This window comes from Folsomia candida, unplaced genomic scaffold (genome assembly GCF_002217175.1).
Source record: "Folsomia candida strain VU population unplaced genomic scaffold, ASM221717v1 Fcan01_Sc001, whole genome shotgun sequence".
Classification (NCBI taxonomy): domain Eukaryota; kingdom Metazoa; phylum Arthropoda; class Collembola; order Entomobryomorpha; family Isotomidae; genus Folsomia; species Folsomia candida.
Genome location: NW_019091193.1, coordinates 302,453 through 374,541, shown reverse-complemented (window position 1 = coordinate 374,541; position 72,089 = coordinate 302,453). Strand labels below are relative to the sequence as shown.

The 72,089-nt window shown below is 36.9% G+C and overlaps 6 protein-coding genes and 2 long non-coding RNA genes across 12 annotated transcripts; 6 read left to right on the top strand and 2 right to left on the bottom strand.

The window, feature by feature from the left end:
* Positions 1-2,157: 2,157 nt before the first annotated feature.
* On the top strand, positions 2,158-5,342 carry LOC110854345 (carboxylesterase 5A). Its single transcript, XM_022102777.2, has 7 exons — positions 2,158-2,370; positions 2,455-2,589; positions 2,675-2,779; positions 3,076-3,685; positions 4,039-4,365; positions 4,804-4,966; positions 5,048-5,342. The coding sequence occupies exons 1-7, from the start codon at positions 2,197-2,199 to the stop codon at positions 5,229-5,231; spliced, it is 1,698 nt and encodes a 565-aa protein (XP_021958469.1). The 5' UTR covers positions 2,158-2,196; the 3' UTR covers positions 5,232-5,342.
* Positions 5,343-16,331: 10,989 nt separating this feature from the next.
* On the top strand, positions 16,332-18,906 carry LOC118433119. Its single transcript, XM_035844729.1, has 2 exons — positions 16,332-18,698; positions 18,877-18,906. The coding sequence occupies exons 1-2, from the start codon at positions 16,332-16,334 to the stop codon at positions 18,904-18,906; spliced, it is 2,397 nt and encodes a 798-aa protein (XP_035700622.1).
* A 10,669-nt stretch (positions 18,907-29,575) lies between these two features.
* Positions 29,576-32,702, top strand: LOC110841719 (thyroid hormone receptor beta). Of its 4 annotated transcripts, none has more exons than XR_004833742.1 (6): positions 29,576-29,837; positions 29,899-30,386; positions 30,624-30,807; positions 30,903-31,172; positions 31,481-32,031; positions 32,136-32,702. XR_004833742.1 is itself a non-coding variant. In XM_035846752.1 (6 exons), the coding sequence occupies exons 1-5, from the start codon at positions 29,724-29,726 to the stop codon at positions 31,976-31,978; spliced, it is 1,554 nt and encodes a 517-aa protein (XP_035702645.1). In that variant the 5' UTR covers positions 29,576-29,723; the 3' UTR covers positions 31,979-32,001; positions 32,096-32,702. The 4 variants fall into 4 exon arrangements, 2 of the variants coding, with proteins under 2 accessions (XP_035702645.1, XP_021943104.2); XR_004833741.1 differs by having other exon boundaries at positions 32,096-32,702; XM_035846752.1 differs by having other exon boundaries at positions 31,481-32,001; positions 32,096-32,702.
* Positions 32,703-33,209: 507 nt separating this feature from the next.
* On the bottom strand, positions 33,210-39,649 carry LOC118433065. The gene is made up of 5 exons (XM_035844638.1): positions 39,521-39,649; positions 39,397-39,451; positions 35,111-35,362; positions 34,913-35,036; positions 33,210-34,829 (listed from the first exon to the last, which is right to left on the bottom strand). Exons 1-5 carry the CDS (start codon positions 39,647-39,649, stop codon positions 34,523-34,525), a joined length of 867 nt encoding a protein of 288 aa, XP_035700531.1. The 3' UTR covers positions 33,210-34,522.
* On the bottom strand, positions 38,391-41,155 carry LOC110841857. The gene is made up of 5 exons (XM_035846334.1): positions 40,610-41,155; positions 40,297-40,530; positions 39,521-39,772; positions 38,940-39,119; positions 38,391-38,874 (listed from the first exon to the last, which is right to left on the bottom strand). Exons 1-3 carry the CDS (start codon positions 41,006-41,008, stop codon positions 39,707-39,709), a joined length of 699 nt encoding a protein of 232 aa, XP_035702227.1. The 5' UTR covers positions 41,009-41,155; the 3' UTR covers positions 38,391-38,874; positions 38,940-39,119; positions 39,521-39,706.
* Positions 41,156-44,270: 3,115 nt separating this feature from the next.
* On the top strand, positions 44,271-48,565 carry LOC110841850 (ATP-dependent RNA helicase DHX8). Of its 2 annotated transcripts, none has more exons than XM_035846778.1 (9): positions 44,271-44,639; positions 45,084-45,158; positions 45,247-45,416; positions 45,696-46,062; positions 46,338-46,568; positions 46,698-46,885; positions 46,967-47,107; positions 47,248-47,879; positions 48,096-48,565. In XM_035846778.1, the coding sequence occupies exons 1-9, from the start codon at positions 44,366-44,368 to the stop codon at positions 48,427-48,429; spliced, it is 2,412 nt and encodes an 803-aa protein (XP_035702671.1). In that variant the 5' UTR covers positions 44,271-44,365; the 3' UTR covers positions 48,430-48,565. The 2 variants fall into 2 exon arrangements, with proteins under 2 accessions (XP_035702671.1, XP_021943241.1); XM_022087549.2 differs by having other exon boundaries at positions 46,689-46,885.
* A 3,494-nt stretch (positions 48,566-52,059) lies between these two features.
* Positions 52,060-53,316, top strand: LOC118434075. The gene is made up of 3 exons (XR_004833760.1): positions 52,060-52,172; positions 52,239-52,555; positions 52,875-53,316. It is a non-coding gene; the product is annotated as an uncharacterized LOC118434075 (long non-coding RNA).
* Positions 53,317-57,305: 3,989 nt separating this feature from the next.
* Positions 57,306-58,605, top strand: LOC110842275. Its single transcript, XR_002547330.2, has 3 exons — positions 57,306-57,416; positions 57,793-57,906; positions 58,305-58,605. It is a non-coding gene; the product is annotated as an uncharacterized LOC110842275 (long non-coding RNA).
* Positions 58,606-72,089: the final 13,484 nt, after the last annotated feature.

Here is a 72,089-nt window from a genome sequence, read left to right as displayed (position 1 = left end):
ACGGTACTTTGCTATATATATTCATGAGCATGTATGTGATGCTATCGTCCACGTCCATGCCTTGTGGGTAGAATAATCTACATAATAAAATTATCAGCCTAGAATTTAAATAATTCATTGGTTTGCAATATTTGCGTAAGTCATATAGATATATCTATTTTTATGTTGGATTGCATTGTACTTACATATACAGATATACATACATATGAAGACTACATACGCAGACATGTACATACATATGATGGATGTTAGATACATATGTATGTATGTGTATCGTCCTTTTTAGTCCCATTAATTGTATTTGGTATTGACCCTTATAACATGATAGAACCATCGCAAATATATGCATGTACATATGTGTGGATCTTGGATCATTATGAGCGATAAGGATACATATTATGTATTTTGCATACACGGTTACAAACCCGGTATATGTAGTGAAGCAGGTACATACTTCTTGATTTTTCTGCATTAAAGTTGCTACCGCTTACTATTAAGATTATACCGGTCCGTAAAAATTTGCAACCGATGTAGAAAAACTTTAATGCCTATGTAGATTTTATCGTATTTTATACGTACAATAAGTACTTATCAAGACCTCTTTGATAGAGTCATGCATGAATTACCGCTTGGCATTATTTTAATACTGGATTTCTAAGAGTGCATTTTTTTAGCAGGTGAAAACTATATGAGAACTTTTTTAAAATAGTTTTTAACTTCCCATACGTTGTTAGATTATGGATTTCTGAAGGTGTATGCACATACATACATACATACCGTAAAACCTCTATTTATAGCCCTATTCTAATTATAGCCGGTCTCTAAATATAGCCGGGTCTAGAGACCAAGATTTCAAAATTTTAGCCGGGTCGTCTCTAATTATAGCCGGGTCCCCAATTATGGCCGGGTCTCTAATTATGGCCTGTCTTGTCCCCTGTGTCCCTGTTCATAACTCATTAAAAAAATGTTGCACATTATCCTAATCAACGAATAAGTTTACCTACTAATTTTTACCCATTAATTTCAAGTTAATAATGGATATAATCATGACAGAAAATTTAAAAAAAACCTGCCAAACCTAGTTAAAAATGTAGATTTAAAGTGAATGGGTTACTGATGGCATATCTTGCTAAATTAAAAAACTCAATTGAGTAAGCATGATCTTGTAAAATCTAAAATTTTGGGCGGAACAAAATTTAGCCAGGTCTCTAATTATAGCCGGGTCCGTGACCCTCCGTTTTAAATTTTAGCCCCGGCTATAAATAGAGTATTTACGGTACTTACTTCGGGTAAGAAAAGTTATAACATGGAGTTCAATGGACAGGTTATTGGAAATTTGATAGACATCATTGTTAATCATTGTTGAATGGGTTATTCGATTTTCCGAGAAAGTAGCCTATCTACATATTATGCAAAATTTCATCGAAAATTTTCCCAACATACAGACTCATGTGTGTAATATAGGTATACTATGGTAACTTGAATATTCATATTGTCAGAGAATGTCATACATATGTCAATAAAAAATTGAACCAAACTTTGTTCCAGTTTAGGAAATAAAGTTGATGACACACGGCTAAGTACGCTACCTTATTTATAAAGTACATACATACATATGTAAAGCAAGCCCGTAAGTAAACCTAACTGAAGTATTTCTCACTTACGAAGTAGGTTTAATTTTATATGAGTTCAAATTATTACTGTTTCATCAAGTTGAATCTGTTCACTGCCTATCTGTATTAATCTGTAACAGAAGTGAAGAACCTCAGTTACCATTTAAATAAGTATGTAGAAAATACCCATATACATAAATATGAGCTCCATACCCCACAAGTGACAGCATGACAAACTGGTTAATTTCAATTGAGCAAACCGCACGTCATTGCTTTGCAAAATAAAAGCAGATTTAGGAACAAGTCGTTTAAAACAATTTACATAAATACAACCATATCATGGCCAATTTATTTTAATGTTGCAAGATTTCATCCATGACAGAAAAATTTCTAGGTCTAGCTCAAGGCCCAAATAATTAAGTATTGTACTTACATATGTATGTATAACTTCATTTTTTATCCTTATCTTTTAAGTATTTAGGATCCGTGCACATATGCATGTATCAATTTCTCGTTGTTCTACATATGCAAATTTAGCAAATTAAATCCATCTCAGTCTGTTAATACACTCTCTTAAGGCAACATGATTTCCAAAACTGTTCTAATTTTGGCAATTTATTTTGCCCACAGCGTATTTGGTGAAAGTGTCACCCTTTCTCAAGGCGTGGTCAAAGGTTTCCAAGCGAAGTCGCGGTCATCCAAAGACTATCATGGATTCAAGGGGATTCCTTATGGCAAATTCGAAAAAAGATTTGATGTAAATACATACAAAACGGAAATACCCCAATAAATGCTTGCATATTTTCGAATATATATTTTGGAATTTATATTTTTATTCTAGATTTCTAAACCTGCCGGAAATTGGAGTGGGGTTTTTGATGCCACTTTGGACTATGAAGGGTGCTTGGATATCGGTCTTTTAGGTGCTCCCTCGGGTGTCGAAGATTGTTTAAAATTGGACGTTTATACACCAAACGTGAGCAAGCATTTTATTTCGTAGGCGTTTACATAATTTCTTGGAAAATTCAATTGCAAAAATTAAGTAATTTTCTTATCTTTAGCATTCAGCCTCTGCGAAAATGCCAGTTCTCGTGTGGATTTATGGAGGTGGATTCCTCATCGGAAGCACGAAAGAATACGGACCAGACTATTTTATGGATGAGGAGGTAATAAAATGATCCCTTAATTGATTAATTTTACACTGTTAGAAATCTGGCATATTTATGTAGTCACGCGGTATAGATTTCTCAGTATTAAAGTTGGTACCGACTGGTATCAAAATTATGACGGACCCTAAAAATTTGACACTCGACCGGTATAACATTAATACTACTTTACTTACTACACTGTATTACCAAAGAATCATACAATAAATACCGTTTGGTATCATTTTAATCCTAGATTTCTAACCGTGTAAACTAAAAGATTTGCCATAAAAAAGTTTACTTGTCACAAAAAATAGGTCCTCCTCGTCCTAATAAACTATCGGGTAGGCCCCTTAGGATTCTTAAATGCTGGGGTAGCTTCCGCCCGAGGAAACCAAGGCCTTAAGGATCAAGTCTTAGGGCTCAAATGGATTCAAGAAAATATCGAAAACTTTGGCGGAAATAAAGACCGGGTGACAATTTTTGGCGAGAGTGCTGGCGCCATCTCGGTCGCCCTTCATGTCGCCAGTCCCATGGCGAAAGGCTTGTTTCACTCGGCCATCGCCCAGTCGGGCACGGCCGTTCAAACCTTCATCTCAGTTTATTGGGGGCGAGGTGTGGATCAAGCGGTGAAATTGGCGCAGGCGAATAATTGCCCGACCAGCAATAAGGAATACATGGTTGAATGTTTGCAGCACCTTGACCCCAAAATTTTGGGCAAAAGTAGTCTCAAAATGGACGATTTTGGGTTCCTAGCAGACTCTGGGTTTACAACGCCTAGCATAGAAACGTATTCGGATGGGGCTGATGACCCCAACGTGTACCTGGCAGAAAATCCTTTGGACGTATTTAAGGCTGGGAGGTTTAATAAAGTCCCAATAATTATGGGTTTGATTGGATGGGAATCTTATGCGGCTGCTTCAACAAGTATGCACTTTTAAGTTATTAATTTTCTGCATTAAATAACTTGGGGACAAATCGTCACCCGCGGGGGTGTTATGTATGTGTGATGGTCTATTTTTTAGTGAAAAATTCGTATCAAGCAGACGTTGGGTCGTTATTAAATAATTCGTTACTTTCATAAAAAAAATTTTAATAACGACGTAATGTCTGTTCGCACTGATTTTTTTGAACTTATTTTCCCTTGGTGGCAAAATATCTCTATAATTATTATCCCTTAATAGAACACCATAGTATCTCCGTTGGTCACATTTGTCTCCAAGTTATTTAAAATGCATGTAAATACATATCGTAATTCGTATACTACTTTCAAATTTTAGTTATCAAATCCCACGAGAAAACCCACAAACTGGACGCCCAATGGGGCCGACACGGATTGAGGGTGATGGAAATTACCCACCAAGCTGAGGATCCTGCCGAGGCAATGGTTTCAATCAAAAAGAAATTTTTTTCCAAGGGACACATCACAAATGAGAGTTTGTGGGAGTTAGAACAAGCTGTGAGTGAAAGGCAGTGGATCCACCCATTCAGAGTCCAGGCTGAACTGCTTTCCCACCATGTTCCCGTTTACCTCTACAATTTCACGAGAATTGTGCCATACAAACCGCTCGGCATGGATATTCCCATGTTCAGTTATCTTGTGGAAGGTACTTACATGGTTAATTTAGAAATTTACATGCAAAATGGGGGTACTCATGACAAGGTCTTATTTCGCATCGGAACTAATTTAGCAAACTTGCGAAGATCAAAATATTTCTGTGGTGAAGGGATTTGCAAAATATGATTTCGCAAATCTCGCCAATCTATTAAAAACGTCTATTTTGATGTTTTTTTCTTGGATTTCTGCAATTTTCGCTGCTGTTAATGGTGAGGATGAATTTGCGAAATAAAAACATGCTCATTTGCTGGGAACATTTGCGAAAAAGAAATCCCATGGTTTTCCAGTAAAAGTTTTGCGAAATCTCGGAAGTTTCGCAAAACTTCGCAAGTTATTTTACTATGTTCAATTTGTGGAATATGCGGGATATGTGACGCCTTAACGTGAGTACGCTGAGCTGAATGTAACAAATGTTGGCATTTTGTAGATGGCGCCACTACCAAAAAACCGTCGCATGGGGATGACCTTCCCTACGTGTTTAACGTTGGGGGTATTTTTTCTGCGTTCCTACCAAATATTTCGGGGCTTGAGGAGGAAGTTAATCTTTCCAAGGATATGGTGAAGACGTGGGTAAATTTTGCAAGAGAAGGGTGAGATGACAATGAGATGAATAGAGCTAATTCCTAGTAATTGAAGGGCTTAATTCAAATATATGTTTACGATTTTTACAGAAATTTCGAAACTTGTCCTTGGTCAAATTGGGAGCCTATCAGTGGTGAAAATTTTTATGAGTCGAAATATTTTGAGATTGGGGACAGCCTTGATGTGAAAAAGCTCCCAGCAGAGTGGAAAGAACTTGATGAATTTTGGGACAGTTTGAAGTTAAAGGAAATGGGTGGCAAATGGACCTCTTAAGTTGCATAAATGTAAACACATAATTAATTTGGAAATTGGAAAAAATAAGCATAAATAGCACAACTTGTTAAAAATTGTTAAAAAATAATAAAACAGCTTCATCATATCGTGCGCTCTTCGCGTAAGCAATTTAATTCATTAATTTAAGTTTAAAATATAACTCAAGTTATATTTTCATCCAATACCTTATGCGTACAGAGAAACGAAAATCAGTCGTAATTTCGAAGCAGGTATGATTTTTAGCAATATTTAGAATTATTCGGCAAAGAACAATAAGTATTGATTGTTTGAAATCTATGTATTTACATACTTCAGGCTTGCAGGAGTGATCGTTAAATCATTAAATACAAGCGCATTTATTAGATGCATCCATCTACATATACATAATAATATTCCACTGTTTCAAATATGCTTCCTGTTAAATTTGTGCAACGTGTTTTGGAAGTACATGAATATGTAATGTACATATATAATTCTGTGAGTGATATTTAACTACGTGGCAATTAAATACTCTCCCGGATGTTTACGTATTCATAACTTTATGAATAAACATTACTGTTTGCACAAATTCTTGAGCAAGAATTCCTATGCATACTCTTCATTCGCACACAGTTGAACTTTGACAGAAATTGAGAATTCTGGGAAACTACGGCAGTGTTAGTCTCAAATAGCTGATGGGGAACTTTGAGACTGAACGTGCTGTAGTTTCTCAGAATTCTCAATTTCTGTAAAAGTTCAACTGTGTGCGAATAGAGAGTAGGTACTTATTTTGTGGTTACTCGACTTGGAGGTCGACGCCGCCGATCGTACGCTGCCGCGCCGCCGAACGCTGGTGCATTTTACGCGCCGCTGCGGCCGAAAAATTTGATTTCCTATTCCTTTAACATTGCGACGCTGCGCCGCGCCGCCGACGCCGCCGAGAAATCACCAAAAACTGGCGCCGCCGCCACCGAAAATTTGTCGGCGTCGACCTCTGACTCGACCCACCTGATTTACTTATAAATTGTACACATGTACCTACACACTTTTGAAAACCCTTTGCATAAACGCGTGGATAAATTAATCAATAAATATGCATAATTATTCCCACACTTGCCAACGATGAGTTGGCAAGTGTGGGAAGTTGGTTTGTAAAGAACAGGTTTATTTTGTGAAAGTGATTGTTGCACATTGAGTGCAACACAATCAAGGAGAAGGTTTCCTTATGTGCAATCTTAATCAGATACATTTGTCACATTCTAGTTTTATATCGTGATCGCCTCTGGGCAGTGAGGCAATTATTGCAAGTCATCTCATTGTTATCTCTCTCACTCTCTCTTTCAATATGTAGGTTAGAAATAGGTATATCAACCATATATAAATAGCAGTCACGGCAGTACACGACAGCAATGGGGGAACGGTGGAGGACGGTCGAGGAAGTATTTTGTGCTACTGCAGGTTACCTCTCCCAATATTATTGGGAGAGGCAGAGTTCTGCCTGTTTGTACAAGTAATAAATAAAACCTCTCTAAGAAAAGTGCAACCAAGTCTCATCTCGCCTCCCAATTATTACGCACACACCACAACGACGACGACGATCGTCTCATCTTCCTCATCACCACCATCAATGCAGTCAACCCCCCATAAACGGAACTTCACATTGGTACCCACGGCGGCCTCTCCTTGTCAGAAGGAGAGAAGGACGCCGCACCCCCTCTCTCAACTCGCCCCATCTTCACAACTGCAGTGTGACGAAGTGTCACAACGACAAAAACGCCCCATTCCCTCTCTACCCCCCATCTTCACGACGTCGGTGTGACAGTCTCCGTCACCTCCGCCACCTCCGTTGGTCACCAAGGTAAGCCAAGGTAAGTAAAAACAATTTTTCCATGACTTTTTAACCACCCCCCCCCCACACTCTCCCCCCTTCACCATTTTACACGATCCACCATTGGTCGGTACTCCGTCGATATTTTACAGAAAAAAAATATTTTGAGTTCCCACCACCGACCATACGTCCACAATTCCCTAGAATCACGTACCTGTCAGAACTAAAAAGGACGGGGAGAAGTTTGGGGAACACTTCTTGCCCATAGGGGCCCCTACATTTCAAGTACACATAGAAGACTTTATGAATTTATTTCCCTTGACTGCGGAGACAGCAAGGACGAGGTCGTTTTTCAGTCCTTTTTGCACCTAGTAGGCCACGGTAGCCATTTTTTCGCCATTAAGCGTATTTTTCTAATTATCGGTTCACGCTCCGAGGGGGCGCCGATATATTTTGAAAATCATTTACCCTGTGAAAGTAAGTCGTACGCACCCCGTTGTTCTCTCCAGCCGTTAGGGCATCCTCCGTTTCATTTAGCGTGTTGGTAGTTATAGCTCTTTTTTTCATACCTGACTCACATCACTTTGTAATAAGAGAGAGCGGCAGCTCGTTCAACTCGACGGCATTGAGGATAATTTCATTTCTCGACATCGATATTACAAATCCCAAACCACTAACCCCACGTCGGCCTCCCCGAATCCTCGTTCTCCTCCTACTTACCGGTTACCTATAACCACATACGATCCACATTTTCATCCGGCACGCCCACTAGACCAATATTTTTCGGCGGACGAGTCGGCCTTACATCTCAATTAACCCCTGCATCATCTCACACTCTTGGTCCTCATAATTTTGGTGCCACATCGATTGGCCAATCTCTGCCATCAGCGAGGAACTTTCCAATTTCAACATCTCGACCCCAAATCGAGGTTGTTCCGCATACTTTTGGTGCCACGTCACTTGGCCAATCTCTCCAACCTGCCACCCCTTTCCAATTTCTACATCTCCACCTCAAAACGAGGTTGTTGCTCCACACCACGATTTCATTTTGAGTCCAAGACGTTCACCCCAACCAGAAACTGCTTCTCCTTCATCACCTCTCTCTTCTGACCCTGATAGCTAAAATCCAGTTTCGAGTGCAAATCAACTACCTGCAGCATCCATCCCTGCGACTTTTTATCTCAAAACTAGTATCTTGCCTCCCGCTACTTTCTATCCTCAACCAAACGCCAGCCCCCAACGTCTTCCATCAACCACCACACTCCACTCCAAACCGCATCTCAAACATCGTAGTCTACGAAACCTGCTGCACAACGACTCCGTGCCCATCAACCCCTCAATCCTTATTGGTACCACAACATCTTTTACTCCACCTCCCAGCAGTGGTTGAGACCCTGCCCAAAACAACCTTCCGCTCCTCAACCACCACCATTTTTTCCTTTCATTATTGCATCACCCACTCTTTTCCAAATGGGGACAACTATCAACGACATCACCATCTCTCCAGGATGTTCACCCCCGACAGACACTAACTCTCCTCTTTCTTTCCCACAAGTCTGTCCTAATACGGAGTTGGAACCTTTACCAACCCCCGCGGCACCTCTCCCTGCTAACATTTTTGTGCCACCTCACATTCTACCTTCCTTCCAACCTGTACCTCCACACCATACCAACGCATTCTATCGACCACCTTTCCCTCCCTCGCATATCTCGACCATTGATGGCGACTTCTGCGCCTGCCCACCACACATCTCTCACATCGACAATTTGACGGGGTGGCCCACACCCGCTACATCTTCTTCCTACGATGCAGTTTTCGCCCACCTCATTCAAGCCTTAAGGTTTACTTCCATTCAAGACTGTAATGCACACCCCCCATTCGTCAATCCCCGATCGACCAACGACCCGCACTTCGTCTCTCTCTTAGCCCAACAACTTCCTTCCCAATTACAACAAGGGATTGGTACATCCGACATGAGGCCTCATGTAGTCTCTGCAGGTTCAGATTCTATTCATATGTTAGATGCACCTCGCCCTCGGTTGTCGGGTCAGCACATGACCTTCATAGATTCCCCACCCACGGGTGGTTTCAGACACAATAACTACCAACAGCGCACCTCCCAGGGTAACCGTAACCATAGGGGTAGATCTTCGTATTCCATCAACCGTGGTGGCGGTTTCTCTACCCGCCAGAATGTACATAGCCAATTTCACATCCCAGCACCTTCGAATCACTGGCAATCCAGGAATACAGAATTCCGAGGCACACATCACATACAGGATGGTGACGGCCGTAATTTTGGTGGAGGTGGAGAGTCCATTCTCGACGACGCTACAAACCCAATACTAACCGACCTCGTAGTGATAATCACTCGTTGTATTCTCCCCCTAACGCACACCCCCGCCAATCACGTTCTAACTTATTGCCTATACACACTAACTACAATCCAAATCGCTCCTTCTCACATATCCCAAATACCTGGCGAGCAGATCTATTAACTCGACCTAATCAACCTACCAACCTCTCCCGACCACTTTCCAATTCTAACCCTCTACCTTCTTCACCCAGCCAACGCCTCGCCCCCCACACCGCCGGTGGCAACATTCCTTTTCCTTCATGCCCCGATTGCGTCGCCTCACGACACACGAATTTCTCTATCCCACATACTTTTAAACCAGGCAGAGTTTGACCAACCTCTGCCCCTCGGCAACGTTCTCAATTAGATCACCATATTACACTAGCTGTATTACTTATATACGTATCACGGCGAACCCAGGATGGTCCCCTTGACTATCCCCGTAATACAATAGTAATAAATAGTAATACTTACCGGTCACCCAGATATATATATACGTATTATAAAACCCACCCATAGGATTTAAAAAAAAAAAAAAATCCACAAGAGAATTCTTTCTCCTGTGTATTTTTTTGCCCTTTTCCATAGGTGATTTTCGATATCTAGGATTACGTAGACATCCCACATTCTTTTGTACCACATAACTATTACTTAGAAGCGAAAACCGGATAGCCTACCATATTAAACAGCGGTCCCTCTATGGTCCCCACAACCATTCGCCGCATTAAATATATAAGAGAACTCACGACGCGATAATCATAAATCCACAGGAGAGTTCCTTCTCCTGTGCATTTACGTTGCATATAGACTTCCATGGGCATCTCCCCTAATGAGTACCCTCACTCCCCTACCTTAAGATTTAACACTATTAAACTCCTCCTGGTCACCTTCGTCTGCACATTTTTCCAGTATTAGGCAACCTTCGATCTGTCATTCAACCAGTAGCGAATTGTCAGCTCAATTACATTAGTTTTCTTTCTTAATCGCTACTACGTACCTCCCCGTCTGTTCACGAACCACGTACGCGACTCAGCAATACGTTTAGTATAACGGTATCTTCTACACTACGTCTATATACTGAATACCTCACCTCACCGGTTGACTCAACACTTTACTCGCCCCCGATGTTATTCTCAATCCATATACCTTGTGGACCAACTGGACCACAATATTACTCTCCTCGCTTCAAGGCTCATCTCCCATGCTGATCACAAACAATTAGCCGTCTCACTTACAACGATCCGACCCCCCGACCACAATCTAGCTCCACTCACCAACCCGCCTCATAATGCCAGCATTGAGTGCACTTTTCCGGATGGGCGCATGACACAAGAATTTGTCAAACCTGAACACACGGTTGGCTCCCAAATCATTCATCTCCCGTGCTCCTGTCGGATCAACATCCCCAGCTTTTCCCCGGTTTTCAACCCTCTCCCGTGCATGAAATCCAACTCACTTCTACCCGAAGTTTCCCTCGTCATTCCTACCTTATGGGCCAACCTCTCATACGACCAGGTCACCAAGATCATCATGGTAAAACCTGCCCTTCTTCCAAAAACATCCTACGAAAACATGTCCTCTATCTTCAAGCTCGAATGGGCCGATGGCAAAGTCCAACACCCAGCACAAATCACCGAACTGCCTGATCTTCCAGCCTCTTACCATTTTTTTAATCATCTCAAAGACGAATCGCACGTCTACCAGGACTTCCTCGCCTTCCTATGGCAAGTCGCCATCTCCTTCGCGGTACTTTACCTATGGGCCCGCCATACCCCCTCCGTGCTACCCTGGGTTGCCACCACCGCGGCCTATACCCCTGTCGTCAAGGCTGCCTCGCTATTGGAATCAGCCGTTCCCCTCTCCCCACCAGCCGACTGTGGCACAGAACAAAAAATCGCTCATCGCATCTTGATAGCCCTGATAACGACCTCCGTCCTCATCACCTTGGTTTTCGTCATATGTATGTTTGGATGTTTTTACATCTGTAAAAAACAAAAACTTCGCCAAGATTTCACCCGTATGGACAAGGACCGCCAACTTCGCTCGGCCGAACGACACAGACGTCGCGAACGAGAAATCCAGATGCAACCCCTCCAGGACCGGAACTCCGCCGCCAACTTTCCTCCTCCTCCTCCCCCACTTCCTGGTGCACAGGCTTATTATCCACTTCCCCCACCACCTCCTAATACCCCCCGTTAAATTTCCGCGCCACTTCCTCCCCTCGGTTAACAACCCCAATCACCCGGATCACCTTGCTGCACACCAATCTCATCCTCGATTTTTAAAATACATATTCCGAAATACATATACGACCATCTTTTCGAGCACAGGGCCCGCACCTAAAACGATCGACCACTCCTCATTTTTTTTAGTACTACTAACCCCCAAAAATATTACATAAACCACAAAATGCATAAAAAAAACACTTTTGTTCAGTAAAATAGTTAGTCCATATTACACCTTATACATTTTAATTTTAAATTCCGTAGATATACTCCATGGTTTATCCATGTTTACCATACGCTAGGGTATCACACCCGATACATCTTATGTACATACATACACTTTTAACTCATTTCATATTCCCCCAACCAAAAATTTGCTCTTGCATCAGAGACTCGCCTCCACTGCACGACAATTTTTGGGGAATCGTACCAGTAAGTATTACATTATAGCGGGAACCTGATGGTCCTCTCGACTCATCACCGCATTTTTTTAGGAGAACCAAAGACGGGTAAAATCGAAGAAAAACAAACAGGAGAATTTATTCTCCTGTGCCCTTTCTTCACATGTATATAGAATAAGTTAGCCATATAGCATAGCCATAGATTTAACAATCCACCACAGAATTCTTTCTGCAGTGTATTATTTGCACATAGATTTTTTTTAGATAATTTAGACAATTTTGATATCTCACCTAGGGTACCCATAGTACATAATACAACTCATCACGCCCTACGCTGTGATAGCTACTTTGTACCTTCTCGGCATTTCATGCACCGTGTACACGGCCCAGAAATACGCTTGGTACAAAGTTGTATATATATCCCTAGCAATAATACTAACCCCCGACACGTTTTCGCCTACACCAACTCTCCCCCTCCTCATACGGATTCTTCATCTCAACACGTAAGCCCCGTGCTCGCCCCCCGTACATCAATTTTCCCATCCAGAGACATACCCATAACTACGTACCAACCACCCTTCCCCCGATGAATCTCACATTTCATTCCTGGACCGGGGCCCGGTCTAAGAGAGCCAGATATTGTAAAGAACAGGTTTATTTTGTGAAAGTGATTGTTGCACATTGAGTGCAACACAATCAAGGAGAAGGTTTCCTTATGTGCAATCTTAATCAGATACATTTGTCACATTCTAGTTTTATATCGTGATCGCCTCTGGGCAGTGAGGCAATTATTGCAAGTCATCTCATTGTTATCTCTCTCACTCTCTCTTTCAATATGTAGGTTAGAAATAGGTATATCAACCATATATAAACAGCAGTCACGGCAGTACACGACAGCAATGGGGGAACGGTGGAGGACGGGTCGAGAAGTCAGATCTGGTTGGGACCAATTTTATTTTGTTCACCACAAAAAATACACGTATTTTTTCATTTTTCATAATGCGCTAATTTGAGCGCGAGGCGCGAATTTTAAAACATTTTTCAGCCAAAACCTCGGTTTTTAAAAATTCCATAAATTTTCGAATTTCAGCGCGAATCCAAAAATTCGAAAACATGTATGTTGAGAATGACTTATCTGACTTATAAAAATCCACATGCATTATTTTTTGAAAAAATAAAAATTTGAAAGAGTTTATAATTTTAATGAATTTCGAAAACTGGCAAAGCGATTTTGAAAATCAAATTTCGAGACAATTGGATTTTTCATAAGGTAAGTCATTCTGAAGAGACATGTTTTCGAATTTTTGGATTCGCTCTGAAATTCGAAAATTTATGGAATTTTTAAAAACCGAGGTTTTGGCTGAAAAATGTTTTAAAATTCGCGCTTCGCGCTCAAATTAGCGCATTATGAAAAATGAAAAAATATGGGTATGCTTATTTTTTGTGGTGAACAAAATAAAATTGGTCCCAACCAGATCTGAGTTGTACACGTAAAAGACTTGCATTGTGAGTAAGGCTATGCAGATTCGTAACGTAATATGTATTCCTTCGAGTAATTTCCTAGTATTCCTCGTATCACAAAATAGGTTATGAAGATTGCTATAAGATTTTATCCTTAAAAATCGCATTACTTTAGTTATTAGTCAGCCATTATTATCAGTAGTCTCATTCCTTTTAGGGTATTTGGTTTTTTGGAAAATAATATAAAATAAACTTCCAGGAAACCTTTCAGAATTTGTGGAGACTATTAATATTGGCTGAACAGTATGCATCCGATTTTGTCTTGACAAAAATGTTTTACGATATTAACCCAATTGTAAACGCCCTTCGTATAATGTGCTTTTGTAATTTCGTGACCTTGGCAAAATTTAAGATAGATTTTTCTTTACAAGTTTGGTACATATGTATATTTAATTTTAGGACTAAATCATTTCCCACTTTCTCTTGGTGCCAAAGCACTGAAAATTTTCATCATCCTGGCCGAGGCGGGTGCCATAATTTATCCCATTCTGGAATATATACTCCTAATAGTCCTCCCATGCACGCCTCCCTTCATCCTCTCAATGTTCCCTCAATGTCTCAAAAGTGCTCCGACGACTTACTTTCACTCCATTGTCGAAATTATTGTCCACAATAAAAACCATATTAATTGCATTGATAAATTATATAGGTACTTTTTTAGGGGTCATTTTAGGTGGGCAAAGTCATTTAACGGTATGTTACACTTCGGGCTCCATTTGCGGGTCCAGAGTTCGAAATTTTAAAATGGAGTAAATTGAAACTTTGTTCAACTTGAATTATAGTTTTAAAATAGCTTACAACATTTTTAATTTGCCCCGCAGATTTTATATAAATAGGCAATTAGCTACTGTGCCTATACAAAATTATAACCCTCTGTAAAAATCTGATAAAGTCGCATGTATATTATATGACTTGGTACTGGGTTGGTAGGAGTTTTTTCTGAGTGATAAGGTGATTTTCATTACAACAACATTACTAAACGGTAGTGATCATCATTACCAGTCATATATGCACATAGTCAGCAATAATTTAATACCAGTTTCCTAAGTGTGTACATACATACGTCCAAAAACATCATGATCCGGAATTGACAACCTGCTCCTGGCTCCTAAATTCCAAAGAAATTTTTCTCCATTTTGAATTTCAAAAATTTTGCAAAGTTTGCAAATTTATTTTTTATTTTGCAACATACTTCATAGCTTTGTGAACGCTTAAGGAATATCCCAATATTTTGGGATTTTGAATCAAATTCCTTACTAGCGTAATTTCTTTTTAGTGAACTCTCTTCAAGTGTAGATGGCGCTGGGAACCATGACGGTATCCGATTGTACCGGTACATCCAAATTTTGGAGAAATCTTTCACCGCCTTTGTCAGGAATACGATCGTTCCAGCAACCGTGTTCTGTGTCCCGGGCGTTGAAATTATTGGATTCTACGTGTGCCTTACGCTGCACGACAGTATCGCCATGCCAGGTTTTCTCATCTTCCCCTTAATGGCGGTTTGCGCGGGAATCAATAACATTCTCGTGATTACGTTGGCATCACGAGTTTTTGTGGCGTCTCAGAAAGTTAGGATCGCAATAGAAAGGAGGACAATTGCGAAGCGCAAGAGAACTTTGGTGAAGAGACAGATTTGGTCCCTTAATGTTTTGAAGATCAAGTTTGGCTCAAATTTCATCGATCAAGGGACACCGCTAGTGATGCAAAATTTCTGCATTACTCAAACCTTGTCGCTCGCTTTGGTTCATGGAAAACGGGTTGATTGATAAATTATAATTTGTATTCTTGTAAATTCTGCATTTCAGGATCTACTTATGTAAAATTTGATGTTGCATTATGTACTCACTTTTAAAAATAAATTTACCCTTTTGAGAATTGAATGCACCCTTAATTCCTAACGAAGTAACGTTAACTTGATAAAAGTAAAATTTAGGATGGATTTATTATACATAGTTTAAGTAATTTAGAATTTAGAGCGCATTTATTTTCAATTTTTGGCTAATTTAAATTATAAAGTACTAGGTGGCCCACCCTAAGTGTCTTTGAAATAAAACGCTGTAGTCTCAACAGTAGGCAGAGGCAGAGGCAGACATGGAGCATACACGAAATTTTCGCTCCTGGTTTTTAATTATTTTAACCATCTTAACATGTCTTTTACTTCAAGAATTTTGTACCTGGATAATCATCAGAAAGTGCACTATCAGTCCAAATAAATATTTTAACACAAACGATAATTCCCGAGCAAACAGTCATGAAAATGTCTTTATAAATTTTCCAAAAACAAACGAAAAAGTTACAGCACACACGTCCAGTACATTTACCCATACCCATTACACACTTCACATACCTATCCAAGTAAAACTAAATAGTGAAGGACAAGTTTTACCTAACATACCTTTCAATGTGATACAAGGTAATATCCTCTCGTTCCCTTCCTATCTCTCCGACGAAGTGATCTCAAAAAGGACCAAGAAGATCGCCGAACATACAACTCACCTAGGAAAACAACGAAAAAGGACTCTTCTTCTAATATACCTACTTTGTTGCGGAGTAAATTGCATAAACCCCGGCCCATCGAAAATATGTATTTTATGCCAAGACAAAAGAAAAGTAAACCAACTTTCACTTCAATGCATGCTATGCAAAAATTCCTACCATCGAACTTGCCTAGAGATAACCAGCTTAACCCAGTTCAGAGAAATCAAACAAACTCCTGGAAATGCCAACAATGCACCGATACATCACCATTAAAAGAATGTACAATTTGCAACCTAACTACAAACCGACACATGGTGCAATGTCATTCATGCAACAAATATTTCCACACTTTATGTGTACGAAAAACCCAACCCTATTCCGATGACCAAGAATGGAGTTGTTCCGAATGTACATCTCCCCCACAACAATCACTACCTGCGATATCTTCGACGACAACGAAAAAACTACCACGAGGTGTTAAAATTGGACACGTTAACACCAGAGATTTTCTTTCAAAAACGAAAAAAGACGACGTACAACAACTAATTCTCAACAACAATTTTCACATCTTCGGAGTTACGGAAACCTGGTTGACGAAAGAGATTAATAACGAAGAACTACAATTACCTGGATATGAAATGACACGTCAAGATCGACCAGGAATTAAGTCCCATAAACAACGCGGAGGAGGATTACTACTATACACCAGAGAAGACTACGAGGTCACTTTGCTCCCTTCTCCATTTCCTCCCCCAGTTGAATCCATAAAAGTCGTTCTTAAAAAACAACACCTACCTGACCTTATCCTCATCCTTATTTATCGTGTAACAACCACTCCTAAATCCTTCCATGTCCAAATGGAAGACGAAATTGCAAACAATAGTCAGTCTGAGTTTTATATGATAGGGGACTTTAATATTGACCAACTCAAATCAGAATCAAGTGAATTTAAGTCTGCAATTCGACGGCAAACTTGCAAACAACTCATAACTCAGCCAACCAGAGTAACTACCGACAGCAAATCATTAATAGACTTAATTGTGACCAATCGAGTTGACCTAAACAAAAACCGAGGAATAATACACGATGTAATTGCCGACCATGAAATCATATACACAATACGGAAAACACAGAAACACAAAAGATGCCCAAGAAAAGCAGTAACAATAAGATCATTTAAAGACACAAACGAAGAAAAATTGAACGACATGGTCAAAACCGCTCCCTGGTGGATATTAGACTTTCAATCAGATATGAATTTAAAATGTGAATTATTTAACAAACTCGTGACCCTAATTTTGAATATACATGCACCATTTAAAACATTTCGAGTGCGCGTGAATAAAAAGCCCTGGATGACTGTAGAATACGAACAAATTAATAAAAATGTAGAAAGAGCCAAAAAAGACGCACATAATTCTGGATGCGAAGATGACTTTAAAAAATTTAAAGAAATACGCATCAAAGCAACCAGCCAAAAATTTAAACTTAAAGCATTAAAAATTAAACAACAAGCAAGTGAGAGTGATAATTCTTCCAAATTTTGCTGGAAAATGCTCAATACGGAGATTGGTCGTATTAAAACTTATCGAAAGTTACGTGATTTGTTCCACAATGGAGAGTTTATTAAAAATGAACGACACAAACTCGACATACTTTGCCAGCATTTCGCCAATCCTGATCTACCTCAACCCCAGCAACCAAACACACCGCCACACCATCCCGACACCCCAGAAGGCGAATTACTAACAAATATTAGGATCTCAGCGGAGGAAGTAAAAAGAGCCATAATAAAAATCAAAGCAAATAAGCCGAGCGGATGTGACGGAATTCCACCCAAATTCCTTAGGATCTCACCTGAGTCGATCTCACTACCCCTTTCCATGCTATATAATGAATTGATGGAAGCAGAAATGATTCCTAGCGTAATGAAGGAAACAATTATATATCCATTATACAAAAAGAAGGGTGCCAAAAACTGTGTAAAAAACTACCGACCAATCTCAATCTTACCTGCCACCTCTAAAATATTAGAAAAAATCATATATGACCGGATACATATGTACACAGATAAGTACGATAAATTATGCAACGAACAACACGGATACAGATCAAAGAGATCAACACTGTCAGCAACCCTGGTCCTGACTGATGCCATCCGTGAGGCTGGAGAACGACGACAAATGACGGGAGTCGCCCTAATTGATTTTGAGAAGGCCTTTGAATCCTTTGCGTATCCAATATTACTAAACAAATTACAACAACTTGGGATAACAGGCAAGGTGTTCCAATGGTTCAAATCATATTTCGAAGAACGGACCATTACAGTGCAGAGAGGAAAACACAAATCGGCTCCAATTCGACTCTTGCGAGGAACGCCAACTGGATCGTCTCTATCCGGACTGATATTCTCCTGTTATATTAACGACTTCCCAAAAATATTCAAACACTGCAAATGCGTCCTATATGCAGATGACGCCTGTCTCTACTACTCAGGAAACAACGTCCAAGAGATCCAAGATAAATTAAATGAAGACCTCAATTTACTCTTAATTTGGTGCCATGAAAATGGAATGAAAATAAACCTCCCGAAGACAAAGGCCATGCTATTCCGCCCAACCAATATCAAACCAAATCAAAATTTATCCATCAAGATTGATGAATGTGACATTGAGTTAGTAAGTAGCTTCAAATATTTAGGAGTTATTTTACAAGAGAATTTAACATATGAAATGCATTTTAACAAAGTTTGTTCCGAAATGAATGCTAGAATGTACATGATAAATAGAAATAAGCATTCATTTAATACCAAGTGGCTAAGAATATTCACTCCGTCACTAATTTTATCATTATTAGATTACTGTATACCAGTCTGGGGAAACTTAACTCAAATTAAATATGATAAGCTCGACAAAATAATGTTAAAATTAGCAAAATTAGTCATCCTAAAAAGAAAAGGTTTGTTAAATGAAAAGAATGATATATTTGAGAAAATGAATTGGTTAACCTCTGAAGAGAGATATATCCTGTATAGTTTAGAGTACGTATACAAACATGTAATAAGTAGTACCAAAACACTTCATCATCAAATAGAGAAGAAAGAAATTGACAACCAAGTGCGAACGACAAGAACCTCCAACAATCTCATATTGCCACGACTAAAAACCGTATTTGGACAAAAAGCGTTCTTTCATACGGTAATCAAGCAATGGAACAAACTTCCACAAGAAATTCAAACGCTAAAAAGCACTCCAGAATTTGACACAGCACTCAGACAGTACTTAATTTTACAACGTCGTGACAATTATATATTTTACTAAATACTATCTAATGACAAAGAATGTAACAATACATGCAATAATATGAATTTGAATAGAAATAGATATTTTCATATATTTTATCAACTAGTTAGTGTGACCTAGTACTGGAAACAATGTGTATCACAACATATTATGTACTTCTGTCACTTGAATAAACACCGAATTGAATTGAATTGAATACACCCTACATATGTAAATACAGTATCCCACTTAATTGTAGATGCAGTGCATTCATGCATTATATAAATCACAAATTCTCCAAAACGGGTCAATATTTCAAATTGATTTTTACACCAATTATCAACCATATTGCATACTACAATCGTGCAAAATTTCAAATGGATTGGTGTAAAACTGATGAAATTATAGATATTTGAATGTCAAAAAGTTGCAAATTGCACGCCACAAAATTGTAGATGCAGCTAAATAGCCCTTTCAATATTTTATGTGCCTACTTTTAGCTGCAATACCGGCTTGAATTCGTCTGAACGTCGACTCCACCAATCTTTCAGTGACGCTTTGGTCGATCTTGATCCACTCTTCTGTGATTATTGTTTTCAGATTAGCTGGATTTATAGGTTTCCGTTATGCCGGATGATGCGTTCAGGGTACCCATCAATGCTCGATCGAGCTGAGGTCGGGGGATTGAAAACCCCAACCCAACACCTTTATTGTACTACCCTTGAAGCAATTCGGGATGATTTTTGTAATATTTATCTAAAACTCGTAATGTTGGAAGATAAATCTGTGACCAAAGTCCGATATTTTTGCAAATCGACAAAGATTTATTTTTACCAAATCAAGATAAGCCTCGTTTTGCAGCATGTCTGCGACACATTTCAAGGTCCCTATCCCGTACTAACGGAAACTGCCTCATTCCATTCCGGCAAGAAATCGAAAGTTTCACACCACATACTAAATAAACCCGCAGCCAAGATTTCCTTGACATATCTATTTTTAACAATTGCCCACAGAAATCAATTGTTCACACTTATGTTTTAGCTCCGCCACATTCTGATAACTCCATCTGAACCAGGAAGTTGAATTTTGATCTCATCCAGGAGGAAAAAAAAATTCCTGACACAAGCGGACCTTCTGTGTTTTGGCTTATGAACCCTAAGGATTTCTTGTGGTGTCCCACTGAGATCTATGGTGTTTATTTTGGGAAATCTCCCGATAATTCAGTGAATATCGGCCTGTGTCTACTCTTTTATAAGTGGACATCAGTAAAAAGATAGCTTTGGACACCGCTCGCAAGTTTTGGTGTGAGCAGACGAGGACCATCCTCACTGTTCTTATAAGTCTTATAAGTTCTTATATATCTGTCATGACATGACAATGTACGGCTATTTAGACCCTGCTCGTGATGGATAAAATGATTTGACATTTAATTCCTCTTTTTGGACAATAGATTGCACTAGTTATCTTTAAGTTTCAAATTTTTCGCCAAGTTTTACATAACTTTACCCATTTTCATGACCCGCAAGAATTTTTGTTCGAATTTCTAGATTGACCTCGTGGTTATGTACTATTTTGAAATAAAATTTCCACAAAATATTTTTTATTGACAACTCAAACAACTATTCTTATGGGGAATAAGCAATCCCGAACGAAATTTGTATCTACACTAAAAGCCTGGGTGGGTATCATAATTAAACTCGGCTGCATCTACAATTTTGTGGCGTGCAATTTGCAACCTTTTGACATTTAAAAATCTATAATTTCATCAGTTTTAGACCAATTCATTTGAAATTTTGCACGATTGTAGTATGAAATGTGGTTGATAATTGGTGTAAAAATCAATATGAAATATTGACCCGTTTTGGAGAATTTGTGATTTATATAATGCATGCATGCACTGCATCTACAATTAAGTGGGATACTGTACATCCATACTTATTCGTACCTTCAAAATGAGACAATTGTATGAACTCCCACTTCGTTAAATAAATCTGCCCAAAGACATAATCTCAAGCGTGATAAGTCATTCGTACATATTTTTGAAATTTTAAGAAGTTTTAAAGCTTTAAATACATACTTGAGGGGTTTCGCTATACTTTATCAACAAGGTTATGGGTAGAAGCGGGCTACTCTGGAGACGGGGTGGCGCAATGCAGGCACGGGTAGCCTCAGAACAAATAAACCAGAATTTGTTCATTTTGCTTTATGCCAAGCTTCCAGCAAAACTGAGCTCACTTTGAATCAAAAGTAACGCAATTTATATAACGGTATTTTCCTGCCTCAACAACTGACTTACTTATTTAATCTAGGCAAATGTGTGAGAAGAATCTTGTGCATAATACCGTAAACGCCTTTTGTGTTCATGTTAATTTAATTTCCAAGTTTACATGGATTTTTACACAGGATTGTATACGAGGCTTATTTCATTTTATGAGTGATAACAATCCAAATGTCAGCAATATGCCGACGAGTGTTTCATATTAAATATATATAATCGTGACCTGCTTGTCAAGTTGAGCGATGACAACCAATTAAAATCTGACATGAGTAATTAGCCGAAGCGCGCATATTGTTCCACAACTTATATCATACATGTAGTATACACATTTCAATATACCTACATACATATGTATATAAGTATATGCATCGTAAATGAATAGCTGAGAGTTTCGTCATCGTTGCAAATATTTACGTTTGGTCATTTCAGTATAATCCCCCGTAGGGATCCCAATCCCGGACGATTTTTAAAATCCCGGGAATCGGGAATCCCGGTTTTAGCCGTGAAAAATCCCGGGAAATCCCGGGAATTTTTCCCGAAATTTAAATATTACCTTATAACTTGGGTCAAGTCAAATTTGGGTGTACAAAAAGGTACATGGCTCTCAAAAGTACCGAGTAATATTGGTACGTTTTGTCAAAAGCTCGTAAGGTTAGTAAGTTTACGTGTTTACGTACTAACGAAAATTGACGTGAAATGACTCAATGGAAGTGTCGTAAACTTTTGTCGTCCCGTTACTAGCTTACGATTAAGATTTATCCTTTATTTTTTTGTGTAAACTACTAGTATGTAGTTTACTATATAAGGAATACAAGGCCAATTATTAATATTCTAAATATTTGCAGTTTGTCTATTTGTATTTTGTAATTATCTGAAGAATACAAAAGATATTTTGAAAAACATGGATGAATGTCGAGACATCTCGTCTCGTCTCGACCGAGACGAGACGAGATGACAAAATCGTCATCTCGTCTCGTCTCGATTACTTCGTCTCGAGTCACTTTCGAGACGAGACGAGACAAGGCAATCTCGTCTCGTCTCGTCTCGTGCCGAGCACTATTTATAATACCTCCTTCTGTGTTTTTGGGATCTGTGCCTGCAGAAATACTTAAAGTATGCTATTTTCTGGCCTACACAAAATAATATTTTGAAAATACATACATATTTATGTACTGTAGCAATACAAATTAGTAATTATATTGTTTTGCCTACTATGGCAAATTTAAAAATTCGATGTATTGTGTAAGCCCACTTGGTTAAAATTCACTATTTTGGAGAGGTGTGAAGAAAGAGTTTAATAATTTCATTCCAGAAAACTTAAATAATTAATCAAGGATTTGTCAGCATGTTAATCCGAAATGCATAAATTTACGTTTATCAAATATCAATATTAATTGGCCTAACCTGCATTAACATTAATATTGAAAAACTTCAATTGGACATGGAGGTTGGTAATTCAAAAATTTCAAGTTTAAATAAGTACATATGTATATGAGCTACCACGTTCAAAAAGCCTTTCATACAGCCTTAAATTCATCGACTAAAATTCGAAATCACTTCTAACATCTTAGCATTTTTGATCATAACTGATTTCAGATTCTATAATTATACCGAAAAAATTTTAAGAAAATTTTAAGTTCCATCTTGTATTATAAATGTTACTTGCAAATTATGAAATTTGGATAAACGTACGAGTACATTAAATGTGGCCACTAATATTGTTTAAAATTTATATTTTCGAGTTCAGGATCAATTTTGATTGGTTATGATCATCGAAGCTTTTTATTACTAATCATATAACCGATAATTATTTAAAACTGCTATTAAAATTTTAAATTATAAGTAATTTTCAATTCTGAATGACAAATTGAAAAATCCCGAAATCCCGGGATTTCAGTTCTTCAAATCCCGGGATTTCGGGATCCCGTTTCCCGGGAATTCCCGGGAATAAAATCCCGAAAAATCCCGGGACTGGAACCCCTAATCCCCCGGTACATCTCCCAATGCCATTGAATCGTTCCTGCAACGATTAAATTCCCAGGATTAAGAAGTAAAGGTTACATTGAAATCTGGGACCACACAAGAACGTGAGTGTATTCTTTTTAAATATATGTATGTTTAAAACATGTTGTAGTTTACTATTGAATTTCTAGTAGCTTCGAAAGCACTTACTGCTATTATTTTGTCAGCTGTATCCCTGGGTAAGTAATTGATACTGAACTTATCTGTACATATTTTTTTATGACTTGTCACTTGTGAATGTACCTTATTACCGACAGGTATCGACGTAATTCCACTAATAAATTTGAGTGGATAACAAAGACATCGAAACACACCAAGTATTATAATTTGATACCCAAATCCACATTGAACATATATCACCGTACGTATAATTTAGACTTTCACAATACTATGTTTTTCTGATTTTTTTATGAACAAACACATACCCTCTTCTGTCATATCGTGTTTGTATTATGCATTTCTCTCCTATGCTCTCGTTCATTGTGATTTACTTTGAACAACTCGTAACAAACAGATACACATCATCAATCGGTAATTCACATGAATTGTAAAATGCGACAGGTAAAGTTTGCTTGGTTTTTGGATTGACAGATTTTTCTACTTGAGTCGTTTGTCTTTTCCCTCAACGATACTGACTAGTGATATTACGATGGACTGAAAACGCATCCTTTTCCCATTACCTTCACCGTCCAGGCTGGTAATTAGATTGCTTTTTTGAATCATCTTCATTCGCTCCTGTTTGACAAGCTAACAATTCAATCGCATGCATTATACAACATATTTGCTCGGTAATATGTGCTGTTTAATAATTAAACATATTCTCTTCCAACCCAAGTAAACTATATAATGCATCAGAATGACGTCCGTGCAGTAAATACAATGTATGACCACAATACAGTAACAAATAGAAATCTTTGGTCTCGAGTTACACATGGCTTGCGTTTACAATGTTTCATTCTATTATTTATAAATGAAGGTACAAATACAATTAGTTGCACTGAGCAGTCAGTACATAGTCCTACCTTTACTCAACCTCAGCCCATCGTGAGGCAACTTGAGCTTAAAATCTAACACCAGTAAGGAGTATGTAATCGTGTCGCATTTCATTTATTTACAATCCATGTGTAACTTTTTGAGCTCGGATCCTACTCTTCACGCTTGAAGTGCATGTGCAGATAAAATATATGTATATATTTATGCGTACGTAATCCAATGGCATGTTCGGATTGTTTGAATGTAGTTTCGTAACAAATTTACACGTGTGCTCTTCTCACACAACGTCCATGCTTTCACCACGACATTTGTTGTGCTGTCACTGACACCTGCATATAAAACATTACCAGTTGAATATTCATACAACTTTCACCAAATGTGGGTGTGATTCATCGTTCCGAGTATTATTACAGTGTCCATAAACTTGCCTATCAACATGCCATTGAGATAGAGATAAAAGAAATTCATTGCTTTTCCTGAACACTAAACAACTTAACAATCTATGATAACACGTAGACTTAAATGCGTGAGGATGATAGTGTGATCACTTTCCCAAATCAGGATGTGTGTTTCGGCTCCCTGACCTTTCGTCATACTACAGCCTCACGAATGCAACACAGCACAATTACACCTGTATATATAAACCTTGCTATGAAAGACACAATGTTGCACACCAATGACAATGCAACCATTCATGTTTTGCTCTTAATGATTTCTCTTTTTTATTATTATAGTTATATGTACGAGGGACGATTTTTATTTAGATGGCCTGACCATCAAGGAGCAACAAATTTGGGGTACTTGCCATACTACTTTTCAGTGTAGTCCCCTGCGAGGTCAACACTCTTGGTCCGTTAAATTTAAAATACTTCATCCCGGTTTTATGACTAGGTAACTTTCAAAAACAAAGTCAAAACCGCTGATTCCACCTTATGTGTCGTCGAAATCTCCTCCCCCTGAGTTTTTTTTAAATGTCGAAATACACAGGAGTTATCAGAGGCCAGGTGTGGACTGTAAGGGGGATGAAATTAGGGCATTTTTATAATTTGGCATTTTTAGGCTTAAAATGACACCCTTCGAAAGTTTGTATTTTTTATTGAAAATTCGGTGTCAGCGTTTTCGTGGGAAACGCGATTTTTGTTCTCGTATTATCTCTACAATAGCTTCGGTTAAAAATTCAAAATTGTTGTATAATAGGCACCAGGTTTGGCGGTTTTCGGAGCCGCAACGTCCAATACCAGAAGTCCTTCTGAGTCCCAAAAACTGTAGTCATTACCAAAATAGCAATTTCAGCATCACCATTACTCCTTTGTGAGTGTATGCTTCCACTGCTTGCTTCTTTTCTTACTATCAGTGCCACAAAAATGAACTAAGGTTCATTCCCCAGTGACTAAATGAAAAAAGAAGTACACGTTTACGTTTTGAAGGTCAAAATATACGTAACAAACCTTGGCAAAATTTTATCGGTTTTGCCTGTTTCGCGGTTTTTGATCACATCAGACGATCTCCTCGACTCGGCCGTGATCATGAATTTTTAAGCTATGAGATCTGAGATACATATAAGTTTATCTCTCACGCCAACAAAAAAAGTGGGGCAAAATAACCCTTCAAGGTCAGAACGGATACTTTCTGCGGTCCCCTCGTAGGATGGAAATTGGATTGAAATTGGTCATTCAATACTTGTGCCTTAATGGCACAAGTAGTTAGCTGAGGAACATTATCCAATATTGTGAGTGGGATGAACCAAATCTCTTTTCGATAACTACGGCTCCCACCCACTTAGGAAGTTAGTCTACTAATATCTGACCCAATTTCGAGTGCATACATACACTACGATATACGTACATACATTGTACATTCATGGGCCCACGACATTGGTGGCCCCTCTGCATTTGACATCATGTTATGACTTGATTCAATTCGCAGTTTCTGTTAAAAGGAAAATTGTACGAGTTTCACAGGCTCCATTTTCAACTCCCCATTTCCCATTTCCCATTTTCATTATCTTTGACGTCAAATATATCAACTCTCGTTTGTCGATCCCCATATTTAGCACACGTCGAAATAATTTAACAAATTTTTCGCCTGTTGTATTGGAAGGGTTATCAAATTTTTGCTAAAACTGTTGCCAAAATACGAAAGAATAGATGACATAAATAATATCAGCCATAATAACGATTCCACATGAATACTTGTCAACTGGAAGGAATATTGGCAGAGACAGTAAGAGCGAGTAAAATAAATAAATAATGGTTTCCACTTGAATAAAAGGCATCCAGTTTTTCCGTTCTATGAGATTAAATAAATAATTGACAAACTTGAGCTCAAATAATAGAAATTGAAATGTCAGAATAACGGAGGTTAAACTAACTCCGTGTCATTTCTGAAGCAAAAGTGAAATTGATATTAAACTTTGAATTGGCTTTGAACGGGTAGCAGAAATTATCTTTGATGATTGAGTTCTAAAAATGTTATTTGAGATTAAATCGCAATTTAATTCAGCAGCAGAATTGTTTTTCAATTGGCGTAGGCTATGTACATATGTCTCAATTCAAAGATTAAAATTACACAAGATCAAACACTCTTAAAATGAAGTCAATAAAAACGGATCTGTCAACCAATCTGATATTGGCAAATATTAATGGTGACCCTAAATGACTGAATGGGATACCCTAAAAACTAAACCCTACGGTGGACTGAATGGCCTTCCCTAACTTGCCAATAACCATCCTTATTTTTCTTAAACTTTACCCTAATGTCCCAACATATTTTATTTAACTAAATTATACACACTAAATAAAAATAAGTAAAATTTACTCAAAGGTGAATAAAAAAAGATGCCTCTACCAAAAGGTAAAAATAACCAACTTTGTGCAAAATTTCCCACCCGTTGGACAAATTTTACGTAAATAACTTTGGACAAATCGTGCACAATGGTTGGATAAATTTTACCTTCTGGTTGTGTCGTGCACTTTTTCTTTTACTCAACCTTGAGTAAATTTTACTTATTTTTATTATAGAGTGTATGTAGTTCCTATGCACAGACAAAAGGGCAAGAATCAAATTGGGTAATTTCTCCATTAATGTAATTGTCAAATATTTGAAAAGCAGCGTACAGATATTTGTGAGCATTTAATCAGAGTAGCATACATCCGCAGAGATTTTAATATCTCTGGTACTCGCAAAAATGTACCTCTTGGGTTAAGACGTTGACCAGTGAGCATAAAGAAATGCAAGCGAGCCCTTGTTGTTGACTAATTTTTTTTATTATTTAAGAACTAATTCTAAGAAATGGTTGTAATAAATGATAATCGAGATGTAATTGTCCTAAAAATGATGTAAATCAACGATTTTAATTATCAGAACTTTAGGGTCGAGATTCAGTTGTTAGCTATTATTTTCGACCTGTTAGGGAAGGCCATTCAGTCCACCATAGGGTTTAGTTTTTAGGGTATCCCATTCAGTCACTTAGGGTCGCCATTAAATGCGACCCTATTTCGAGACATATTTATCTTACATACATGACGTGTTGGAGGAGGACAATTTAAATCAACTATTTGAGCTAAGCACTCCATGTCTAATTTTGTTAAGTTCATCAGACAAACTGATATAATAAAAATAGTGTAATAATCTCCTAAAATACGGGTAGTGTCGTAGTGTGCTTAATAATTGGGCATTCGTTGTTAAAAAGTATTAATTATTTTCATTGTTTGGCGTTATTTTTTTGAAGCTACAGAAATCTCATTGAAACTGTTTCCAATGAAGGCATGGGGTATAAAGTGATTTTTTCTTGATAAACTGGAAAGTTTATTAGAGTGTAACAGCGCAGAGACGAACTTTCGTCTGAGTGAAAATCCACCTTACTGAATGTTTGGATTCCGGCTCGTGTCATCCATAAACAAGATTTTTTGATGAAATCTGTTATAAATTTTCTTAAACTACATGAAATTACCTAAAAGATGAGTTATTTCTGATCAATTTTTTCCCACCCGTGCCCTTAAAATCAATGGCTGACCGAGCTGCACTTTACATATGGGATGCACTTTATAAGACCATTATTGATAATTTCTAAAAAGGTTTTGGTGACTTCAAAGGGTCCCTCCACATAATAATTTTCCCAATTCCAGTTCATATTCTTCCATTAGGTGCGAGTAGAAACCGCTGTACCAAATTACAACTTGATTTGATGATTTTGAGAAATGGTGACCCCATAGGGTCCCTCCAGATTAAAATTTTTCCAATCTGAATTCATATTCCCCCATTAGGAGCCACTAACAATCTGTATGCCAAATTTCAGCTTTCTATTACAATTTTGAAATCTGGTGCATAGCACCCCACCCACTTAGCTGACCCCCACGGGTAAATCATTTGACCGACTTCGCCCACCTTCGAACTCGTTTCCTAACTTTGTCCAATACGAATATAGCAAAATTGCAAGTCTATCGTATTCACGGACAGACAGCTATGTACAGTATGTAACAGAAGTCTAGCTACGATGTCAAAATTTTTATTTCGACATGATGCCGTAATGTTTCAACTCTGGAACTCCTTACGAAAATGTCAAAACTATCTACCGACAGTTTCCTCGTCGCCGATTTTTAATGTCGCAGATAGGTCAAAGATCAGATTCACCACCATCACGCACCCCCTAAAACGCACCCCCTTGGCTGTATGTAGGCGGCGGTCAAGGTTTTCGAAGGGGGGGGGGTGAATGCATACTAAGGTGTAAATGTAACCATAGTTTTTTACCTCACCTTAGAAAAAGCTTTTGTATCGAATGTGGTTGAATATAGATCATTTAACACAAAGCTGGGGAACCATACATACAAACCAAATAAAGCTAGATAATTCACCTCTCTTGTATGGGTACATTCATATGATAAAAACGATTTGTTACTTAATCAGTTGAGTGATAATCGTGGTTAAGTATATGTACGCACGCTATTCCCAAGGTCTGCATACAGCTGTCATAGTGTACATACCTACGTAATATTTGTAATCATGACAACGTAGAAATTTGCGTGAATAACATTGTAATATTTCGGTACATTTGCGTCAGTGCATCCGTCCAATTTACAGTGCAACAAGTATAATTTTTTGAATTAAATTGCATAACTTCAAGTTTAAAAATGGCAAAAGTTAAACACAAAATAGACCCAAGATCTCGTAATGGATCCAAAATTAAACAACCGGAATCCATTAAATCTGAAAAATTGAAGGGACGAATTTCTCTAAAAGATATGGTATAAATTTGCTTAATTAAATTTCTGAACAAATTTTGGTTGAATTTTAATTTTCTTTAAGCGTTGTGATGTCTGTGGGGACAAAGTAAAAGCTCAAAATTACGGAGGCATTTCTTGCAATTGTTGCCGGTCGTTTTTTCATTATTATGTCATCAATAAAGTCGAGGATCCCACGTCCATCCAGCATCTTAAGAGGAATTGCAAATTTGAAAATGATTGTGTAATTGACAAAGTTACGAGAAAAAAGTGTAAAACGTGCCGATTCTTTAAATGTGTAACTATTGGAATGTCACCGGCTTGGGTGTGGAAGGAGTATGAAAAAGCAAGGGAGCTTAAGCAACAAAGAATGCAGACAAATGTTTTCTTCAAGAAGAAGAATAAATTATTGAGCGATGACGATACTAAAAAAATAACAAATTTATCAAAATTCTATCAAACTGCGTGTGAATTAATTCCCTACACTTTTCTAACCCGAGAAGAAAACGAAGTCTTGACCTATACTAAAATACATTTAATTGATATTGGCCGATTGTCTACGGCAATTAGAAGGTGAGGAACTCTAAAGTTATTTTTAAAGGGTGAACTCAGGGCAATTTCTTCATTCGTGAAAACATCTATTAAATTTTGCAAATTAATACCTTACGATATACCTAATGCCCATTTGCTGGATAAATTTTCAACAAAAAATCTACCTTTTCGAAATTGCGACGAAATCGCCACTTTTTGAAATTAAGTTACTTACATGCAAGTCAATTATGTAAATGTGATAATTTTTCCTACCCTCAGGTTCGTATGTTTTGCAAGAATGCTTCCCGAATTTGCAAGGCTTGGTTTGCACGATCAAGCCAATTTATTGAGACGATCTGTCGTAGAAATGCTCCTTTTACGAGATGTGATCCGAAAATACCCGTATGAGAGTCGTAAGGTCGGATTGGATAGGGGAAAGTTTCCTGAACTTCCCGTTCTCACGGTAAGCGTTGTTTAAATCAGTACAAGTAATTTAACTGTTTTTACTCTTGTTTAAACTGGCGAGATTTAAGCAAGCATGAAGTGTGCATTATACAGGAAGACGAATTTATATCCGTAATTCCAAAGCACGTGATGGAAATGTATTACACGTTGTACAAAAGAATTCGAAGCATAGCCCCCGACGAGGAAAGCATCATGCTTCTCATCCCAATAGCGTTGTTCTCGGACTCTGGTGGAAACGAGAATTGTACCGATTTTGATGACCGACTAGCAATAAATTCGGCACAAGAACTGTACACCGCATTACTGGAGAAATATTTAAAGTCAACGCAGGGAAGGGCCAGGGGAAGGGTGCTGTTTCCCAGGGTAAGTTTCCGAAATGATGTTAGAAATTTCAGCAACCAATTTTGAAATTTATTGAGATGTTTCAAATTTTTTTGGAAATCTTTTCTTCCAAATTGCGCATTTAATCCTAAAATGTTTACAAACTCGGTGTCTAAATTATGAGTCAAAAAACATGTGTGCATATGCATATAAAAATTTGGAAATTTTCCAGGAAATTTATTTTGTCTCCTTAACATTTAACATTTAACATTTATCTCCTTAACATTTTGGAGCTTTTCTACCTTTTCTGAACGAACCATAACAAATAAATAAATTTATCCTTTACACAGTTGCTATCACAACTTAGCGCAGTTACGGAAGCCAGCCACCTTCACCAGGGTCTCCCCCTCAACATGAGCGACGATCAAGTTGATAAAATGCATAAACATTTGCACCAACTTCAGTTAAAAACTTGTGAACAACCTGTGAATAAATATAATCAGGATCACTCCAACGGAAAACCCACGGAACAAATCGGAGAACAAAGGGAGTGCTGCAAGAAATCTGTCCCACTTAAAAAACCTGTTTCAAAAACGGATAGTTCGAAATGGGAAGTTCCCACAACACCGGAACCAGCATCGGAAACACTGCCCGCATTGATTCACACTTTTGTCAGTATATCTAATGAATTTGGAATTAAGCAGGATTATTTTGAGTCAGGCCCCCATGTCGGCGTCGAAAAAGCTTTTATGCGTAGAATGCCACAACTTTTGAAGAATCCGTGGGATTCTTTGGTCAATGAGGTGGACAAATTAGTAATTTCAGACTGTGGGACATTAGAAAAATGACGGTGGAAAAATGATAAATATATGTAAGCTCTCTAAGCACAAGTAGTGCAAACGTAAGTAGCATGTGGAAGGGTGTGAGACATATTTATTTTATTCTTGCGTGGTATATAATTTTAGTTTCAACTTAACGATTCAACTCTGTGGACACATTTTTTAGGATGGTTTTTGCTTGCTTCCCGTAACTGACATGTGGGAGGCCATAAATTCATGGAAAAAATTTTAGTGTCAAACATGGTATCAAAAATTCAGCGGGCAGTGCGGTGATGCAAATAATTTTATGGTCATTTTAATAAATTTATTTTAAACTTTTCGTTGCACTGTATCGCTTCACCTAAGCATCTAGTTTTTTCGGGTTTAGTTTATTCACTCTGATTTCGATCACTTCCTTGAAATTGTATCAGTACGATGAGGTACGTTGTAACGGTGCCAACAATCTGTAATATTAGTTAAGTGGTTTCAAAATTATTATTGCTACATTACTGCTATTTACATAAATACGTATAATACCTTACCGTGGTCATGATCCTAAGATTTATGTCAAAGAAGCCCATATTGACTTGGATCTTTCCAGGATTTGCGATCATACTAAATTTCTAAAAAAAATATTTCCAGACGTCATCTGTTACTTCCAGAATTTTTGTTATATAAATATCTACATATTTCGCACCCATGTGTATTTACAACCCAACGCTTCTTTTGAATGTATAAATGCACCCGAGTATGCTTACTCTGGATTTAGTATGGTTTATTTAACACAAAATTCAGACTGCATTTACTTTTCAAAACGGCAACATTATTTTCAAGAGTGTATACATAATATTTAAATACCGTTCGATCCATCCATCTAAGTATGACCTCCAATTTCCTCACAATTTCTGCACTCTCCTCTTCAATTTCTAACCCCCTCTTACAAACCGCATAGATCAGGTAAAAATATAGCGTCACCGTCATTCCATCATGACACAGACCGGACACTGTGTACACCGTATTCTTTGCCATTATAGCTATATAATAAGCCGAGATGATGATTCTTGTCAGACTGTGGATCATATCGATGATAACCCAAAATCGAAAAGTCTTATTGAAAAGGTGCACTTGTTCGGCAAGACGCGCATACAAAGTCAGAATTTCGGTCATAGAATCGATTTTCATCGAATTTACAATTTCACCGAATTTCAGCCCAATTAATACCTTGATTTCGAGCAAAAGCTCCAAATACCAGTTCAAGTAGTACAACACTACCAGTGAAAATACGGAATGTAAATATCCTATAGTTGTGGGTGTTACCCGGGCAAAAAACTTGGCTGGCGTAATACCCAGTTGGTGCCAGGTGACCAAACCAACCTCAAAAATTCCGCAGGTTATAAAACCCAAGAAAATTATGAGCTGAATTAACAATTCTTTTGTAAATTTGTTGCTATTACGGTAATTTTTGCCACTAATTGTTCTCAGAGATTTGGACAAAATTTGAATTTCTGTGAGCAACCCGTGCATGCACTTTCTGTTCAGGAACATTCCAATTTTTACGAAGGACGCACAAAATAAGTGAATCGCTGATTTGAAGTTCCATGTCACGTAGAAGGTGGACGTTTTAGCGTAGCGTTGAATCGAATGGACAGATTCGGCCGATTTAGATGTGTGATTTTCGCGTTGTAAAGTAATCAGGGGCACGATTATAAGAAAAGTGACCAAAGTGTAGAACAATGTGGGTATAATTGATAAGGTGGATGATAAGCGGTTAAAGTAACGGCTGTACAATATTTTCCACCGATGTGTGGGTAGTTGAGGAGGTGATGAAATACATTTGGTTGAATATTCAAAAAGTATTTGGTTGTCAACCATGGAGAATGGGAAGTATCCCAAAATTTTAAAAATTGTGGTTTGGAAATTATCCATTTTATTGTTAATTGAGGAATGTAAACATGTATCTATGCATGTATGTATGTATGAATGTACATATGTATCTGCAATCCGATAATCCGATTTAATGAAATATTTATGAATGCAAGTATTAACTAATCCCGCAAATAGAATGCAAAGGATAATCGGCCAAATGAAATTTTTTCACTCTATATTATTACAATTTATGTATTTAATCTAGTTAATGGTTTTGTATACTTAGCACATAGTTCTAGAATACCATTAACATTATTGCATAATTAATTAAATTTTGTAAATCCCTTACAAACTTAACTTGTACATGCATAAACTTAAACGCAAACTTTTCAGAGAAGAGGGGACATTTTATTTTCAGTTACACAAACTTATGCATGTATGTACCCCGCGGTCCAGCTTAGGATTATCTTATCTGGCTACTATTACTATGAATGCATATCACATTAAAAATGCGTTAAAATGCATTTTTACCGAGTTAAAAAAAGGTAAGCAGCACATTGACCGTGTTATCAATCACGGATTTCATGCACGAATTAAACGTATCCATTTCAAAGTGGTATGCCGACGAGACATTAATTCGTACACACCGCAGCGACATTTCGACCTTTTTCCAGAATCTCGTCTGCATACATGACGCCATATTTTGCTTCAAACGAGCCGAACCTTCATAAATTTCTGCCGCCGCTTTGAAGCAACTGGTCTCAAAGTAGGTAAATGCAAATACGCTGAGAAATAGGGTGAACCGGATCGGCGTGGGTAAATGTGCCAGCACTTGATTGTGACGACATTGACCAGGACGTGAATGGCGCAGAGGACATGTTGCGTAATTGGCCATAAGATAGCGGAACAGGTCTCGGTGTGGAGGCAGTTTAGCACGTGCAAAATTTTGTAAAGGGACACATTCTGAGACACCATTCTCCTACTTCTGTGGATATCTTTAGGATGAGATTTGTTGCTAAAATGTACAGTTTTACTATTTTAAAATTGACATTTAAAGCATGGAACACTAAATCTTGCCTTGTTAAGTTCTTGACTCACCACAAGAGTTGCAACCAATTTCGCGTAGTTTGGGCATAAATGATCAACTGTACAGCAGTGTAACCTGAACCAAAGATGGCCACGTAGCTCAAAAGTAGCTCAATTAGGGCAAACAGGGTGATTCCTTAAATATTTAACATTAATTGCTTAATATCAGGTAATTTTGTACTTTTAAATTCAATGGAAGGGTAATTTTACCAATTTTGCCGTCATATAAATCCCCCGGTAAGAGTCTGCTCCCCCAGTAGCGCACGCTGTGGCGTTCCTCCAAATGTTGCAGGGTTGGTCCGATCGGTTGAATGTGAACCGTTATTACGCCAAACGTCACATAAAACAAGCCATCATCCACACCATTGTTTTCACCGGGGTAATACTCTCCTTCAAAGGGAGAAATTAAAAGTATTTGTTTAAGGTTTTTAGAATTAATGAAAACACATTGCCCTTCACGACCTTCGTAACGCCGGGTTTAGACTTCACGTTAGCATCACGTTCTCCTCCCAATCCGATTTTTTGATTGGGTAATCAAAAATATCACTAAATATCACTAAGACAATTAAAAATTTCGACCAATCAAAAAATCGGATTGGGAGGAGAACGTGATGCTAACGTGAAGTCTAATCCTGGGGTAACTGTGGATTGGTAAGAAAATATTTGGTAATTTACAAAGTATTGACGTTAAAGACCTTCTTAAATACGCAGTATTCCCTTAATTAGTGTTACAAGAACAACTTGCTGTAGCGAACCCAGTTCATCGAATTTCGAAAAAATAAGTTCATAGCTGAAAGGCCAATGAAATTTCATGTAGGAAACACTATTCACTTATCAAAATGTCAATCTCATAAGGCGACGCGAGCTCGGAGTCTTGGTGTACACCACTCGATCGGAGTACGCATGCGTTCCAGCGGAGATTGATCTCATTTCTATACCGTTGAATTTTTTATGGATTCCAAACTTGTGTGGGGTTTAGCACAGACACCTAGCTCCAGTTTGAAAAATATGTCATACTCCAGCAGGTTTAGGTTCGGCGCCAGTGAATTTTTTCTTGATCCAAAAGGGAGTCAGGAATTTGGGAAATTTATCACCCAATTGCTATTTTGACCTCATGAGCAGGACCTGAGCCTTGTTTGAATGTCATGGCGCTATTCTTGAATAGGTAGTGGTTCAGTGGTTCTACAATTCGCTCGATAACTTGCAAAAATAATTTTTGATACAAAATTTCACCCCCAGAGGAAGAAAACCCACTTTTTCAAACAAATGCAACTTATCTCCAATAAAAAATCGTAAAACCAGGATGGTAGGTACGATCAACATTTTTGAAATTTTAACGAATAGCCCAGACTTGTAGTGTGTTGAAACGGAATTTTTGCTATTTTATTTGGCCTCATCCATAAAGCTGGGATCATCTGTTGAAAATATCATTTTCCAGTTTCCAAGCGCGTACCGCATGATCAGCGTCAGGGGTCTAATGGGTCTGTTTTTACTTGGCGAGTAGCTAGGAAGTATTTCTCCTCAAATCTTGAAGACATAAGTCCAAGGTTTAGTTTGAGGGCTCTGGACTTACATTTACTTCATCCGTTAATTTGTGAGGGAAATTTTCTTAGCGCTCGGCATGAATTCGGAGGAATTCATTTTTTCGTGACTTGGTTAATTTTGGTGACCTTTTTGACCGTCTCCTTCCACTTCTTTTTTGGTCATGGACACTATTAGTGTCAGTGCACCATTTTATCGTACGGTCGACCACCTTGCAATCAATCCCGATTTTTATTGCGCAATTTAAAAATGTCGGACTTTTTTGTTTACCAAAATGTTGTTGAAAAATTGCAACACGCCATGTTTGCTGACCTATCAATTTATTACCTTGGGTCACAAAAGTTTTTGAAACATGGTTTCTGACGGAAAATTGCATAGGGATTTTAATAAAAAATAGTACAACTTTCTCAAAAATTGTCTTGCCAGCTTAATTTACCCAGGAAATCTTGTAACAGCAATTGAGGGAGTACTAGGTACATAATACTTTCGTAAAGGCCTTTAAAAAAAACTCAATTTATCTTTACCCAACAGTATCCTGTAATCATGGTGATCGAAATTTATTGACCTTTATTTCCTACGAAATATTTTTACCAAAGAAAAAATACGCATCAATCTAACGTATATGTACTTTTTTTACGAAGCTTCGTACATAACATAAGCATATAATTATTGTTAATGTCCTAAATTTACGTTTCCCACAGTTACAAAGGGGACGTGAAAATCCGCACTATGTTTCGATTAATATGTAAACTGTTAAAACTATGAAATCTGATACCTTTCAATTTTTCATGCACCTTACACACCTGATTGATCAGATGATTAGCAGATTTGAAATTATTGACAAACCACCCGATCACGATGCACGCGGCGATGCGTGAAATTCCATGAGATAACAACTTCATCGTCGTGACGGGAGTTAATCCGCGATAGTTTTCGGTACAAATGGTCACCGTGAGGTAGACCGTGTCCGCGGTGAGGTAGGTTTGCATCATAGCCCAGAGAAAGATGCGAATCCGACTTTTTTCGAATTTTACAGAGTGGGAAGTATTGTCCCAAAAAATGGGGAGGAAACAGCATCTTTGACACGTTTTGTAGTACAAATGTAGAAAATATTGCCAATTTGAAGTTGTCATGATGAATACGATGTAAATTATTATTTAACTGCGTTTATTTAAACTAAAACCGGAAAGTTCAGCGTTTTCAGACCGTCTTCTTACGATTAGATTCTTAACCTTTACAATCACAGAAAGTTGTCAACATCGTGTGGCTCAAACCAGTTATTGTAAGTTTACAAATTGGATTGCAATTAATTTCCCTCTGAGAAAACAATCTGATTGTTTACATAGAATCGAGAGGAACTTGAGTATGTTTTTTAATTAAGCTGAGTATTGTGTCATCCGTAAATTTTGAAATGCTTATTTTACAGCATGGTCCATACATAAATCGTATCGTAATGCATGTTGTAACCACTCAACCCATACTCGCTCGTGTGCTCCCTCTGGGAAGGAGCAATGCATCTACGTGCATAAGTGAAGAAGTAGTGATGTGGCATTGAAGGCGGAGTTATTTTGTAGACATTTGTAAAATATAAAGTCGTGTACATTTCTAAATGACAGTCAGTAATAAATCGACCTTCGGACGAATAACGACCTTCTCCATCCTCCAGCCAGCACTTATTACCAGGCCATACCCGCTGCCATCATAGTCATCTTATCATCATCACATCATCATCATCAGCATCAAGGGCCATAGGGCGAGCGAGGACTGGGTCAACAGGGTAGTAGAGTAAGGGGACATTGGGACTGAGCCACCCAGTGAAGGGAGAGAGGTTTCAATGTTTGCCCACCTGTTTGGAAATACTATTTGAAGTTGTTGATGTAGAGACATTGGTTGGAGGAAAATTACTTTGAGATACATAAATACGTATGTAGGTAAATATGTACATGGATTGTAATTGCTGAAAATTTACCGACAAACGCGTAAGGTGATTTATTTAAAGGCTTTTTGTTTAATTTTGGACAATAGTACCAAATTTTGCTAAATAAAGACATGCTTAATCGACATTTATTTATTTATAAATTGAAAATCACACAAATGTACATACATAAATACTTTTGTGTATAACATGTTTCATAAAATTTGTAATATTTCTCAATACATATTATGGATAAATAACTAGATTGAAAATTCTTAATGGTAAAATAAAATCACTTATTTTTTGAAGTCTCAAAGCTAAGTCTCCAAATATGGCACATTTTATTAAAGGTCATAATCTAAAGTTCGTTTCGCGTAATTGTGGAGCGGGTATTTTCCCCTCCTTCAATTGATTTTCGTACTTTTTCCTGCAGATCGGATCCTTTCTTTACAGCGTCAAGGTAAGTTCTGAGCAGATCCTCAGTTTTTGTGTGAGATGCTTTAATCACGTCGATAGTCTATATCTCGGTAACATTCAGATAAGTATCTCAACAGCAAAAAAAACAATAATAAGCACATTTACCGTGTCATGGAAAATGTGCAATTTTGCCATTCCTCTAAACGAATAGGCAGCCGTGGTGTAACCCAGTTTTTGAAATTCAGCCCGAGTGGAATTCTGGCCAATTAAGTCTGGAATAGTTTCCTTTACAATTTTCCTAAGATCGTATTCCAATTTTTGTCGGAAGTCTGAATTTTTTTCTGTCTACAAATATTGAATTCAAATTAAACATAAAATTTTTAATACGTATGGAAGTACATGTATCCATCGATTTAAAAATGAAATTAAAACAATGTTTTAATTCAAACGCGAATTGCCAATTTATAAATTTTTAAAATTATTCTACAAACTTCCACAAAAGAAAAAGATTCCCTTGACCATCTTTACAAAAACAACCTAATTTTCTCTCGAAGCACTTATAAAATTTTGTAAAGGTTTGTAAGTTCACAGAATTTACGGATTTTACAATGTTACCTAAGACCTTCGTGAATTGTCTCAATATCACGCATTAGATTTTTAACGTAGCGACAAAAAAGCTAAAAGTTGCCAACAATAAATTTTTAATTCTATTTTTAAAATACAAGAGAAATTAAGAATTGTAATACCAAAATATTATTCCGCAGCCCTTCCTTATACTTTTGCAAAAGACTCAGCAAAACATCCATGTTCACCGTCACGTCTAAAAGTTGATCCACTTTCTGAGACGGGAGAACGATTAAGGGCTCCACTTCCATTTTGAGGTGGGCCAACAGACTTGCCTTGGCCCACTCTTCGTCAAGATCTTGAACTTTCTAGAGCAATTCTGCAGCTTTTTTCATTGCGTCATCAACTTCGTTTACGTTCTTAATTGAGGAAGCCTGAAAAGTTTCGACAGAAGACAGGTAAAAATGTGCATGCATCGATACGCGGGAATAGGCGTACTCAAGGCAACTCATACTGAACTGCTCAATTTACATTCATAGGTACATATAATTTACAATACTACTGTTCGTTCAAAATTAATATGCAGGGAAGTCCTCAAAATATTTTAAAAGGTAAAATGACATAAGCTGCTGATTTAATTGTGCATATTTATTCTACTTTTTAACTAAAAATCAGGCGAAAGTAAGAAAATTAAAAAAAATCGAGTCATGGAAAAAAATCTTCCGCCAAATAACCTTTCAGATTTTTTACTGCATATTAATTTTGAATGAATAGTAAATAGATATTGTAACAAAACAATGGTAAGACAAACCGATTATGGTCCACATGCATTTTTATGTATGTATGTATGTAGGTATATAAAGTTTACATGAATCGTATCCAAACATATGTACACGTTCCATAATGTACATACACGTAAATTTAAAGTTTGTACACACGTAGAGAGCAACACACTTACCATTCTTTCTGCAAAATCGTCGTTTTTTGTTATATCAAAGACTTCTGGATATTTTCCCCGAATTTCGTAAACTTTAGACAACATTTCTTCTTTAGGAAATTTATTACTTTCAAAATCCTCCAGAGTCTTCGTGATTGCGGAGTTAAAAGCCGTATGGATACCGATTGCTTTAGAAAAATCTTGCTGCAGTTTTTCCCCCTTTTCAAAATCAAAGACTGCTCCGATTTTTGTAGCCTGAAAAATAAAATTGATAAATGTCCTTCAAATTTTTTTGAAAAAACTTCAATTTATAAAGTCAAAACATTAAGCTCACCTCATTCAATAACTCTTTCGCCCTTTTGTTACAATCTAATAAAAATTCTAAATTTTCCGCAAAACTAAAACTCTCCGAGTTTTCTAAATCGGCGTGTTTTAACTTAATATTTTTTAAAACGAGTTCCAACCCTTTCAGTTTATCGCCAACATTTTTATTTTCACGTGACCACTGTTTTTTAAATTTTATTTTTTCTTCCTCCAAATCAATTCCTACCCCGGGCCCGGCCCCATTGTCGAAATCGGAAGGTTTTAAAGTTTCAAAAATTTGTGCAACCATTTCATCAACCTCGGATGGAGTGAAGGATTGAGATTTTGGATACTTTTCTTGTTCATCTCCAATGACTGGGTTTATTTGGAACAGTACACTTAAATACGTGACTATTATTTTTATTTTCATGTTTGTGAGTGCGATTAAAAAACGAAATAAAAATGTTGCACAGTTGCAATTTTGTGAAATCTGGGTTAGTGCAGTAAAACTATTGCAAATGTCAGTCAGATGATCTTGACCTGACTCATCGATGCAGAAAAACTTGCATGGAAACTGCAAAATAGTTTAGCAGGCAAGATGTGCATACGTATGTATTTATGTACACATGGTTTTATTTACATCTATAAGCTACATTAGCATACATGTTTAACCAGCCTGTAAAAAATAAGCATGTTTCATAGCAGTCTATCTAAGGATTCGCTTGCAAATACGTAACACTTATGGACTGGAATAAGATGATGTTGACCAGAAGTTGAAGCTATGCTATCGTTCATGTGTGTATTCCATACATACCTAGTATGTATTATGGACGTACATACATATGCACATACATATGCATACATATACATAAAGCTTGCTTGCGAAATAGTGGTTCTGCAAATCCAGCCTCGCATTAAAACGTATTTACATACATACGTAGCGCATGTATTAAAGTACATTTTTAGTATGGGATGATGAATTGTTGAATAAATATACATGTTTTATGCTATTTTCACTTATGATATTTTTATTTATGGCAATATATTTACAGTACATACATACGTACATAGATATATATTTAGAATGATGGGTTTATAATGAGTGTGCATACAGGGCAGACTCATACATATGTAGTTATGTTATAAGGATCTGGCCTAAATTTAATGCACCACTTAATTAGCTGAAAGCTCCCACTTTTTTTGGCGGAACCTCCCACTAGCTGAAATCCTCACTATGTCGGTTTTTTTAGCCACCCAATTAGCTAGTGGTAGCCACTCGTTTATCTGATTTCTCACTTAAAGTGATTATGCAAAAATTCTCATAAAAAAGCTCAAAAATTTTATTTCTGATGTACATTTAAAAACCTATCAGTACAGCTTTGCTTACCCCGAACCAGGGGTGATTAGTAAACCCATGTTTGTCAGTAGTTTTATATAAAATTATGTTCTACTTTTTTGCACTAATTCTTGCATCAATCCTTCGTATTACTAGGCTCCAAATTCTAAAAAAAAATATTTACTATCCCTTCCCCCTGAGTTCCCCCTGACTACTTCCCAGTGGAAGTCGTCCCTATAGCCCATCTGGTTAATTTTTGTTCATGTTTAACTTCATATTATTTCATGAAACAGCGTAAGGATTTCTAGTCCAAATAGATTTCTGTGCCAAATTTCAGCTTTCTACTATAATTTTGAAATTTTGGTGCATGATACCCCACCCACTCCGATGACCCCCACCGGTCAACCACTAAACCGATGTCGCCCATCTTCGAACTCGAGTTGTGTATTTGCATAGTCTAGATGTGTGGAAAATTTCAAGTCGATCGGAAAAGTTTACAGAGAGTTATCGTCGGACAGACAGACAGACAATACGGGTACATAAGCCCTGGTTCGGGCTAAAATTTTACATAACAATAAGAGCCTTGCGAGCTCGAGCAACCCTTCCCCTCTTGCGTTTTTGACCTAAAGGTACGGTTTGGCCTCTGCGCGAACTTCGTGTAATTTTTCCTGAATTGCTAGTCGGATTATATGCTTACAAATGTGTTCCTTTATGAAAATGGGGCAAGTGCATGAGGATTTCATCCACTCATCAATGAATTTTAGCAACCATAGCCGGGAGATACAGGTTGTGTAAGTTTCAAATGATCTCCAGGAATTATTGAAAGCATCTGTCTCTCCTTTAAGTGTAATTCTTGGGGATAGGGTAAATATTTTGCAATTTATGTTTACTGGGTCACGTTCCAATGACCACAATTCTCCTTGCCTTAGCATAAACGTTAAAAATTCTGCCATTGGTAGCCTTTCTCGTAATGTGCTTTGTCTCTTAATCCATGAACACTCTTAGAAAAATTTTTACTTTTTTGAAAAGTAAGAGCACTTTTCACTAGAAATGAAGTAATGGGAACTAAATCCAAAGTAAACTTTACTTTCAATAAAGTACGCGTTACTCTGGATTTAGTACCCATTACTTCATTTCGAGTAAAAAGTGCTCTTACTTTTCAAAAAAGTAAAACTTTTTCTAAGAGTGAATTGGTTGATTTTAAGGCATTATTCGTTGTTGGGAATCCACAAGCATATCCCTCTTACCCAGTTTGATCCAGCCATTCTTCGTTAAAGTAGCGTACAAAGTTTTCACTTCCATGAACCTTGTGCTTTTTTATCCATAATTTTGTTGCCGCGGCAAATTCGATTGGTGATCTCGCTAATTGAAGCTGGGTGATATCGCTCCTAAGGGCCATCCACGTGGCTGCGTCTGTAACTAAATTTAGCTTTGCGATCGGATCTAAGGATCTGACATAAATACATATATCCAAGAATCGGAATTAAATGTACATACATACATATATAGTTAGCATCATTCATTACTATGCGTTTGTATGTGTATTAATATCAAGAGATACTTTTAAACCTAAAAAGCGTATGTACACTCTTAGAAAAATTTTTACTTTTTTGAAAAGTAAGAGCACTTTTCACTAGAAATGAAGTAATGGGAACTAAATCCAAAGTAAACTTTACTTTCAATAAAGTACGCGTTACTCTGGATTTAGTACCCATTACTTCATTTCGAGTAAAAAGTGCTCTTACTTTTCAAAAAAGTAAACATTTTTCTAAGAGTGTATGTACGAAGAATGTATTTTTTTCGGCGTCAATTAAAGCGCCCGAATTTCAGATACGCATTTGTAATAATTCCGGTATCATAAACATAATTACATATTTATGTACATGCATAAATGTAATTGCAATTACGTATATGCACATACGTATGCATGTACATATGTATATATCTATGTATGCATTTTTACCACAATTTGCAAACCAATACCGGTATTCATATTTATATGCAAATCTAATTTCACCGTTGTTGTAAATATGTAAGCTATTTCACTACATATGAATAAGTATTATGGAACAACTTATTCGCTTCATACGTTTGTGTAGTACTCACTGAGTACTACTCAGAACACCAAACAGGCCCAATTAAACAATTACATAAACGTACAACAAAGATAACTACGTAAATAAGGATAAGACCTGTCTCACATGCAATATGGTTGTATGCAAATATCTAATTCAAATCTACTCGATTCAATTGATTCGATACATGTAAAATTGATTTGCTAATCTTTACACCACATTCCAAAATCCAACATCAATTGAGTATCGATACGTTTTCAGTAAAAATTGATTGTCAGGATTGAGAGTGACCAGCATAAAAACCAGAATTCTATTAGTTGTACCCAACATATTGTCTCCTTAAACTGGGGCCACTTCTCCATTTAGATATTTTAAAATGACTCTTTCTGCAGAAAACGTGACCGCAATTGTGGACAAATTATATCAGAATGAGACACTAATTGCTAAAGTTCCCAAACTCCGAGCAGCTCTTGGATTACCTGACAGCGCAGAATGGAAAACTTTATATTCCAGTTTCGGTGTAGGAAGAGTTACTGCTCATACCCTCTTAACTCACATATTTTCTGAGTGGGTTGAGAAAAATGGAGAAGAGGCCAGTATGGATACGATTTCAAAAATTCTAGATACCCTTGGAGAATCTAGCATTATTGGTAACTTCAAAATTATTCCAAATGCATTAACGAATAATATATAAGTAGATATACTGTTGGAAATCTAGTATAGTTGAGCACGTATTAATATTCCCGGTGTTAAACTTGTTACCCTTTGGTATTACAATTATACCGGTTCGTAAGAACGTGCTAAAATATTAATATCTAGCTTAATACACGGGATTACTTACATATCAATGTCACGTTGATACAGTCATAAATACATACATTCATGTATGAATACAGCCGGTATTATTTTAATATTGCATTTCTAAGAGTGTACTATCTGTAAATCTTTAAAGCTCTAAATTAAAAAGTCATGAAACTGTGTATATGTAACATACAAAAAATTGCTGAATCACTGGTAAAATGCAACCTACAAACTGTATTATCTGCGTCTAGAATATCAATACCTACATATGTATGAATTAATTTGTTATTCAGATTTCATGGAAGGTCTCACAATCCGACAGGATAATAATATGGCCGTATCACCCCCTCCAGGATTGGGGAAGCTTGGTGCGAATTATGTTTAAGATGTCAATTTGACCTTTATGCATTATCAACTGGAAATAATTACAAGCCAATAAATCCCTCTATTTTATAGATCCAGGAAACACGATGCAATCTGAACTCGCCAAGTACAGGATGCGACGAATGGAGCAGACTTGGACACCCTCACTAAATTCCAGATTTCGCATTGGCCAAATTCCTGAACAGATTCAACAACAGATTTCCTCCTTGCCAATCTTGTCTGTTAAAGCTGAACTTATCGAGGTAAGTATATCTATACATATGTATGTATGTATATACATGCTTATGTACTCGTAATGAAATTGTTTAACTTACGGGCTGAATTATTTAGTCACATATTCCTTAGTTAAATATTCATATGTATTTAGTTAAATAAATATTCATGAATTTTATTGGAATTTTTTCAAACATGCACCGTGAAAAGTGGATTAGGTGTTTTGGCGGGAATTTTTAAAGTTAAAATGCTATAAAATGTCCTCGATAACAATTTATTTTTATCATAACCTACCTTAATTTCCACAGGCCGTGAAGAAGAACCGGGTCCTAATCGTCGTGGGGGAAGCAGGGTCGGGAAAATCTACACAGATTCCAAAATATTTGGCGGAAGCCGGCCTGGCCGAAGCTGGTCTGATTGGATGCACCCAACCGAGAAGAATTGCCGCCAAGTCACTGGCGGAGAGAGTGTCGGTCGAGTGTGGCACCACTGTCGGGGGCTTGATTGGATATGTAATCCGATTTGAAAAATGTGTTTCAGCCGACACCGTCATTAAGTTTATGACGGACGGCCTCCTCGTCAGAGAGTTTATTCTGAATCCTAATTTATCTGGATATTCCATCCTCATTATTGATGAGGCACATGAAAGGACCAAATACACCGATATCTGTTTTGGTAGGTTCGAAATTTATGGCGCGAATTTTTGCAATTCAATTGCAGCCATTAGAGTGCAAACCAGAGGTCCGCGCCTCTAATCATTCGCAAACCTAAAATTGGTCCCGAAAACTGGTCCGCGTGCTCTGACCCTTGGTGCAATGCAAACCATGCTCAGTCCCATTTTTTGCGACTCGCTCGATTTAAACTGTTTAACGTTCAGATACAACAGGGATTTTGTGATTTTGCCTGTTAACGTAACATACTTATATACATAAATTTACAATGATCTGCAGGGCTTTTGCGAAATGTACTGAACGAGAACCCCAACTTAAAAGTAATCATATCTTCTGCCACCCTTGACAAGGAAAGGTTCTCGGCTTACTTTGACAACGCTCCTATTTTTACGGTCTCCGGCAACATGTTCGAGGTGGAAGAAATTTATGACCAGTTTTCCCGAGATCAGTTGAGTTATCTTTCAGGCGTTGTTGACAAAGTGTGTAGCGTTCATTTCAACGAAGGACCTGGTAACTGAATAATAATTTATCAATTACATAAGTCCTAGATAAGTATGTGCATGTGAAGTAAATTAAACGTTACTAATATATTTACAGTTACTTGATTATGATTCATATTTAATTCTAAAGTTTTTCCAGGACATATTTTGGCCTTCCTACCTGGGCAATCGGATATTGAGAAAGCGTCAGAACAAATCTTAAGTCGAACTAGGAATCTAATGGGATCTCGTCACCTTTTGAAAATGAAAATCGTGCAATGCTATGGTCTCCTATCCTTGGAGAGGCAAAATGAGATTTTTAAACCAGCAGAGGAAGGATATAGAAATGTAAGTAAGCGTAAAGCATAGTCAAATTAGTCAACTGCTTCAAGTTTTTGATACTAATACGCATCTTACACCCAATGACAGGTTGTGCTTGCAACGAATGTTGCCGAAACTTCATTAACTATCCCTGGAATTCGGTTTGTCGTGGATTGTGGATTTTTTAAACAAAGTGAATACGATCCAAATACTGGGATCGAGGAATTGAAGATGAAGCGAATTACACAGGTGCACAAACTTAACATGTTCTAATACGCGGCAAAGCAAAGATGTTTTTAAAAATTTAAAGTAGTTTTTATGTAAATTGAGAAGGGCGAAAGTGTAACACACATTAACAGCTTGTACACTGCTCATATTCTTTCCTACAGCCGCAAGCTACGCAGCGCAAGGGTCGAGCTGGTCGAACTGAAAAGGGTAAAGTATATCGCCTTTACACCAAATCCGACCTAATCAGCACATTTCCGTCAACCGGGCTTCCCGAAATCCAACGCAGCAACTTGGAATCCGTTGTTCTACAACTGACCGTAATGGGTTTCAAGGACGTTTTCAAATTTCAATTTATGGACACTCCACGATCCGACGCAGTTTGTGAGGCGTTAGAGAAGTTGCAGGACCTTTCTGCACTGGACGAAGAAATGAGGTTGACCCCCATGGGTAGACAGATGGCGCAATTCCCGCTCGATCCTAGCCTGGCAAAGATTTTGGTGTCATCTTCAAAGCTACGTTGTTCTGAAGAAGTACTAATTATAGTATCGTTCCTCTCCATCCAAAATCAAAGTCTCTTTAATCAAGAGAACTACCAGGCAACAAAGGACCTGGTGAAGGCCTCAATGCACAAATTCAGCCATCGCAGTGGTGACCAGCTCATGTATATCAATATCTACGAGGAATGGAGATCAGCTGGACGCTCAAAACATTGGTGTGTCCAGAATCACCTTAATGCCCAATTTCTTGAAGAGGTTCAAAATATTAAGGATCAGTTGGCTGAGATGATGAAAGGGTGAGACATTTTTTCAGTTTTTCTGCAAACCTTCGTCTTTGGTAAATGTTTAGATGTCATGTGACCAATTTGAAGATCAGATTTGGTGACTTCACAAAAAATATAATCTCCAGACGGATTATGTATTTTTATGCTTTCAACACAAATACCAAATTAGTAGTTTTCACAGGTTACTTAGCCAGAAATAAGTCGTAATAACTACTTTTCTTCAATCAGGCTGCACCTGCCAATCGTGTCATGCGGATCGAATACAGTTGCCGTCCGTCAGGCCATGTGCGCGGGTTTCTTCCGCCAGTTAGCCAAACGCCGTGGGCAATATGACTACGCTAAATACCCAGACTCTGATCGAGTACGTGGAAGTTTTTTCATCCATCCGTCAAGTTCCATGTTTCCGGTCCGACCAGTTCCTTCATTCGTTATGTATGCAGAGATGTTCCGAACCAGCAAGATGTACATGAAGGGAATCACAATCATTGATCCATCTTGGGTGGCTAGTGAAGCGCCAATTTATTATAAAAAGATGAGAGCCCTTTACCCAAACTTCGGGTGATTTACATACTAAAGGTCGTAATGTTCACGAAAATGTTATTTTCGTGAACCGTAAAATGTTATTAACAGAATTTTCTAAAATTAAATTATTGAAATCCAAAGTATTGAAAAGTATTATTACAATAAACACAGGTTGTGAGAAACTCTTATTAAATATCACTATATGAGCATGTATGTAAATTGGCGATGGAGCTTCATATAGCTTGACTTCTACTTTGATAGTGGCTGAGCTAATCCTTATCCTTAGTGTCTGTTATAACTATTTATTATAAATTTAATTTTAGCTACTTATTAATTAGTGGAATTTGCATATTCTGGGCCAACTGCGCTCCTTAAGCACTGGAATTTAATTCCTAGCCGTATGAGATTAGGTAAATATATATTATATGCTTGGTACCATATATCACAAAACATATGTGCTCAAATATGCATGTTGTATACATATTTCATGTCTGAAATTGTATTTGAAATATATGCACGTACGTTTATTTGGGTTGACGTGCACAAGTCGAAGCCCAAGGTTGTTCTTTTCGGTAATTGGATTAACCTATTATTAAGTATTAAGTCTAAAACTTTTCTTTTTCGTCCAATTTACTTTATTTTGTTCTAACAATAGCCAAAAATTCTCGACCCGCACATAATCTTTCCAACCCTGCTCTGTTGTCGTGAACAGCCTCCACAACCATCTACAATGTTTCACAAACTCGGCCTAGACTTACTTCGTCGGCAAGTGCACGTTATGCAGAGGAGTTCATTTAATAAAGCGTACTGTTTTGAGTGGAACGCTAAAACGGGGTGTGCCACTCTCCTTCGAAAAGGGCGAAAATATCGCTACTTCCAAGTTATCTACTTGTCCTTTACCTTCCTTGTCCTACCAGCATCCCTGATCCGAAGTTTTCAGATATTTACGTCCAATGAGCAACCTTCACTCGAAACTGGTTTTGCTTACGCATTTACTTTTTTCATTTTGACATTTGCCCCAATCTCCTGGGTTTTAATTACAAATTACGGAGCGTTAAAGTATATTAAAATATTCCAAGCAACGCTTACCTTTGATAAAACCCTTTCAGGTGTGTTTATTTACCTAAATTTTTAATAGTTTTTGAACGGTATGCTAATATTTCCAATCTCACGTTCAGATAACATCTACTCAGAAGACTATTCTATGGAACCTGATCTTATACAAGTTGTATTGAAATCCACTTCATTGACACATAACTTTCAATACTGGATTAATTATGTAATGCCTTTCTTAAGTTTCTTTGCCAGATTTTCCTCCTCAAATCCAATATATTCAATTGTCTCACAAATTCGGGAGATAATTGTGCCAAATACGAGGGAAAGTATTTTTCATTATGCGAGACAATTTTTGGTTGGCATATTTTCATGGATTTTCACTAATTTTACTTTCTGGGCTAGGTACTGGTTTGTTAACAACATTTTTTGGAATAATCTGCGTTTATGGATGGACCAAGTTTCTAACGCCTCGTCGCGGCGGTAACCTTCGGGGTGGATTGAGTTTCGAGGAAGGTATTAAAATCTACAAAAGTCTCCGCGTATTGTGCATAATTCATTCCAAAATGGCTCGAGATTTTGTTCAGATATGCATGCATCATGCTGACCTTGTGGTATACTCCAGCCTGGCAATATGGTTCTTACTGCGGCATATCATGGCCAATGAGCCTCTATCAGTTTTCATAATTTTTGGAACTAGTTCAATGGTTGTTGCATTCTTTGTGCTGGAATGGTTTTTAGTAAATTTCATGGGTAGGACGTCAACCGCGTCGAAAAAGTACCTTCATAGGATGCTCAAGTACGAGTGCGGTGGGAATAAATTTAGACGAAAATTATTGACGTCACTTGTACCAAATTGCATAAATTTGGAGCTCATTGGATCAGTTGATACTATTAGGAATGGAATTCAGCTTAATTACTTTCTCAATTTTGTGTCCAGAGTTACCGATTGCACGCTTCGGTTATTGCTAGCAAAGAACAAGGCTGACATACTGTTATAATTTACTTGTGGAATAAATATTATAGTTGATGTATGAGTTCCAGATGAAATGATTTGGTAAAGTAATCGACAAGTGTTAAAATTTGATCAAAGTTCACGATTCGTGGACCACGAAGGCCTATACTGTACTTAAACCATTGGGTAGACTTATCATATTTAAAAAAATATATAACATCGCGAAACTTTAATAATTTAATTTTGAATTTTGACGTTTTTTTAAAAATTACATATGGTACATAAAGTCTATCATATCTGAGACTTTAATTATTTTTACTTCTTCGTGATTTTTAAGCATCTCTTGGATTACATTTACGAGTTATACATTTAATCATGGCCTTAATGTTCTACGCCTAAGTAGATGACAATTTTCCCGACATGTTTCTGATAAATAAGTATGAATGTGCTTGATAGTAATAAATACAGGGTAAATACATTCAGTAAAAAGTGTGTAAAACGTTGGCTGAGCACATATTTATTAACGCAACAAATCAGAAAACTGTCGCCCTGACAAATATGAATGCGAACCAAAATCTTACACTATCCCACTTTTAAAACATGTAATTATAAAACTACTGAAGCTACTAAATTAACCTTTTCAATAAAAAAATTTACATGTCCATTGTATTTATGCGTGAAATCCGGCACATTCAACACTCCAATTCTAGTTTTAACAGTTACCACTGTTAAGTTAACTATGGAATCACGGATTGGTAAGGGAGCGAAATAAATATGAATGAAAGCTTGCAACGACTCTACATATTGGGCCTCCTCAGACACACGAAAAAATCGTCTCTTCGAATTTCGCTTTGTTTTTCGCTTATCGATAGCATTGCCAAAATTATGAAAATTGCAAAATTTTGTTGAGACTTCAACTAACCGACCTTAACCCCACTTCTGAGTGGAGTTTTTGGTCGCTTATCCGAGAGCTCGCTTATCATGAAGTAAGCGAAAAACGAAGCGAAATTCTAAGCGACGATATTTTCGTGTGTCTGAGGAGGCCCATTGAATGGATTTGGGCCAACTGTAAGAGTCTTACAGTAAGACACTGATTACTCCACCTTTTGTCTACAATATAATATACCGCAGTTAAGATCTACGTGTGGGTCTAAAAATATGCCTTTCATAATTAAAACCATAAATAAATGATGGTATATAGGCATACAGACACGTGGAATGATACGTAAGGCTACGTCCACGTGGAGTGATAGCTGCAAGTCCCTCAGACTGTTCATTAAGCCATGATTATCAATCAAATGATTAAGCTACTTATCATATTGATCGATTTGCTTGAAACTGTCACGTACATAATAAGAATTAAGCTAGAGAGGAGTTACACCCAGTCTTCTAAAGTGGTTACTGAGGTCAACAAAAAGCTACAACCATGTTCACATCGGAATTCTACCCTCTTCTAAAACTACGATTAAACTTTTGCCACATATTGAAATGTACAACGTTTAAGTTCGACAATAAGAAAAACAAGTTGGTGAGAATTAAGTCATCTCAACGTCTTAGGATGTTCCGTTATCAATGCATAATTTCAGTCATTTATTGTTTCGTAATGTTTTGCAACGTCTTCTTCGGCCCAGTGACATTGGCAGATAGATTTATTGGTCTTGCATTTTTGGTTGTGTACTTCATTGCTGTCATTGTGAGGAGGGACTACAAACTGGAAAACTCTTTTCTTCAATTGATAAACACGTTTCTGCTTTTCGAAGCGGATGTAATGAAAGGTTTGTGATTCATATTTTATGCGACCCATGCAAGTAAACATAACCTAATCGAATTCTAATCAACAGATTTCCAAAATTGCCCACTTACAATTGGCGAAAAAGTGTCGAAAATAATGGTATCATTGTGCGAAGCTTCAATCGCAGTTCTTCCTGCATTGCAGTTTGTTCTCTTAATGTACGCTCCATGCACGTCACCATTCATTTTGTCCATGTTTCCGAATTTGTAAGGAGATTACGACCGATTACCACTGGTACATTGTGTGGATTCACAGTTTTGAAACCTGGATGTGCTATCATATGCTAGTTTCTGGGTCGTCTGGCTTGCTTTATGGTCTTTTCGTTGGAATACTTTGTCTCATGAGTTACATCAAGAAGCTGGGAAGGTATTATATTTTTTAATTTGTTTTTCAGTCTTTGGATTACGCAAGTTGTTTGGTCAACTTTTTGGCAAATCCTTAATTGCTAATAAATGTATGATGACTTGTATGATATACTATTTAGTATACTCTAATTCTGTGATGATGACTTAGAAAATCGTGACTTTTTTTTCCTGGTCGGCGACATAAAAGTTTTTAGCAATTTGGGATTAGTCAAAAAATTGACCAAACACCTTGCATAAATCCTTGGATTGATTACTATAATTCAATTACTTACTACAATTAAACTCCCGTAATTTCAATCGTTATTATTTTGTAACTTCAGAAAAATTTCTGCAAACAGTAGCATCAACGACAAAGAGGCCAGTGTCCAACTATACCGAAGAATTCAGATACTTGAAAAATCTGTGAACGCATATGTAATGGACAGAATTATGCCAGCATACATCCTTGGCGGTCCCATTGTTCAAATTGTCTCCATGTTCGCCTGCATTAATCTGCATAACGAAATAAAAATGCCGGGATTCATTCTTTTCCCAATGTTAGCGGTGGACGCGATTTCTGCAAACACCATCAGCCTAACACTGGCCTCTTGCGTATATAGGTTTTCAAAGCAGGTGCTTCAGCGGCTAAGAAATGTGTCAACCTGTTCTGGCTGTAATAAGTTAACGAAGCGTGAAATGAAATCGATTTCGATTTTGAAGATTAAATTTGGATCGAATTTCATCGATCGAAAAACACCGCTCGTCATACAGAACTTCTGTCTTACAAGGGACACTCACGACCTGTCGTTTGAGTCCAGGGTACCCACTATGTTTTTTAGAATCTACTAAGACCCCAGATGAAGGATTCATTCATATTTCCGTGTAAAACTCATATTTGACGCCATGGCGTGGCGCCAAACTTAAAAATTTGCATTTTCGACCAATTTCAAACCCCCATAACTTTTGCAGTTTATGTCAGATTTTCAAAATTTTATGCTTAAAATGATCACAGAGGTCTAAATTTTTGAGAAAAAAATAAAAATAAAAAATTTCTAATTTTTGAAATTTTTTAACATTTTTTCGACGAACCCCCATTTTTAAGAAAATTACGAAATTTTGCGAAAAGTTGAAAGCGATAATTTTGGAAAAAATTTCATGGGATAAGAAAGTCGAACTCCTTGTCATGATTTTTGCCAAATATTTTGAAAATCCGTCCAGGATTTCAAAAGTTATGGCGGTTTCAAAAATAAAAACATTCAAATTTGGCGAATTTGGCGCCACGGCACGACGCCAAATATGAGTTTTACACGGAAATATGAATGAATCCTTCATCTGGGGTCCTAGTAGATTCTAAAAAACATAGTGGGTACCCTGGACTCAAACGACAGGTCGTGAGTGTCCCTTGTTAGTAAAACTATGATGTTGACATTGATTAGGTCAAAGCGAAAAGAATCTTGACAATAGTGTACAATTCCAATGTATGCACAACGATTTAGAATGGCGTTGTTTATCTATTTCACAATGGAAAAGTAATCCCAAAAATTAATATGTATAATTTTACACATTAAAATATGCATGCATATGTATGCACATGTGATCATAGGGATATATCCGAAAAGATGTACATTTGTATTACAGTGTAAATTGTATCTCGTTGCTTTCCTTGAATCGGTGAATAAACAATATATTTATAGTCAGAAATATTTTCAGGGATAATATAAATTTATGCATACTAGATTGTATTTATAATGTGCTAGCTTTCAATGACCCACGGTCATCTTCATCAGGCTTAACCCTTTAACGTGTATAAATAACACCAAGAAATTGCATTGATTCGGGGACGCTATAAGTATGTTGTGGTCATGGCGCGAGAGGAGAAATTCAGGAGTTTTAATAAAACTCGAAAAACTGGAAAATCAAAAATTTAACATTGTATTGTATAAGGAAATATCCAAGTTTTCGGGAAGAAAATATTCTAATTTAGCATTGTGTTGGCATAGGAGAAATCCCTCAAAATTGCAACAAATTTTAGGTCCCGGAGAGAAAATGGTGAAAATCAATGACCTCCTAGAAACGACAATTGTCTTCCTTCCGCGCCATGACCAAAATTTTTTAGGACGACTATTGTCTTCCTCCCGAATTAAACCATTTCTTATAAAACGACTATTGTCTTTGTTACGGTTTAAAGGGTTAAATATAAATATTTTGTTAAATAACAATATAAAAAATCATTCATTTTACACATCAATACAGAAAAATAGAAATTTTACAGTAAAATACATTAAATACATATACATACATGTACATATGTATGTGTATATTTTGTAACCAATAGCCTCACAAAATTCTCTATGAATAAGCGTTCCGGGTAGCAGTTCATGTACATATTTATATACTTCAGTATGTCGGCAATTAGCCTTAAATGCGCTACCGCCGCTGGCCTGGCTGTGTCTATTAATGAGTAGTCTTCGTCACCCCACATAGTACATACATACTTCAGTATTTTTCAGTGGCGCGACAAGCCAATGAGGAGCCTGGATTTTTTTACGAATTGTACGGCCTATTTTATAACCATTAAAATTTATTACCAGTCAGGCTAAAATCAGGGTTTTAACTGGTCGAACCTAACTTTACCAGGAAAATGGGTGGAAGTACATTTCTCCGATTGTCCTTGTTTAAAACTTCATCAAACTCGCTAGATAAATGCCACGAAATCGAATTATATGGTGTTTACTTGCGGTTACAAAGCATACATGCAACGTGAAAATGTATGGATTCCGCAAGGACTAAGTACATGAGCTTATTCAGCGATGGGAAGCCTAGGGCTCGTGGCCTTTTGCCTCGGTCTCTCTAAAGATTTTGAGGTCGAGGCCAATCAGGTCTGAGGCCTATAATTTGAAAACTAGAGAGACCGAGGCCGGCCTCGCAGAGGCATAAGATTCCCGATGTAGGGCCAAGGTAGTTTAAACTTTTAAATGCTTTAATTAATTATTTTTATCCAATTTTTAATTCGTATCTTATCTCATGCAAAACGTAGTTAGAGCTGTATAAGATCGAGACATGACAATCTTTGACTCATAGGCTTGTTTTGGGTCTACTTTTATGTACCTGGCTGGCAGCTAGGGAACATGCATATATTACGTCATCAAAAACGTGGATGGGTGATTTTGAGTCTTCTATGTTACTTAAGCTTAGCATATGTAGGATAAGGAAGGGGTATAGGGGTGGTTTAAAAATTGATAGTTTTTGATGACGTAATATATCGACGTCACCATAGCAAGCGATTTGCCTCAGGAAGTTCAAGGTCCAGTTCAAGGCCATGGATTAATACGAATTCAATTTTTCTGTGCCTTCAAGAATTTTTGTGACCTGGTTGACCGTCCCCTTGCACTACATACGTTTTCGCTCATCACTGTCAATGTGTCATTTTATGGTAAGGTAGACACCTTGCGATCAATTTCGATTTTTATTGAGCAACTGTAAACTTTCGGATCTTACGTTTCGGTCAAATGTAGCTAAAAGATTGCAACACCGATCCGTCCAAATATTTCGAAACACGATTTCTGATAGGCAATTGCATGGGGACTTCAATTAAAAATAGTACAACGTTCTAAAACAAGAAGGCAACTGTCAATAATATCTTTTTTCGAGTAGAAATCGCTCGACATAACACAACGTAATATGTCAGAGCAGAAACTGTATGGGGAAGTAATTAGTGTTTTTTGGCCTTTATACATGCATATACATATGTATATCTCGTACATTACCCATCTAATTTCTAGGGTCCATTACGACTTTAACGGTATGGAGGAGTTAAGTATGCCGGCCGGTTGCGCTATTTCAAAAGATGCGAATGACCAAAGTTTGAAGTACTGTTTTTCGCTTCATCGTGGAAACGAGTTGTTCATGAAAAGTACACACGATTTGATTCCGAATATTACCGACTGGAAGACGCAAACTCAGGTCCTACTCTCCATCGAAGCAAAGTGTGGATTCTACCCAGATTGTGCGAAATCTATGCCAGTCCGAGAGACTGACTATGCTTGGCAGATATTTTACGGTACAATGGTGTGTTACAGATATATATATTTCATCGGACCTGGCACGAAGAGAAATAAAAGTTGATTATATCTCATCCGATTCATGTTTCATTCAATTATATGTCATTCATACTTCAAAAACTGCGGTAAAATTTAGTTTATTAACTGATTAATTATTGATAATAAAAATCGATACTTCATTTGCCTCATTGTGATTGATGAAACTGTATGATATTTCTTGTCGCACCATAAACAAAAGGGCAGACTCAGATTGCAACCTCTCCCTCTCAAATAAATTTGATTGAGATATCGTTGCAAATTGTGTGTACATATGCACATGTTTTAAATTACAGAACCATTCATGGATACAAATACAATGTGTGTGCATATGTACATACACACATATTTATAGACATATTTACATATGCATGTAGCTGACTTGATGGGGTAGCCTCCACCCTTCTTTTACACGTTTTCATTAAATATCTAAATTACATACTTTTCCCTTCTGTCATAATTTAGACATGTATATGACCTGTCTCCCAATACTAAAATTCTTTATTTCGTTTTAATGTAATGTATGTATGAGTGACGATAAAGCAGCCAACATATCTCCAGTAATTTTGTGGTATATGTACATATGCACGAATTAGCATGTACGACAGATTATGTGTATATGTTTAAGATTCGTTATGAACATGACAAAGTCACAATTTTGCACACACATACCGACGACACTTTGTTCGAGATGTGGCTGCTGTCAAGTTGCCACGTCGACAGCAGAAGAATTCAATACATATGGCAAATTGTGATAATTTAGTGAACACAATTTATTAATAATTGGTAAGTTATAATCCTAAAAAAATAAAATTATAACTTTATAAGTTCGTTATTTGTATGTAGAAGTACTTTTTACACTAAAAATCTGGTAGAGTTGCATATGCACTTCGTATTGGTATTGATTTTTTAAAACTTCTTACCGGATTTGCAATAATTTGTTTCCGAGTGACAAATTTGTCATTACCAAAACATTACTAAATGGTAATACCAGTTATTATCAGTACCGGCATATACAGATCTGTACTCCGGTCAGTAATGACTTAATACCAGTTTTCTGAGAGTTTAGAAATGGTATCTATCTTCCCATAATTATTGCGTCACATTTTTAATACTATTTAATTTGTTAATAACTCGTCAAATATTTTCATGATTTTTCTAGGAAATCGTAACCGTTGCGTGCGATCATACCTTGAACGCAATTGTGTGTTTGTTTGAATGTGCATACAAGTTTTTTAACGCTGCACCAGTTAGTGAATAAATAATTTTGACCCAGGTAAGTACCTGTTTTTCAACCTACTTTATCTTTCGTATGTAGCTTTATGCAACTTTATTAGCAGGACTTTTAATGTCACGTAACAATGATGATGTCAAAATTGGGAAGCAACATTATATGTCACTAGTGGTAATATGCATGCAATTACGATTTGCATGAATTTGTCCAAAATGAATTTGTTAGTTTATTAACTTTTAAACTATTTAATTTTAATTTAATTTTGTCAAATTTTGATGCAAGTACATCATCAATTATAAAATATCGTAATTCATAGAATCATCTACGAATATACTTATTTCTGAAACAATTAGCATGAGAGATCCACTGATGAGACATTAATTACATTTTTGTTTTTAAATGTTTAGCATAATCTACAAAATGCATTGTTCTCATTTCAGGAAATCCAATTTGACCGAGGCGAAATGATGGTCCACTCCCTTGTCACATTTCTTCACTATTCGATGGACAATAACGTCAAACTAAGTCGGACCTTTCCAGGGTTGCCTCACCGTTTGTGAGAAAAACTATTGTTTTGTTCCAAGCATATTTTAATTTCTTACGTACATACATATGTAGAACCAACGGCAATATGTCAATTGGTTGTGTAACAAAAAATGTTTGGACAGTTAATTTAACCACTATGGCATTTATGAAACATTAATATGCATCTTGACTTTATAAATGTAATTCAGTATGTAACAACACTACGTGACAGATACTTTTGCAAAAATGCCATTTTTAGAAAATGTGCAGATTTCATGTACATACATACATAAATTATATAGTCAAAAAATCAAATTCAAAATCCTACAGTTTTGTATCCCATTCGGGGTTGAACAAAAAAATTTATAATTAGGTATGCATATTTGATTTATGAAGATACATACTTAACCTACATGTTTTGTATGTGATCGTAAAACGTACCATTTTTGAATGAGACGTGCTATTCGTTTTATAAACTTTGGGTTTTGATGTTAAGTTATGTGGAAAAACAATAATTTCTCTTCGGAAATCCCAGTCCACGAGTCTTCCACTCGCAATGAATCCATTTTCAATAAATTGGATAGCATCCATCAAACGGGCAAAATTCCCGTCGGGAATTCGTACTTTGACCCTGGTATGAACCATGATGGACCCCCTGGGGTGGGAGAAGCCAGATGCAAAACTTTTGACTAGTATTACCGTATGTTGCATCCTTTGCATTCTAAGTATGTAATATTTCGATCGGCTTAAAATTGCAAACTTTTATACCCATCTCGTCCTGTAAGTTTAAAACATTCCATGCCACAATTATTTGCATTAATGTATACATAGTGGGGTCATAAGTTCCCGTGAATGCATTTCCGGTGATAAATATCAAAGTATTAAAGCTATCGGTTCGAAATTTTTATGGATTAACAAGGTATTAATATTGTTTAGAAATCATAACTTCTTTTTCAAGGTTTCGTCCAAGGGCTTTTAGATAAGACATAACTCGTGACGGCCACTGCTCGATCGTGGTACGCGCCAATTTTCGTGCCAAAAGTATTTCAGACTTTTCAGCGTTGGCGAAAAATTTAATAGAAGAAATGGCCAGATATTTGTTCTACGGAAGTCTGACATCCGTTTAAGTATGCGGAAGTCAATACGAAGTCATCACCATGGTGTGAATGGGAGCAAGTTGCCTGGAGAAAGGAAATCTCTGTTTTTTACCGCAAAGTGTAAAAGTTGGAGCCAAGAATTATTTTCAGAGTGTCCTAGAGCCAAACGTTAATAATCTGTACCCTGGACCCTCCGAAAATCAACATTGGACCTTTCAATAAGACTAAGTTCCTGCGCAAGGTCCAAAATTGTCCAAAACTTGCTTCAGACGAATTTTCATGACTTTTTTTATCCGTAGAACGGTGCTCAGCATCTGCAGATCTTCATGCGCTAAATTATGACTGGTGATCAAAATAATAGATATAGATATGCTCTAAATCTCACCCAAGTGTGCAAGGCCTGAGGTCACACTTACTTAAGATCTGGGCGCTTTTCCCACGAAATCCGCGCGTGCCGCGATCGAGCAGTTTCCGCCACGACTTATGCGTTGTGTACAAGCCCGAGGAGGAAATTGTGAAAAAGAAGTTATGATTTATAAACAATATTAATACCTTGTTCATCCACAAAAATTTCTATCAGATAGCTTTAATACTTTGCAATCTATCACCGGAAATGCATTCACGAGAACTTATGGTTGGACTGTGTATACAAATAACTCAACCATCTATGTAAGCACGCTTTCTATAACAGTAGGATCAGTATGGTATTCGACTCCCACATTGGGAAACAACTTCAAGTGAAATCATTTTAGGCTTTGGACATGCATAAGATTTAGGCAGCATTTCTGCTTTTTCAGCTTTGAATTTTCCAGGCACTTTATTATTATTATTTGTAAGTATAAAATGATCTGTTGGATAATTGCTTGTGTCAAAAGTATTCAGGTCAGCAAACATGTCCTCATAAAGGTTAGCAGTAAATACTTCATAGATAAAACCATCAGTATCTATGTTAAGCAAACTGCATAACATGGATACTGGACATGAGCATGGACGTGATTACTTAACCCCCTTGTAGTTGTATAGAAATGCATACACTGCTATTTTCTCACATCTTCCTACCGATATAAATTGATGTGCATAATTTTATCCCACTTTTTTTACAAGAATCCCCGACACGTATCTATTTGTTGAATGTCTGTCATGTGCGGGTTCGACGAAAGTTGTTAAGGAAAGTTTGTAATTTCACCTCCACGAAATTCTGAAAACCGACATTTTCCGTCGGAGACTCGTAGATAGTGATACTCCGTGGGTGTTCTTGTGATTCACCCGAACCCTGGAAACAATTTCATCAGGCAGGACAAACGTTTTGCGTGTAACAATAGTAGTATTGAATTTATTGTAATTAATTCAATTCTGTAACTAACCATGATTCGGTCCTTATTTTGAGGTAATTAAGTTCTGGGAAACTTATTTATAATCATTATTTTCGCCAACACAGAAATTCTTACTGAGAAACCGGAACACCAGGGTAAAGGAGAGCTAGTAATTTGTGGTATATATTTGGATGGGAACATTTCTAGAATCATGAACCTGCAATGACAAAAAAGACCGGCTTAAATACGTTTTTATATTCAGGAATATAAGAAGAGGCTTCACAATTTGACAATTAAGCATGAAGAAGAAAGTCTGACAATAAGTTTGGGTGAGGCGAATTTGTAACACTAGAATGTCGACTAAGGTTAGTGATAATATTGCTATCGATATTGTTAACTACAAGTGAAAAGTATGCATGCATGTATTTAACGAGGAATAAGGAGAAAGAGGACGGCAAATTTCCATGAAATTTCCATCTTATTAATATGAACGTAAAGGACATGCCATTGTTAGCTTGTGGCTGAAAAGGTAGCGGGTGGTGGGTGGCACATGACGGATCGCGTGAAGGATACAGAGCGGATGGGCCTTCTAAAATTTGTTTTCGCCTTTTGATTGAAATTTTTGATTGAAATTTGATTTCGCCTTGTAAATGTTTGTGAAGTAGGGACTTTCCCGGATTTGTTGTTATGGTGGAGGGACGGTGGTGGTATCCTCCAGACAGGGTCGTTTATTTTTAGTTATGTGCATTGACCTGAAATATATATGGACGAACCATGTGGGACAAACAACCCAATGGGAGGGAAATCTCAACCATACATTTGCAAGATCTACATAGGTACATTAGATAAGATGGTCATTGTAATATAGGATATATGTATGTTTCATAGGTTAGGGAGAGTTTATGTAGATACCCATACATCACAGAATATAGATTCTACCAGAAGAATCGATCTTATGTATTCGAGTGACGCTTATAGAGGAACGGGGAGAGCCAACCAAATAACTCGGTGTACATTTGGCCCACCTGGGGGATGGCACCTCCGCATCATCATCATCACCACACCTCCTGGCATCAAAAAATGATGATGAAAGCACATAGGTGGCGGTGGCACCCCCATTTCTGCACCAGAACACACCATTCTGAGCTGCGTCTCCACAAATTTGATGCTCTACGAGGGTGTGTTCTGGTGCACAAATGGGGGTGCCACCGCCACCTATGTGCTTTCATCATCATTTTTTGATGCCAGGAGGTGTGGTGATGATGATGATGCGGAGGTGCCATCCCCCAGGTGGGCCAAATGTACACCGAGTTATTTGGTTGGCTCTCCCCGTTCTTCCATAAGCCTCACTCGAATACATAAGATCGATTCTTCTGGTAGAATCTATATTCTGTGCCCATACATGTATAAATGCATTTTCGGGATAGCTGTGATTTCGATGGGCTAGTCCGCTGAAATAACAAATGACAGCGAATTGTCTATACTATGAAAGCTAAACAAAAACCTCCATGGGACGCTCTAAATATATAATTACATATATAAATATATTCTAAGAATAGATTAAATTATTAATTCATCCTGCCGGTGGTATTTGGCGGGCATGAAGGGAAATAGACAACTAAGAAAACCAGAGGTATTTCGTGCCGTAAGATATTCTCCCCTGCAAGTCTGGGGAAAATCCCCCAAACGGGACGTGGAGGACGGGTACAATTCTGCCTGAAAGGCGGTGGGGTTAGATTGGTTCCTCATCACTAAGCCGGTATGACAAGCCTGCTGGAAGCCAGTCCAGGTTCGGTTCGCGATCGATTCTTGTTACACGTGAGCTCCCGGAAGTCTTCAGGAGTCATAAGTTTTGTCCACTGACTCGCCTCGGCAGATTTTTAAATTATTATTGACGTCGGCAGGCGGGTATCATAAGAATATATTTGGGCAATAGATATATGTATATATGCCCGAAGATAGTCTGCCACAAATCTTCATTTTAATTTAGTCAAAAACCTTTACCGTATAAAAACTTTCTTTGCAAGTGTGAGCAAGAAATAATTAAGGTTTATTTTGTAAGAATGTACGTTCATGTGAATAATAATTAACTAACAATGAGGAGGTCTGAGGTGATTATCGCAGATTTAAATCAACCATATATTCAGAGACCACTTTAATTTGATAGTTCAGCTCAATACTATTGAGGTTTGGTTTATCAATTTTCTGAGTGCTCAAATTTAGTAAAGTTACCGGAGTTGAAGTTGGCGAAATCGGTTCATTTTTTACTGTGCGAAAAGCAGGGTATTCCGACTTGGGTTTTAATGGGTTGTAAATGAATAAAACCCACTGGGTTTTACCATGTTAAGTGGGTTTTATTTGGGTTTTAATATGGTTTATTGGGTTTTAATTGCGTTTTACCTTAAAATTACATTGTAAAAGTTAAATACATCTCCTATACGTTAGAAGACGTTATCTCAATTCATTCTAAAGCAGTTTATTTCATTACTATTCTAGTATATGAAAATTAGGAACAAATCAACAATTAACTCCATCCTTTAGCATCACAGATTTCAAGTGTTATAAAACAAAAATAATTTCCAAATAGATACAAATTCGGAATTATTTTTGTTAAGTTTTATTACTTAAAACTAATAAACCCCATAAAACCCATTAAAACCCAAATAAAACCCAATTAACGTGGTAAAACCCATTAAACCCAAAGAAAACCCAATTAACATGGTAAAACCCATTAAAACCCATGGGTTTTATAATTTTTGATTAAAACCCTGGGTTTTTCCGAACCCTGGCGAAAAGCTCACTTTCGTTCCTCTCACGCGGGCATAAAATTTCCTCCTTGGAGGTCATTGGTATTCACTTTAATTTTTTCTATTCAATGTTTTTTCATTGTTTTCTTATATTTTCTTCAGTTTTCTTGTACATAGATAAACTAATGTTTGTCGCGTTTTGACGACTTTTACCATAAAAACTCGTTCAATTTATTCTAAATTTGGTTGAGAATAGATTATACATTGCCTAAATATTAAGCTGCCCGTCTATTTTGTCGAATGTAACTTTTTTTTAAATATTTACATTGGCTAGACTAGTTTATGTAATAAAAAAAAATATTTTAGGTATACGGCTGAACTGATAAATAATATCTTATTGTTGAGGGCAAAAAATTTATGAAAAGTATGATGAGGTTGCATGAAGACCATTGACCACCAGTGAGGAAAATCTATGACAGCGAGAGAGGAAGCGAGCTTGAGAGGAACGAAAGTGGAGCTTTTCGCAGTCAAAAATTAACCGTTTTCGCCAACTTCAACTCTGATAACTTTGCTAAATCTGAGCATTCAGAAAATTGAAAAACCAGACCTCCATAGTATCGATCTGAACTAGCAAACTGAAGTGGTCTCATTTAAATCTGCGATAGCCACCTCACATCTTTGCATTGTAAGTAGATAATACGTAATATATCATATATTATATATGTATGTATGTATATTATATGACCATACATATATGCAAGGTCATTTTTTAACATATTCAACAAATTTGCTTTCCTTTCCTCGCGTACGGTAATTTTTCAGTTTTATAAAAAGATAATTAGGATTTGAAACCTTAATTTGTTGAATATATGTACATACATAAATACATGCACATTTTATTTATGAAGACATATGTACACATACTTAACCTACATATTTTGTGTGTGATTGTAACACGTACAATTGGATTGCTCTCAAATAGCAAATATTGTATACAATTGGTTTGAATTTTGCTAGTTTTTCATTTAAAAATTTAGATACGTTAGAAATAATGACCTTTGTACAAAATTTCGTCAGAAATATCGCGACCTTTCCAAAGTTCGTAATTGAGGCGTCATATATATATTCGCTGTGTATTCTGAAGAAATATATGTCGGCGTTGATTGGGGATTGAAAATATGTAGCTTATTGTTTTTCTTTTGCATTTTTGTAACGTATTCTTGAGGCACTTGATGTCGCACGACGTGACCAACCTAAATTAATACGGATTACTCAATTGACACTACCAGTTCCTACTTATATTTAAAACTCGAAATCCATAGTGCCGATTTTAGTAACAATTTTACGAAGATCCTTCTTTATAATGTATTTAAAAAGGGTACGAAACAAATTTTTCTTAAGATTAAACAACCTGAATTTTATTAAATCTCATTGATAACTTGTGCATACCTATGCATGAAATTAACTTAATTAAATTAAAATTAAATTAAATTAATTTCATTTATATACATGTAAATGTTTATACGGGAATTTTAAATCCCTAGAAACATATCGTAATCAATTTCGCTAAAGTACAAAATACTGTTCTCTATTGAAGTTTTATTTTTATGTGTAAATTGCCGAAAAATACTGCTACCCTTAGGACTTACTACAGTAATATAATAAATATACACTGAAAATTTGGGTGAACAATGTATGAGAACATTGACAGAACAAATTTTATTCGATTAGTTTCGAAGTATTATCGTAAATGTTGTTCCACATGATTACATGTTGCAATTTAGTTTTTTAATTTTTAGAATAGACAAATTGTGAATTGATTCAAATACCTATCAGTTACATTTTATTGTAAAAACTACATTTTCACATGAGCCGAATGTAAACTTTTTGGTTAGTGTATTGTGTCCTTCCTGTCCATATAGTGTAGTTTTTCTAAGAATTTTTTGGGTAGCAAAAAGTAATGTCTTAAACGGTTGAAGATTAAACAATTTTAACCCCATTTCATCCTAAACGTAAATTTCTAGGATTTCATACATAACTCAATTATTTGCATTAATGTATTTATATACAAATAACTCAACCAAATCTAGGTATATGAGCACGATTTCTTTAACGGTAGAAGGAAGAACAGTAAACTATTTTAAAGAGCTCTCTAATGGGATTTTGCGAAGCTCCAATTTTCCGCATTTATCCAATTATTTCAAAGACTGTTCCCTGGACATATGTATGCTCATTGAAACGACCAAGAAAGGATTTTCATTGTGTTAGGTGATAATATAGGTTATAATACCGCTCCTGTTTGGTATTTTTGTAAGAAATTTTTTGTAAGAAGGCTAAAAACTCTATATTTAGTTTTTTCTAAATGTTTGATATTTTGAAAAATTCATCAAACTCGGCAAATAAATTTAGATCAGTATATTTTAAATTTCTAGAGTCTTAGGGCTTGGTCACCTTCGAGTTTATGTATATGAGATATGTAATACATGCATTTATATGCATGCATGTAAAATCAAGGTATACAAACTCAATGCAAGTATTATGGTCCATTTAGAAAAGGTAGAACATCGGCCAATGTTAATAAAAATGAAAGGCTAAATGGCCGACCAATATAATATAATATTATAACATGTGAAGTTTCGAAATTAATTGCACGGTCAGTTCTTGATGGATTTTCAAAATTCCGCCCGTTTTGGAAACCTTAGACCCTTGCACGAAATATTCATTTTCAAATTTTTGAAATTGGACCCCACCCCTCGGTTATCAAGGTCACAAGGTAAAAAAATCAAGTCACACTTCTGCATCGAATTTCAAAATTCTACGTCGGGTTTCGAAAGATCTGGGTACAAATCTTGACGGATAGTCAGGTCATCGTATGTAGCGGTTATCTGGACGCACCCCTTCATTTTGGGTCAAAGTGGGAGTGGTCAAAGGGTAAGTTCAAGCAACTAATGTAGAAAAAAGTTTTTTACCGCCGTGATTTCTGAAATTCAAAATCTCCACTACACACAATATTGATGGTGTACCCTATCCGAACGACATGACGTTGTCGTGGACCCTTTGGCGACGAAGGGGTGTGGCCATTGGCGCTTCTGCGAACACCCAATTCATATATGGCATGCGACATATCATTCTTCTCAGCTCGATGAGGAGATCTCGAGTTAAAATTTGAAATTTGGAAACCACACCCCCTGTGGGTGTGGTTATCTGCGACTTCTCGATTCGAACCAACCCATGTCGTGTGACATATCATTTTTCTCAGCAAGATGAGGGGATTCTAATCGCATAATTTAAAGTTTTAAACCACACCCCCAGTGGGTGTGGTCATCATATGAAAATCCATCAAGAACTGACCGTGCAATTAATTTCGAAACTTCACATGTTATAACTTATGGAGAGGTCGGCCATTTAGCCTCCCGAGAATTCCCTTGCTCTACCTTTTCCAAATGAACGATAGTAGCATGAAATGTTTTTTTGTTTGTTAAGAGTAGTTTGCTAGTCGGATAGAATGAATCACATGAAAGCATTTGTGCGAGTAATGACAGGAAAATGGGTGATGATATGTAATTGCTAATAAATGTAAGGACTCAACAAAAAAATTTAAACTGATTTATGTAAAACAACTTTTCTAAAGGAAGAATGTTAATGTCAAAATCTACCGTTAGGCCCGAAACCCTAGTTTCGAGATACTGCACCAAAGATAATATACATGCCAGATGTGTACCTCCGCAATACACTAAAGTATATTACTTATTACATGCTACGTATTTTAGATATTGTTATGAACATTATTGTTGACCTGTTATTTTTCGTTAATATTCATTGGTGGTGAATAACTCTTGAAAATTAAAGGAAACTACATATTAGTTTTCAAAACTTTGTAGGACCTAGCCTCTGAACCTTTCCTTTTCGTGGACATGTGAATTTTATGTAGCAATTTGATGTCCTTTATCTATATTATAAGCTGGAAATGTTTGTCGGGGACGGAAGTGAAAGGAATTTTCCGTGACGGAAGTGAAAGTGGAGAAAGTGATTTGCATATCAACTCTGTTGGAAAGTTGATAAGTCAGTTATCCAGGATTTGCTGGTTAGCTCATCAGGAAGGGAAGTTAACGGAAATAATTAAGTGCGGTTGTCGTTCTGCTGGGGGGGAAATAATTGGTTGTATCCATTTTGGCTATGGTTATCGCTCTGCTAGGGGAAGAGGATGGGTGTGCCCCCTGGGATAGGGTTACCGCTCTGCTGGGGGGAGTGGGAGGGCTTGCCCCCCTGGGATGTGGTTATCGCTCTGCTGAGGGGAGTGGGAGGGTGTGCCCCCCTGGGATAGGGTTACCGCTCTGCTGGGGCGAGTGGGAGGGCGTGCCCCTCTGGGATATGATTATCGCTCTGCTGGGGGAGTAGGATGGCGTGCCCCCCTTATATATGGTTACCGAAGTTCCGTTCAGGTCCATTCATTCAGGCCCGTTTCCAAACCAGTGATATGCCTGTATGATGGGAGGGAGAACGGATTCCGTTCCCTTCATGGGTACCCCATATTTACGTTGGATTGTTTAAATTACAAGATAGGTTTACTTAGCTTACACATAAGGGAATGGGATTCCCTTCCTCTTCCATTCCCTATGGAAATACTTCAGATGAAGTAGTGAAATCTTCACATCAAGGGAAGAGAATGGGAATGGATTTCCCTTCCCTTTGGATATACTTCAGATGAAGTAGTGAAATCTTCACATCAAGGGAAGGGAAGGGGAATGGATTCCGTTCCCTTCATGTGTGGAATAAAGTTACCGCTATGCGCTATGCTGGAAGTAATAGAGGGGTGCCTGACATTAGCTGGGGTTTGTCGATCGAAAAATGTTACACCCGTTTCACGTTCATCACAAATTCTTTTGACTTACGTCGGCGACACAGAATTTCAGCTTATAATATAGATTAAAATATTTAATTGGTTAGTGTTTTGCAAAATTCCACTCAATTTTCATAAAAATCAAATAAGCTCTCGCCCGGCGGGAGACGGGCTTATACGCTAGTAATTAATAACTGCTAAAATCTAATACGGGTGGAACGGGGTATATGAATTGCACACTGTTTGTCTAACATCAAATTTTTCTCCTAGGTTCATGAATGGTCTTCCCATATAATTGATTAATTGAAGCCTTCCGGAAGCTAATTTCAAACTTTGTCAGAGCAAGACCTATTTTAAATTAATTCAATATAATATGTATATGATTCCACACATTCTAATGGGTAAACATCAGCATTATTTTCACACTTGTCCAAATGAGACCATTTTCAATGTAAATTTGAGAGTTTTAGGTCATCATATATGTATAATTTCGTTTCGGTAGAAATGAGGGAACGAATTTTTCAACTTTGCTCAATTATATTTCAAGCAATTTATTGAGTATTTATTTGTGAGAGTCAGAAAATATTTGCAAGCAACGGAAACACAGGTTTTGGCTTTTGCACCTTGTTTACCTAGTAAATTTGACAGGTTTACATATGCTTATAAATGAAGTGAAAGTTTGCTTTCATTCCTTGCATTATAAGTAACAAATTTATATGTAAATTAGATGCGCATGGCGTGGCTGGGGCCGCTATCTTCCTTTGTCCGGGTTTAATTTCTGATAAGATTAGGGTCTGCATGTTCAAAAAACATTCCGACCAATCCTTTATTGATTTACACAAACTAGGGTGGATTTATCTTATCTAAATTTGGTGTCCTCTAATATAGTACAGATATAAATATACAAAACACGATATTTCCTCCATTAAACGTTCCCACTTCCCAAGGGAATATTCATTTCAGGGTCCTAGGAAGTATGCACATACACTGTAGGAAACTATGATTAAATATCGGATATAAGGTCGTAAGATAAGCACTTATTACGTTAATTTATTGTATACACTATACAATATGTATGTACCAAACAAATTCTTTTCTCCTCCTTCACAAAGTTTATTTCGTCTCAATGAATTCCATAGTAATCAATAACACAAGTATTCAACTTGTTCGGTTATACATATTTATACAAAAATGAACAAACAGTTTTATAATTTTTCTGATCTGAAAATACCACCATCTTTTTATATGTCTTCTAGCCTTAAAAAAATCTAATTTAATCTTGGAAAACGTAATTGTAAAAACACGTAGTGAGTCTCTGTATATGTCCACACTAACGAAGTATATATTCCTACAAGGTTTATGTACGTAAATATGTATACCATCACATTCCAATCTTGAAGTGATTATGCATGTTGCAAAATTGTAGACTTCAATAATGATTTCCAAAACGGAGATTCGATCCCAAAATTATGGGCACCACGCAAAAGGAGAGTTATTCGCCAAATCCACTGTACCTTCGCGGATGTACCTCTTATGTAGGTGATAGGCTTTCCACAGATATCATCTCACTTGGCAGGTCCGCTATAATAGAACACAAAAAATTACCTCTCTACATTTATATTTATGCATACAGGATAAGAGTGTTTCTTATTTCTTCCCGATTCTGTTCGCGACCGATTCTTATTACACACCAACTCCCTGAAGTCCTTGAGACACAACATTCTCGCAAATGAGTCGAAGATTTAGCTAATTAATTTTTGTAGCGGCGGGATGATGATGCATGTAATCAATTGTCTTCCAGACCGGGTCGTTTCAGTTTGTTAAGTTCGTTAGGGTTTGATCGAGTCAACTTGTGCAACCTTTGTTGTGGTAGAATCCAGGCGGGGTGGGGATGACCGTGTCCAAAAGTGGTGAGCAGGGTAGAGTATGGAGATGAAAACAATAAGTGGGGCTTATATCCGGTTGTGAAGGTGCATACTTCTTATAAATATATGTAGGCAATGTATGTAGGTACATGTATTCCATCCTATTGAATCTTCTTCTTATTTAGGGCTAGGTTTTCTTTAGTCAGGTGCGCCTTTATTATGACACCTATCTTATAAATTGTGAGATCTTAGTGGTGCCCAAATTATGTATGGGTAATTTTTTCCAGCTTTTGAATGTACAAAATAAAAACTAATTACCACAATAAATATTTTTGAAATCAGTGATTATTTACTGTATTTTGTAAATACGTTATACACACATGAGCGTAAAAATGAGACTGTTCTACGATTAGTAATAATAATGTCGTTATTTGGCGTCAAGAAATTAAATTCGACATTGAAGACAGTAACGCGATATTCAAAGTTTGCAAAAGTATCTGTCAGAAATTTTAATTGCGATTTTACATAAATGTAACCTACTCCCCTCATGTATAATAAAAACTCATCAGCCCGTCAGGTTTTTCTTAGTGAGGCAAATACCTAACAACGAAAAAATTACTAAGTATGCAGTTAATATCGTTAAAAAAAGTGACGGCAATTTTTACGATATTTCAGCCATTTCTCAACCGATTTGAATGAAATTTTGCACAGATCATTTTGAGACAATTTAAAAAAGTTTAGTTTCGACTTAGCGAATTTTTGATTTTCAGCCGACTTATTATCAAAAATGTACCCTTAGAAACACATTTATATTTATAGTTAATTACTGACATATCTCAGCGAGAATCCAATTGCACAAATTTTAGAGCAAATTTTTGTTCAAATTTTAAGGGTAGAATGATCCAAATCGGTTGATAAATGACAAAGTTTTTCCTATGAGAGGTGCAAAAAACTGGATGAATAAAATAGCAACACCATTGACAACAAAACATCCAAAAAACTATTAATTACAAGTATTAAATAAACAAAGTCCCAAAAAGATGGAAATCTTGGTGAGGCAAATTCTCTTCCGGAAAATATATTTAATATCTGTAGTTGTACCAAGCCTCACTAAGATTCCCATCTTTTTGGGACCGTTGCTTGTATTCATTGTGTATAAATTTTCTTAAAAAGATATATGTGCAGTTATTGTAAATTTCTATTCATTAATATGTATTTTTGTATACATGGAGGAATTGCTATGATAAATATATGCAATCTTTTCATTGGAATTTAAATTGCATTCGCATAGCATATATAGTTTACATTTTACACTTTAAAAAAGGCTAAACGACCAGCGCCATAAATGATAAATGCATGCACTATTGTAGAAATAACATTGTTTAGAGTTTATAACGTCAAGAGTTAAAAAATATAGACGCGTGTATGTAAATGTATGTTGCACGTAGAAAGTATCATAAATGTACATACATATTTGTTTCCTGTATAAATTTGGTTAATATAAATGCATTTAAATATATTCTGGATCCAATAAATTACATCGAATCAGTAAATCTACCTGTATTTTCAATTTACGATGAAATTACACCAATATCTATTTGCTGAACAATTCTAAATTTAGGCAACTTGTGTACTATTTACGCATTACGAAAATGACTAACGTAGAAACACCATTTGAAGAAATTACGTGTCAATAAAAGTACAAACGAGTAATTAGAAATATAATTATTTGTATATTTCACCGTCACACAAGCGTTACACACTTGTGTGAGATTTAGGACATACCTATGTCTATAATTTTGACCACCAGTCATAATTTAGCGGATGAATGTCTGTAG

Coding starts and splice junctions, on each gene's coding strand:
- LOC118433119 (XM_035844729.1), top strand. CDS start 16,332: ATGGTGCAATGTCATTCATGCAACAAATATTTCCACACTTTATGTGTA. Junction 18,699..18,876: donor ATGAATGTGACATTGAGTTA/GTAAGTAGCTTC, acceptor TATCATTATTAG/ATTACTGTATACCAGTCTGG.
- LOC118433065 (XM_035844638.1), bottom strand. CDS start 39,649: ATGGAAGTGGAGCCCTTAATCGTTCTCCCGTCTCAGAAAGTGGATCAA. Junction 35,037..35,110: donor TTTATATGACGGCAAAATTG/GTAAAATTACCC, acceptor TAAATATTTAAG/GAATCACCCTGTTTGCCCTA. Junction 34,830..34,912: donor AATTGGTTGCAACTCTTGTG/GTGAGTCAAGAA, acceptor TGTACATTTTAG/CAACAAATCTCATCCTAAAG.
- LOC110841857 (XM_035846334.1), bottom strand. CDS start 41,008: ATGAAAATAAAAATAATAGTCACGTATTTAAGTGTACTGTTCCAAATA. Junction 40,531..40,609: donor CGAAAGAGTTATTGAATGAG/GTGAGCTTAATG, acceptor TTTATTTTTCAG/GCTACAAAAATCGGAGCAGT. Junction 39,773..40,296: donor ACGATTTTGCAGAAAGAATG/GTAAGTGTGTTG, acceptor GAAACTTTTCAG/GCTTCCTCAATTAAGAACGT.
- LOC110854345 (XM_022102777.2), top strand. CDS start 2,197: ATGATTTCCAAAACTGTTCTAATTTTGGCAATTTATTTTGCCCACAGC. Junction 2,371..2,454: donor AATTCGAAAAAAGATTTGAT/GTAAATACATAC, acceptor TTTTTATTCTAG/ATTTCTAAACCTGCCGGAAA. Junction 4,366..4,803: donor GTTCAGTTATCTTGTGGAAG/GTACTTACATGG, acceptor GGCATTTTGTAG/ATGGCGCCACTACCAAAAAA.
- LOC110841850 (XM_022087549.2), top strand. CDS start 44,366: ATGACTCTTTCTGCAGAAAACGTGACCGCAATTGTGGACAAATTATAT. Junction 47,108..47,247: donor AGATGAAGCGAATTACACAG/GTGCACAAACTT, acceptor TCTTTCCTACAG/CCGCAAGCTACGCAGCGCAA. Junction 47,880..48,095: donor TTGGCTGAGATGATGAAAGG/GTGAGACATTTT, acceptor TTCTTCAATCAG/GCTGCACCTGCCAATCGTGT.
- LOC110841719 (XM_035846752.1), top strand. CDS start 29,724: ATGGCAAAAGTTAAACACAAAATAGACCCAAGATCTCGTAATGGATCC. Junction 29,838..29,898: donor GAATTTCTCTAAAAGATATG/GTATAAATTTGC, acceptor ATTTTCTTTAAG/CGTTGTGATGTCTGTGGGGA. Junction 30,387..30,623: donor TTGTCTACGGCAATTAGAAG/GTGAGGAACTCT, acceptor TCCTACCCTCAG/GTTCGTATGTTTTGCAAGAA.